Source organism: Arachis stenosperma, chromosome 2 (genome assembly GCF_014773155.1).
Source record: "Arachis stenosperma cultivar V10309 chromosome 2, arast.V10309.gnm1.PFL2, whole genome shotgun sequence".
Taxonomy (NCBI): Eukaryota; Viridiplantae; Streptophyta; class Magnoliopsida; order Fabales; family Fabaceae; genus Arachis; species Arachis stenosperma.
In genome coordinates, this window is record NC_080378.1 from 3236308 (window position 1) to 3307770 (window position 71463).

The 71463-nt window shown below is 36.2% G+C and overlaps 7 protein-coding genes across 12 annotated transcripts; 6 read left to right on the plus strand and 1 right to left on the minus strand.

The window, feature by feature from the left end:
• The first annotated feature begins 21366 nt into the window (after positions 1-21366).
• On the plus strand, positions 21367-22080 carry LOC130962371 (putative disease resistance RPP13-like protein 1). The gene is made up of 2 exons (XM_057888594.1): positions 21367-21510; positions 21610-22080. The coding sequence occupies exons 1-2, from the start codon at positions 21367-21369 to the stop codon at positions 22078-22080; spliced, it is 615 nt and encodes a 204-aa protein (XP_057744577.1).
• Positions 22081-27812: 5732 nt separating this feature from the next.
• LOC130962323 (putative disease resistance RPP13-like protein 1) lies at positions 27813-33938 on the plus strand. Its single transcript, XM_057888540.1, has 3 exons — positions 27813-31598; positions 32011-32333; positions 32429-33938. Exon 1 carries the CDS (start codon positions 27918-27920, stop codon positions 30033-30035), a length of 2118 nt encoding a protein of 705 aa, XP_057744523.1. The 5' UTR covers positions 27813-27917; the 3' UTR covers positions 30036-31598; positions 32011-32333; positions 32429-33938.
• On the plus strand, positions 30075-32824 carry LOC130962372 (putative disease resistance protein At3g14460). The gene is made up of 6 exons (XM_057888595.1): positions 30075-31497; positions 31585-31598; positions 31845-31859; positions 32011-32127; positions 32223-32333; positions 32819-32824. The coding sequence occupies exons 1-6, from the start codon at positions 30075-30077 to the stop codon at positions 32822-32824; spliced, it is 1686 nt and encodes a 561-aa protein (XP_057744578.1).
• A 119-nt stretch (positions 33939-34057) lies between the features above and the next one.
• LOC130962373 (putative disease resistance protein At3g14460) lies at positions 34058-39009 on the plus strand. Its single transcript, XM_057888596.1, has one exon. The coding sequence runs from the start codon at positions 35254-35256 to the stop codon at positions 39007-39009; it is 3756 nt and encodes a 1251-aa protein (XP_057744579.1). The 5' UTR covers positions 34058-35253.
• A 6775-nt stretch (positions 39010-45784) lies between these two features.
• Positions 45785-52601, plus strand: LOC130961243 (putative disease resistance protein At3g14460). 6 transcript variants are annotated; one of them, XM_057887003.1, is made up of 4 exons: positions 45785-49913; positions 50309-50376; positions 50503-50611; positions 52010-52601. In XM_057887003.1, the coding sequence occupies exons 1-2, from the start codon at positions 46246-46248 to the stop codon at positions 50370-50372; spliced, it is 3732 nt and encodes a 1243-aa protein (XP_057742986.1). In that variant the 5' UTR covers positions 45785-46245; the 3' UTR covers positions 50373-50376; positions 50503-50611; positions 52010-52601. The 6 variants fall into 6 exon arrangements, with proteins under 6 accessions (XP_057742986.1, XP_057742987.1, XP_057742989.1 ...); XM_057887004.1 differs by having other exon boundaries at positions 52016-52601; XM_057887006.1 differs by having other exon boundaries at positions 50513-50611.
• Positions 52602-53009: 408 nt separating this feature from the next.
• LOC130962375 (probable serine/threonine-protein kinase At1g01540) lies at positions 53010-54484 on the minus strand. The gene is made up of 7 exons (XM_057888597.1): positions 54471-54484; positions 54318-54422; positions 54109-54231; positions 53853-54023; positions 53617-53746; positions 53289-53498; positions 53010-53168 (listed from the first exon to the last, which is right to left on the minus strand). Exons 1-7 carry the CDS (start codon positions 54482-54484, stop codon positions 53010-53012), a joined length of 912 nt encoding a protein of 303 aa, XP_057744580.1.
• A 9918-nt stretch (positions 54485-64402) lies between these two features.
• Positions 64403-68053, plus strand: LOC130962376 (putative disease resistance RPP13-like protein 1). The gene has a single exon (XM_057888598.1). It carries the CDS (start codon positions 64403-64405, stop codon positions 68051-68053), a length of 3651 nt encoding a protein of 1216 aa, XP_057744581.1.
• The last annotated feature ends 3410 nt before the right edge of the window (positions 68054-71463 follow it).

Consider the following 71463-nt stretch of genomic DNA (forward strand, 5'->3'; position numbering starts at 1 on the left):
TTCTCTGCTATGTATCTGTCGAGTTTTCCTTCTCTGGCTAGCTTTTCTATAACATTTTTTAGGTCGTAGCAGTCGTTAGTAGAATGACCGTAGAGTTTGTGATATTCACAGTACTCGGACCGATCTCTCCCCGCTCTCTTGTGTTTTAGAGTTCGGGGCGGGGGGATCTTTTCGGTGTGGCATACTTCTCTGTAGACGTCTACCAGGGAGACTCGGAGGGGGGTGTAGTTGTGGTACTTCCGTGGCTTGTCCGAGTTGGGTTCTTCTCTCTTCTTCTGTTCCCGATCTCGATCTCGGAGTGGGTAGGTTGATTCCTTCCTAGAAGAGTCTCTTAGCTGGGAGGTTTCCTCCATGTTGATATATTTTTCTGCCCGCTCCTGCACCTCGTATAGGGAGGTCGGGTATCGTTTGGATAGGGATTGGCTAAACGGTCCCTCTTTTAGGCCGTTTGCTAGTCCCATGATGGCTGCTTCAGTGGGTAAGTGTTGTATGTCCAGGCAGGCTTTGTTGAATCGCTCCATGTATTCTCGGAGGGTTTCTTGGTTACCTTGTTTGATCCCGAGTAGACTGGGGGCATGTTTTGTTTTGTCCTTTTGAATAGAGAACCTTGTTAGGAATTTTTTGGTCAGGTCTTCGAAGCTGGTGATTGATCTTGGTGGTAGGTTGTCGAACCACTTCATGGCTGACTTGGTGAGAGTGGTGGGGAAGGCTTTGCATCGAATCGCGTCGGAGGCGTCGACCAGGTACATTCTGCTTCTAAAGTTGCTGAGGTGGTGACTTGGATCGGTGGTGCCGTCGTAGAGATCCATATCGGGTGGTTTGAAGTTTCGCGGTACCCTCTCCTTCATGATCTCTTGTGTGAAGGGATCGTGGTTGTCTTCGGGGGTGGTGCCGCGTTCTGTCCGATCTTTCAGGTTGGCCTCTATTTTCCGTAGTTTTTCTTCTAATTCTCTGCGCTTGCGAGCCTCCCTTCTCAGATCTTGTTCAGTTTCTTTCTGCTTCTTTATGTCCTCTTCGAGTTGTTTCAATCGGTTTTGTTGTGCCCGGACTGCTTCTAGAATTTCCGAGCTCTTTTCTTTTTCGGGATTTTGTGGATCTTTGTTTGGGAGTGACGTCTTTGGGCGATTCTGTTTGTTTCCTCCTGGAGTGCGTGGTGATAGAGGGCTGTCCGGACGTTCTCCGGTGTCAATTTCTTCCTCTTGTTCAGATGCAGCGCGGTCATTGTTGTGAGGGTCGTCCGCCATGGTAGAGGGATGACTTCCAGGTCCCCGGCAACGGCGCCAATGTTCCGAGGGTTACCTGAAACGTGTAGCTCGGTCGTCTTGGAAAGGCCCGAGGTGGGGGTCAGGGACCCGAGCTTGATATGTAGAGTGGTTGGTGGTTGTACCTGCAATGACACTCGGATGCTTAAGTTAGCATGGGTCCAAGCAGATATATGTAGAATGTGGAATGAATGCCATACCTGGGTGCTCCAGTGTATTTATAGTAGTTTGGCCGTGATCTTCCCTGGATAAGATATTCTTATCTTATCTTATCTTTTGGGAGTTTTATCTCTATCTTTGTGGAACCGCCTTTTCTAGGCCCTTTCGGCCTTTAGGTTTTGGGCTGCGTCCCTTTTGATGGGCCTTCCTTTGCTTGATTGTCCGAGGTCCGACCTTTAGGCGTCTGCCTTTAGAACGAGGTCGGACCTTTTATGAATTTGCCGAGTTTGGAGGAGTTCGGTCAGGGTATGAACAGAAACAAAGCTAGATTAGTAGCTAAAGGTTATAATCAAGAGGAAGGCATTGATTATGACGAAACTTATGCTCCCGTAGCTAGATTAGAAGCAATTAGGATGCTACTTGCTTTTGCATCCTCTTATAACTTCAAACTTTATCAAATGGATGTTAAGAGTGCCTTTCTTAATGGTTTCATTAAAGAAGAAGTATATGTTGAACAACCTCCCGGTTTTGAGGATTATGAAAATCCTAATCATGTTTTTAAACTCAAGAAAGCTCTTTATGGTCTTAAACAAGCTCCAAGAGCTTGGTATGAACGTTTGAGTAAGTTTTTAATAGAAAAGGGTTTTAGAAGAGGGAAGGTTGATACAACTTTATTTATCTTGATTGAAAACAAAAATATCCTTTTGGTACAAGTTTATGTCGATGACATAATATTTGGTTCAACTAACGAATCACTTTGCAAGTTTTTCTCAAACCTCATGCAAAGTGAATTTGAAATGTCCATGATGGGCGAACTCAACTTCTTCCTTGGTCTGCAAATCAAACAAGGAAAAGAAGGAACTTTCGTTAGCCAAACCAAATATTGCAAGGAACTGCTCAAAAGATTTGGAATGGACAATGCTAAGGCAATGGACACACCAATGAGCACTACTTGCTACCTTGACAAAGATGAACAAGGTAAAAGCATAGATGTAAAGAAGTATAGAGGCATGATAGGATCATTACTTTATCTAACGGCAAGTAGGCCAGATATCATGTTTAGTGTATGCATGTGTGCGAGATACCAAGCTAATCCTAAGGAATCTCACTCAAGTACGGTAAAAAGGATTATGAAGTATCTCATAGGAACATTAAATGTTGGATTGTGGTATCCGAAAGGATCCACTTGTGATTTGATTGGTTATTCCGATTCCGATTTTGCCGGTTGCAAATTGGATAGGAAAAGCACTAGCGGCACTTGTCACTTGCTAGGAAACTCTCTTGTTTCATGGCATAGTAAGAAACAAGTAAGTGTAGCCTTGTCTACCGCCGAAGCCGAGTATGTAGCCGCCGGTAGTTGTTGCGCCCAAATTTTATGGATGAAACAACAACTTATGGACTATGGACTCATGCTTGATCACATTCCTATCAAATGTGATAATACTAGTGCAATAAATTTAACCAAGAATCCGGTTCACCATTCAAGAACCAAGCATATTGAGATTAGACATCACTTCATAAGAGACCATGTTGAAAAGGGTGATGTGGTTATTGAATTTGTCGAAACTAGTAAACAACTAGCGGACATCTTCACTAAACCTTTATGTAAAGAAAGTTTTTTAACATCCGAAATGAACTTGGTATCTTGGATTCTAATCTAATATAATTTGTTTGAATTCATTGTATTCATATTGTTTTTTTTTTTTTGTATCTCTTACTAACTTAAGCATTGGAGATATCCAATTAGCCATTGTTTTGTAGGTTTATGAGTTGATGAATGAGTGATTAATCTTGAGGTAGATTGAAGAATTTGAAGATTATAAACAATGGAGGATCAACAAATTGAAGTTTATCATGGTTTAAGTGAGTATATACATGATGAAACTCAAAGGATTGAAGAAAGAACCACCAAAGGATGAAAATTTGGTGATTTTGGGCGAAATGATGTATGTTGCATCGATGCAACCAAGCTCTGCATCGATGCAAAGCACACGACGTGCTATGTGCATCGATGCAAAGCCTATTGCATCGATGCAAACTCGACCAAATTGCACAAAAACACGTGAATTTGGCATTTTTGAGCAACAAAACCCCACTTTTTCATCATCTTCAACCTCACAACTCATATCCCCAAATTCAAACCTCCATAACCTCCAAAACAAGCTCACATATAGCTTCATACAACTCACAAAACTTTGATACCCACTACAAACAAACTACATATTTGAAGTCCCCACATTTTCCTCTACAAAACCCATAAAACAAAATCATCCACAATGCCTAGAATCAAGAGAACCATGAAGAAGTCAAAAGGCTCCTCAAGTGTGGTTCCACCTCCAAATAATCATCCTTTGGCAAGGTACTTTGCTTCTAATGAAGATCTTCAATTCTATGAGGCAAGGCTCGCCGGAAGAAAGGAAATTCCTTCGAGGTATTTGGATCCGACCCTTCTTGTCATTCATAAGTTTGATACTCTTAAGGCTATTCTAGTTCAACAAGGCCTCATGGATTTTGTTCAAATTAAGAGTAAATATTATCCAGATTTAGTTGCCATAGCCTATAGTACACTCATGATTGAGATTGATGAGGAAGATGAATCAAATTTCACATTATTCTTCAAGATAGGAAGAAAGGATTATAGGCTAGATAGTGATGAGTTAGCCACCATTTGGGAGTTGCCAAATCAAGGTGACTTGTTTCAAGGTGGTAAAACCCCAATTGATGAATGGGGTTATTCAAAGGAAAATGCCATGCATTTGTTCAACCTTGTACAAGGAGCTCACTCCAAAATTAGCTGCAATTCAATGAGTGCGGAACATAGAACTTTGTTATATCTAGTCACCTATGTATTGCAACCTAGAATATCCGGGCATGCGAATGTAAATGATGAAGATTTGATTGTCATGTGGGCTATGATAAATGGGATTAAGATTAATTGGCCATACTTTATAGTACAACATATGATTAGGCTCAAGATGAAGGATAGGAATGGTGGATTAGGATTCCTTTGCCTATGGTCTAAAGTCTTTGATTATGTTGGTATTGATGTATCAAATGAGATTGCCAAGGAAGTACCACCTCAATCTTGTATCAACACTCATCTTCTCAACAAAATGGGAAGAAGAAATGTTGATGAACAAGATCCTCAAGAGCAAGCTCCTCCACAAGCACCTCAAGCTCAAGAACCACCCTCCTTGGTTGATGTAATGAGAGAATTACAATCCATCAACCAAAACATCCAAAGGATTGAAGTAGAGCATGGTAGGCAACTTGAAGCACTTAATCGTCGTGTGTCTCGTGTAGATCATCGCACGGGTCGCTTGGATCGTCGTATTGATGACTTATATGAGCATTTCGGCATCCACCTACTATATGAAGAGGATACTGATGATGATGAAGACCAAGATTGATTGTCTCCTCTTCATCAAGTCACTTTTTATTGCTTTATGCTTATTTGATTATATGAATTGTTAAACTAACTCCTAGTAAGTTAAGGATTTCTATTATGGTTTAAATACTTTGATATTTCCTTCATAATTTTGTTTAATGATTAATGCTTGTATGCTTATTTGGTGAATAACTCAAAATAGGCTTGGTACCCCTATTTTAAGTTAATGTGCATGCCTTGATATATTTTAGGGGGAATATCTCATCCTTGAGATCAATAAAGAAATTGAACTTAGAAAAATTCATTGTTTTCTGCATGCTTCTATGACACATTTCAAACTCCCTTCTTTTTGATAATGTCAAAAGGGGGAAGAAAAGTTTGAGGATATTTGAAGTTTTGAACTTTTGAAAAAGAAAGAAAAGTTTGAGAATATTTGAATTTGAAGTTTTTTTTGAGGATTTGAAAAGAAGAAATAAGTTTGCGAAACAATGATTTCAAAAAGACTTCCGCTAAGCAAAAACTTTGATATCTAAATTGTTTTCTTTGATAAAGGAACAAATGCACATATTTAGGGGGAACTCCTGCAAAATTTTTTTTGTGAAGTCTTCTCCAAAGCTTTCTATAAAACAAAGTGCATTATTGTTGCTTTCAAAATCATTTATAAATACATATCCTCAAAATTGGTTTGTCATTATCAAAAAGGGGGAAATTGTAAATCATGTTGCTTGTATGTGAAGTTTGTATTCATAGGTTTTGATGAATGACAAACCAACAAACGACATGAAAGACAAACCAACAAACAACTTGAATGAACAAGCATGATTGAAAAGATCAACCAACATTCAACGTTGAGGAATGAAGAGTTGAAAGCAACACAACAACAACAAGAAACTCAAGTCCACAACATTTGAAGACAAGTATAGTGTCTTAAGACTTAGGTAACTTCTTGTTAAGAACCAATTGCTAAATCTCTCAACACACACTCACAAAATGTTTTGATGCACATCTTGCAATTCAATGCTAGCCAAATGGTTTAAAAACTTGTTTTCAAAGGTACAAAAGCATAAGAATTGACTCCAACAAGTTTGAGATCAATCCTAAGCATTTTGAAGTGATTTTAAGCCATTCTTTAAGGTTTGCATCGATGCACACTCATCTTGCATCGATGCAAAGCATGCAACGATTTGTTGCATCGATGCAAAGATGTTTGCATCGATGCAACCTAGCTGAAAATTCAAATTTCAGCGTCAAAGACACATTTGCATCGATGCAAAGTGTTATGCATCGATGCAAATAATTCAAAAACATAAAAAACGGCTAGTTTTGACATAAAGGCTCCATCCCATTAATTCCCCAACGTTTCTAAGGTTTGGGGAATCTATAAATGGATGGATTGAAGCCTTATTTCACAATTTTTGAGTATTTGGAAACTATCTTGTTCATATTCTTTCATTCTACACATTTTTAAAGTGATATAATACACAATTTGAGAGAGCAATATCAATTGGTTCAATAGTGCTAAACTTGTAATCATACACTCTTCTAGAGAGTACTCATTTCATCTCAACAATTCTCTGAGAATTGTTTTCTTGTACACCTTGTAAATTGGAGTGTGATCTCCAAGGTTGAGTCAAGAGTTATAAACACTATAGTCGGTGAGGATACCAAAGAGGTATACTAAGTACTCAAGGCAAATCTTAGAGAAGGTATCTCTAAGTGGAGTGGGTTAGTATACTAGTGGTGATCATATACCGTGAGGTGTTAGAAACTAAGGACTCGGATTGTAAAAGGTTTTGCGCGAGCACCTTGAAGCTTGGCAATAGTGGAACTTCTCAATTGCGATTGAGAAAGAAAGTGGACGTAGGACAAGGATTGTGCCGAACCACTCTAAATAGCGTTTGCATCTCTCCAAACTCATCTCTTCAATATTATTGTCTTTTACCTTTGAGCAAATAAATTGTGATCGAAAAGTAGCTTCGTAAGTACTTAAGGAGTGGCTTAAGTCCGATTGGTGAAAAGCTTGATCAATTTATTTGAGTTGGTGTCTATTGGAAAGTAAAAGCTCCTTATAAATGCTTAGCAATTGAGTTAAGCTCTTGGAAAAATACTAGTACAATAACACTTTTGTATATTGTCTTTAACTTTCGTAAAAAGATTCATTGTTGTTGCAATACTCAATTCACCCCCCCTCTTGAGTAATTGTGCATAGGTTCTACATGTGCTCCTTCTATCTACCCGATCTCCAGCATAATCTGCATCACAAAACCTACTGCACAGAAATCATTAGATCTAGGATACCATAAGCCATAATCACATGTTCCCTTAATGTATCTAATGATTCTTTTAACGGCTGAAAGATGGGATTCTTTTGGGTGAGATTGAAACCTTAAACATACACCCACACTTTGAACAATATCCGGCCTAGAGGAAGTAAGATACATAAGTGAGCCTATCATTCCTCTATACCGTGTTTCATCCACATCTTTGCCATTTTCATCTTTTTCAAGTTTAGTATTTGGATGCTTAGGTGTTCCCAGTTGTTTGGAATTTTCAAGGCCAAATTTTTTTATTAACTCTTTTGCATATTTACCTTGATGAATAAAAATACCACTAGGAGTTTGTTTGATTTGAAGACCAAGAAAGAAAGTTAATTCTCCCATTAAACTCATTTCAAACTCACTAGTCATAAGTTTTCCAAACTCTCCACACAAGGTTTCATTAGCCGAACCAAACACTATGTCATCCACATAAACTTGAACAAGTAGAATATCATCATTAGATTCTTTGATAAATAAGGTAGTATCGGTGGTACCCCCTTTGAAAGTGATTTTCCAACAAGAAGGCACTAAGCCTTTCATACCAAGCTCTTGGAGCTTGCCTAAGCCCATAAAGAGCTTTTGAAAGTTCAAAAACATAATTTGGAAATTCTTTGTTTTCAAAATCGGGGGGTTGAGGCACAAATACTTCTCTATCTATAAAACCATTAAGAAAAACACATTTAACATCCATTTGGAACATTCTAAAACCTTTATGGGCAGCATAGGCAAGAAGCAACCTAATTGCTTCCATTTTTGCTACCGGGGCGAAAGACTCATCAAAGTCAATACCTTCCTCTTGATCGTAACCTTGGGCCACTAATCTAGCCTTGTTACGAACAACACTACCATCCTCACTCAATTTATTTTTAAAGATCCACTTTGTACCGGTTACCTTCTTACCATTAGGATTGGGTGCAAGTGTCCAAAACTCATTCTTTTCAAATTGAGCAAGCTCCTCTTCCATGGCTTTAACCCATGAGGGGTCTTCAAGGGCTTGCTTTACATTGAGAGGCTCTAATTGGGACAAGAAAGCAACATTGCTTTGATCAACTTGCTTCTTGCTTGAGGATCTATTGGTCACGCCTTAGGAAGGATCACCAATGATAAAATCATGGGGGTAACCCTTCAAAAACTTCCATTCTCTAGGCCTTTGAGGTAAGGTTATGCCTTGATGAGTTTCAGCAATCTAGTCTGTTCCAGATTCTCTGGCTAGTTCAGGAGACAAAACTGAAATATCTCGTCCATCCTGATGAGACATTTCTGGACGGACAGGTTCTTCACTTGGGACAGCTTTGGGATTTTCTTCACTGGCTTCCTGGTTGACAATATCTTCACAACCTGCATCATCTTCTACCAACACTGGAAATTGAATTAGTATCACAAAAGGACACATGTATGTATTCCTTTATGGTTCTATGTTCCTTGAGGTAAATTCTATATGCTTTGCTAGTGATGGAGTATCCAACAAACATTTCTTCATAGGATTTTGGATCAAATTTTCCAAGATTTTCTTTATTGTGAAGTACAAAGCATTTGCATCCAAAAACATGGAAATACTTAAGATTGGGAAGGGTTCCTTTCCAAAGCTCATATAGGGTTTTCTTCAAACCTTTTCGAATGATGGTTCTATTCAAAATATAACAGGCAGTATTTACAGCTTCAGCCCACAAAGATTTTGGTACATCATTTTCACTAAGCATTGCCCTAGTCATTTCTTGAAGGCTTCTATTCCTTCCTTCAACTACCCCATTTTGTTGAGGAGTTCTAGGGCATGAAAAGTTATGAGCAATACCAAAATCATCACAGAATTTTTCAAAATCATGATTTTCAAATTCTTTTCCATGATCACTTCTCAAATGGGCTATTTTCAAATCCTTTTCATTTTGAATCTTTTTGCAAAGAGTAGAAAAAACATGAAAAGCGCCATTCTTATGAGTTAGGACCCAACTGAATCTAGAGTAATCATTCACCACCAAGTGTTTACCTCGTATGAGTTCTTGTTGGACCAAAAAAAATCAATATGCAACATTGCTAATGGCCTCTTGGTGGAAATTCCATCTTTAGGTTTAAACGAGGATTTTACTTGTTTGCCTAGTTGACAAGCATCACAAGTAATATCCTTATCAAATTTAATGTTGGGAATTCCTCTCACCAAGTTCTTCTTAACAAGTTTAGAAATTTGGTACATGCTTGTATGACCTAATTTCTTATGCCATAACCATTTTTCAGATTCAAGTGAAGTAAAACAAGTCACTTTCTGATCTTTTAAATCCTCAAGAGTCAATCCATACACATTGTTACATCTTTTGGCTTCAAACAAGATTTTACCAGATTTTTCACAAATAACTAAGAAATTCAATTTTCTAAAAATAACTTCATACCCAAGATCACATAATTGTCTAATGCTTAGTAAATTGTGTTTCAAACCATCAACAAGTAAAACATCATTTATGAAAGAAGAGAAACTTTTACCAACTTTTCCAATGGCCACTATTTTTCCTTTTCCATTATCACCAAAAGTGACAAACCTTCCATCATATTCATCAAGCTTAATGAAGAATATTTCCTTTCCGGTCATATGCCTAGAGCATCCACTATCCATATACCACATATTGTCCTTTCGCTTGGATGCTAGGCAAACCTACAAAATAAGCTCAAGTGACCTTAGGTATCCAAATCTTTTTGGATCCTTTCACGTCAAACCATCTTCTTTGTCCCAACCCATTATAGTCACAAACAATTTTACAAACTTTGTTTCCAATCATTCTTTCATCAAAGAAACACTGAATAGGAAAGTGGTCATTCCGGTTGCATAATCTACAAAATCTGTGAGTAGCTGTTTTCACAAAGCTTGTTGGGTTTTGAAACCTTACACCCTTTGAGGATGATGCCATATTTGTAAAAGAAGATTTTTCAACAAATTTTGCAATTTTATGAAAATCCAACCTAGCTTTATCATAAAGAGGTTTTTGACTAGCCAAGAGTTGATTTAAATTTTCTGAACTTTGAGCAAAAGTGGCTAAGTCCTCTTTGAGTCTCTTTATCTCTTTGAGCAGCTTCTCATTTTCTTCAAAACAATTTAGATATGTAACCACAGAATACTATTTTTCACAACCTTTTATTTCAGCTTTCAACCGCTTGTTTTCTTCCACAAGATCAACAGCAGTTTCAGCTTCTCTCAATTTTTCTTTAAGAAAACCATTTTTAGCTTTAAGAATTTCAATTTGAGACTCAAGATTTTGGTTTTCATTTAAGAAGCATCTAATTTTTTTAGAGAGGTGATCTATCATGAGATGAAGGTCTTCAGTGTCAAGGTTATGAAAAACTACCTGTTCTACGTGGTCTGCCATGAGGCAAGTTCGGGACTTGGTTTTTGATTCTTCATCTTCATCAAAATCATTTTCCAGGTCTTGCCAAGGAGCTATGAGTCCCTTCTTCTTTACCTTTTTTGGGTTCTCTTCCTTCTTTAGTTTAGGGCAATCAGATTTGAAGTGCCCAACCTCTTTGCAGTTGTAGCAGATCACTTTGCTGAGATCATTTTTCCTTGAGATGCTTCCTCTGTTTTTCTCCTTTAGCTTCACCATTTTCCTGAATTTCTTAGCAAACAAAACAAAATCATTTTCAGATGAGTTATCATTGGATTCATCATCTAGAGGGTTAGTAACAGATTTGAGGGCTATTTCTTTCCTTTTTGAATCTTTTTTCAAATATGTGTTTTCAAAGGCAAGTAAATTTCCTCTCAAATCATCATATGTCATAGAATCAAGGCCACTACTTTCAGATATTACTATTGCCTTAGTTTCCTACTCTTTTGTGAGACTTCTCAAAATTCTCCTACACAAGCACAGATTTAGGATATGTGATTCCCATAGCATCCAAGACAGTGATGATGACATTGAATCTTTCAAACAACTCATCTATGGTTTCTCCATCCTTCATTGAGAACATTTCATACTCTTTGTTTAGCATGTCAATTCTGGTCTTGTTTACTAGGGTAGTGCCTTCATGAGTGATTTATAGTTTGTCCCAGATTTTCTTTGTCCTTGTGCATCTTGATACCCGTCGGTATTCCTCGAAACTGATCGCACAGTTGAGCAAGTTGATAGCTTTGGCATTGAGCTCCACCTTTTTTCTGTCTTCTTCAGTCCAACTGGCTTCTGCCTTAAGAGAGACCACACCATCAGCTCTTGTAGTGGTTGGAAATTGAGGACCTTCTAGAATTATCTTCCAGAGTCTGTAATCTACTTATTGGACAAAAATCTTCATTCTTTCCTTCCAATAAGTGTAGTTCTTTCTATTAAAGAGTGGAGGTCTGTTGCTTGACTGTCCTTCTGTCAAAGTATAAGCTACCAAGTTTGAGCCATTATTTTCTGCCATCAGGATCTTTTCTCCAAGCTGCAAAGCTTGATCTCTTTGAGACCAAACTCTGATACCGATTGATGGTAATTAGTGGCTAAGAGAATGAGGGGTTGAATCTTAGCCACTTTTTGCTTAATGTTACTTTCTATCCTTTGAAATAACTTCAGGAGGTTTTTTTTGTCTCATAACTAATCAAGAAATATTTTCTTTTTGTCTCATAACCAGTCAGAAGATATTTTTCAATTTTGTCTCATATGCAATAGAATCAGAAATAGAGTGGAAGAGAGAGAGAGAGAGAATCACACCAAGAAGTATCCTAGTTCAACTGCTAAGTGTAATGCAGCCTACATCCAGTCTTTTCATCACAATAATGATGGAATTTCACTATAATCATTCAGATTACAGACACTAATTCTCCCTAGAAACTACCCTTCTTATTCGGGACAAGTCCAGAATCTATACCCAATCCTGAACTTGACTTGGTCACCTACCAAGCTTTCAACTGCTAAGTGCTAACCCAACTTGTAAGGAGATTCCCACAGAATCATGATACACAACACATATGTACAAATGACATCTAAGACACCTATGGCTTTTTCTTTAATTTTGTACATTCTGTATTTTTCCACTCACTGGCTTTTTCTTACAAACCTCACATTGTTTGCCTTTTTCACCATGAGACTCAGACAGACAAAACTAAAGAAAATACAAAATGAAATACATTGAAGGAGAAGAATTTCTGTTAGCTTGGGTAGCTATGAGAACATTATGCTTACTCTCCTTATCTCAAGCCTTGGATGTTTACCCTTATTATAGAAGGAGAAGCCTCCAAGGTTGAAACGGTTCACCGAGCTAACTTCTTCTTCTTCAATACCAAAACCGGTTCGAACAGAGAGAAGAGAGAGGGAACTGAAAGCAAAAACCAACATGCAATTACCTCTCTCTCATCCCTTCTCTTCAAGCTTCATCAATCTAAGCTTTCCATCTTGACTTAGTCCCCAAGAAGATTTCTGACCCTTGATGAACCCTTGATCCTTGACAGCTCCATCTGCTCCACTTCTGCTTCCTCCTCCACCTAGTTACAGTAGCTACCTTCTGTGATGGATGAACAAAAAGTAGAAACGAGCCATACCCGAGGGATCTTCTTCTTTGACCAAACTGGGTTGCTACCATTTTTAGGCATGGAGATCTTAAGGCTTCTTCACCACATCTTGCCTTTTGTGGTAAAGATCTCAGTCATGCCAACTGTAGATCTTCTTTTTGCAAGAGCCATCATCACCTTGGCCGCTTGCTTTTTCATAGCTTCTGTTCTTCTTCCTCTGATAGCTTGTTCTTTCTTCCATCTTCTTTTCTAATTAATGTGACCGAAAACTAGAGAGAGAAGAGAGAGAAGAGTAAAAAGCTTTTACTGAAAGTAAATAAGGAAATTAAAATGAGTTAATTATCCACTTTCCTTCCCCAATGCCTTGTAACGTGTGAAAATTAAATGCCATCAAATTAATTGCATTTTCTCTTTCCTGTTACCAATGCAATAAAGACAAGTAAATTAAATTTGAATTCCATTCAAAGAAGGGAGTGGATAACCGAACCAAACATGCATTACTCCTTCCTTCTTTTTTTTTTTAATTCGGACCAAATCTTGTTTGTCTTGCAAAAAAGATTAATTGGGTCTTTCTCATTAATTTTTCTGGCCCAACTAACATAATTATTCAGCCACATATCATATACCATTTTTTTACAAAGCTAAATAATATCATTACATTGGACTTGTTTAATTTTTGACCCAATCACAAAAATCTGCACACAACAAAATTGTTAATCAACCAATTTATTATTACAATATAATTAAGTTAACAATTTTGTATTTTAATCTCTTTTTAATTAATATTTGATCATCATAATAATTTAGAATTTTTTAAACTCAACAATATATATAAAGAAAGAAAAACCTGCAACTAAATACATAACTCTGCTTGATAAGTACTAGTAATAGTTCAAATACTATAACTAATTAACTACTAGTATTTGATGCATTTGAGATATACTAGTATAGTAGTACTATTGAACCTGTTCCTATAACAATTGAGTGTGTGTTTGGATTCACGTTAGGCAAATTGGAGTTTGAATAGAAGTAATTTTGTAGAATTGATTTTGGGTAGAAGTGAGTTTGTGCCAACATAATTTATCTTTGGTAATTTTTACTAAAATTGATTTTGATAAAATAAATATTGTTTGGATAATATTAGTTAAAATCACTTCTAGATAAATAATTAATTAATTACTAAAAAATATAATATTAAATTATAATATTATTTTTTAAGTATATTTAATTTTTTTATTTTTTTAGTATTTTTTATATAAAATTTTTTTATAATACTCTATTTTAATATATTATAATTTTTTATTATTATAATAAAAATTAATATTTATTTATGAAATTAAAAATTAAAAATAATATATAAAAATTGTCAACTTTTTAAGTTTTTTTATAGTAAAATTAATATTTATTTATTAAATTAAAAATAATATATAAAATAATATATTTTAGTACTCTTTTTAAATATTCTTAATAATCTTATTTTTATTATTATTTTAGATTCTAATTTTTTACAAGTTATATTATTATTATTATTTATAATTAATTTTTTAATTTATTATTTTTAATAGGAATAATAATACATATTATAAAAAATTAAAATGGTAAATAGTGCACAAAAATTAGAATAATTATTTTAATATTCTCAGTATTTATTTAAAAAAATTATAGAAAAACTAATAATAACCAACAACAAACCTAAACGTACGTTGAGTAAACACAGAAGGTATAATTTCTTACTTCTAGTGAACGAATTTTTGAAATGCAGAATCACATTAGTATTCAAAAAAAAAAGTTGTCAAACATCAAAAAACAGCGTTTAAAACACTGAAACGCAGTTTTATCCTCTCAAACGTGCTGAAACTTTTCACAAGATGCAATTGTCAAATAAAGTAGAACCAAAGACAAAGTTAGTGTGAGCCAGCTGGGAGGACTTAAAGTGATCGTCTTATCTACTAATTTGTACTACAAACTATGAAAAATTTACAAGGTATGGATTAAAATTGTTGCATAACTCTGATTCTCAAAAGATTGGAGTGTCGTGATTCATTAGAAACAAAAAAGTATAATACAAAGACCAAAGCAATTTTACCCAGACAAAGGTGCTAGAGAACAAAGTAGACCTTAATCATATTGAGAAAGTGAGCATTGCTAATTATCAGCATCATTACTTTACCATGACCCACCACAAATAGTTCATCTATCTATCTATTCTTAATATATAAAAATAGATAAATAAATTTATTCATATTACTTTTAAGATATTTTTTTTCTATTAATGTTATATCAATAACATTACTTATTTGACAAAACTTTAGAATTAATCACTTAATTTTTATCAAATTAACTATTATTTTCAAATCAACAAAAAAATAAAATATACAAGTAATAAAAATATATGCAAATTAGACTGCAAAATTACCAATGACAATAATTAGAAATTAATAGTGTCTAACCAAATTTGTAACCTACAAGAATCTATATCCCTATATTTCTTATATTTTACCGTTATAAACAATACAATAAATTTATAACTCCAATAATTAATTTATTAACTTCTATAAATAATTTATTAAATGTAATAAACATCCATATTACAAATGTCATAATAATCTATTAATTATAATAAATTTTACGTTACAAATATTCAAATTCTATAATATTTGAACTACTTATATAAGTCTCTTATCACCATTTCTTCAAATAACATCAAATTTAGCACAAGAAATTTATTTTTGCACTACACAACATCTCAAACTTACTCAATGGAGCATCATTCTTTGGACAATATTACCAAACAAACAGACAATTTGTTTTAAGTTCCTAAATAAATTTCTTGTACTAAATTTGATTTTATTTGAAGGAATAGTCGTAAGAGACTTATATAAATAGTTCAAATAGTATGGAATTTAAATATTTGTAACGTAAAATTTATTATGATTAATAATATTATTATAACATTTGTAATATGGATGCTTATTACATTTAATGAGTTATTTATAAAATTAATAAATTAATTATTAGGGTTATAAATTTATTGTATTTTATAACGATAAGATACAATAAATATAAGAATATGAATTCAATGTCTTTTTTAGTTTTTTTTGTATATATTTTTTTTTGTTAATTTGGAAATAATAGTTGAGTTGGCAAAAATTTAGTAGTTGATTCTAAAATTTTGCCAACTAAGCAATATTGCTGACATGACATTAGTAGGAAGAGCAAGATGTCTTAAAAATAATGTGGGTAAACTTATCCATTTACTTTTTATGTATTAAGAATAGAGAATAGATTTAATGAGTTATTTATAAAAATTAATAAACTAATTATTGGGATTATAATTTTATTGTAATGTTTATAACGGTAAAATATAATAAATATAGGGATATTGATTCTTTTAGGTTACAAATTTGGTTAGATACTATTAATTTTTAATTATTGTCATTGGTAATTTTGCAGCCTAATTTGCATATATTTCTATTATTTATATATTTTTTATATATTTTATTTTTTACTGATTTGGAAATAATAGTTGATTTGACAAAACTTGAGTGGTTGATTCTAAAATTTTGCCAAGTAAGCAATGTTGTTAACATGGTATTAGTAGGAGGAGAAAGATGTCTTACAAGTAATATAGGTAAACTTATGCATCTACTTTTATATATTAAGAATAGATACTATATAGTATAATTAATTTAACTCTTTGCACATCATGCGAATCTTAATCTAATTTCCTATATTAAATCTCTACTGATTAATTTCCTATATTAAATCTATACTGCTAAAATGATTGGAACAGAAAACCTTCACATTCTTACACGGGAAGATAAACCTTCCTATAGTATATTATTAGTATCCAGTTATCCACAAAAACACGAAAACATAAAACTTGCAAAGAAAGAATTAAAAAAGAAGACTTAGAGCAAAGCCAATTAAAAAAGAATTAAACTGCTGTGAATTTTCGGAGACCAATACTATACAGTATAGAGTATACACACCTCCTTATACACTTGTTTGAGAAAATTCCCGTGTTCATTGTCCACTCTACCCTGCAATCTTTGTTCTCTTATCTTTTCTGAAAATCCATTCATTTTGGGCGGTTGTTGTTGAGATCATATCATGGCTGGTGCACTTATTGGTGGAGCTTTTCTTTCTGGCTTCATTAACGTTGTTTTGGCAGATTCCTTACAAAAGATTCGGTCAACCTGGTCTTGGGCAAGAAGCTTGGCTCTGACTTGGTTGAGAGGCCGAAGATTTCTCTGCATGCTGCTGAAGCTCTGGTTGGTGATGCTGAGTACAAGCAACTGGACAACCCATCTGTGAAGGAGTGGCTCAACTGTCTGAGGGATGCTGTTTACATTGCTGATGACTTGCTGAACGTTGTCCTCATGAAAGCCGCCACTCGAAAGGAGAAACTTTAGAAGAAGTTGGTCGGGAGTGCTTTGATGACCTGTTACATGACTTAGCAACATGATCATTTTTATAAGATGCATGACTTGTTACATGACTTAGCAATTTTTCTTGCTGGAGATTTCTATTGTAGATTAGAGCTGGGTAATGTAGAAGCTATGACTACTTTGACTCGTCATTTGTCCTTTGAAAGCTTGAGTCATCTGATCTCAAGGAAATTTTGGTGCCATTGAATATTTGAGGACATTCATGCGAATTAATTTTGATAGTAATCAGTGGCTAAGAGAAGGGGTTGAATCTTAGCCTCCTTTTTCGCAGAGTATTGTTTTTGTTCTTTCAACGAACTTGAGGAGATATTTTTACTTTTTGTCTCGTAACAAGTTAAGAGACATTTTTGTTTTGTCTCCTGAGAGCCAGAAACAGAAAAGAAGTAGAGAAGAGAGAATCACACCAAGATATATCCTGATTCAGCTGCTAAGTGTAATGCAGCCTACATCCAGTCTCCATCACAACAGTGACAGAATTTCACTATCTTTAACAGATTACAAACACCAATTCTTTTTCTAGGATCTACCCAATCTTATCTGGACAAATCCAAATTCTAACCCGAATCTGAATTTGACTTGGACTGAAACCAAGTTTTCAACAGTAAAGTGCTAATCCAACTTGTAAGAGAATTCTCACATGATCATGAAATACAACATACAGATGTACAAAGAAATTCTGAGACATCTATTGCTTTTTCTCTAATTTTGATCACTGCTTTTTTTTCTCTCACAGGTTTTTTTCTTACAAACTTCACCATGTTTTCTATTTTTACCATGAGACTCAAATAGACAAAACTAAGAAAAAGAAAACAAAATGAACATCATTGAAGGAGAAGAACTCAGGGAGCTTCAGGGTAACTATGAGAATTCTGTGCTTTTCACTTACACTATTTTATCTCAATCTTTGGCCGTTCACTCTTAATATAGAAGGGGAAGCTTCCAAAGTTGAAACCCTAACCCAACAACTTCTTCTGCTACCAAAGAGTAGCAGCGGCTTTATCAGAAAAGGTTGAGAAAACCGAGGCTGATGCATGCAAGCTTACCTCATCACTCTCACCCTTTTTCTTCAAGCTTCTTACATCTTGGCCATTGATCTTGACTTTTGCCCCAAGAATGGATTCTGATCGTTGATGAGCTTCTGACCTTGGACAGTTTCAAGCATTCCATTTTTGCTTCTATCTACTTGAGACTCAGATGCTATCTTCTTCTTTGATGCACAAAAACGAAAATAAACTTTTTACCAAGATAGATTTACTTCCTGCCCGAAGCCAATCTACTTTTTAACCGTAGATTGATTCATTAGATAAAATTAATTGTAGATGCCTAGAATAAACTATTTCTAATACTAAGAGAAAGTGTTCTGTAATAATAACTATTTCTACCTTGTTTGTAAACAGAGATGTATCTGTGTCCAAACAACATGCTATCTGAATTTTGGTGACATATTGCACGAGAAAATACTTAGTTTGGTCCTTGAAGTTATACTCGAGTCTCAATTTAGTCTTTGAAGTTTCAATTACCTCAATTTAGTCCTTAAACTTTTCAAATTTTAATCATGGTAGTCCCTGCGGTGGTTTCCGTCACAGAGTCAATTAAAAAGTTTAGGGACTAAATTAAGGCAATTAAAACTTCAAGGACTAAATTGAGGCTCGAGTGTAACTTTAGGGACTAAACTGAATATTTTCTCCATATTGCACCGTGTCTATCCTTATCATCAGCAAGAACTAGAAGAGTAAGTTGGGATTTTTGCCTTCAACTGCTTGATGGATTTGTACCTCTAAGTTCAACGTTATTAGTTATTATGTTGTATGATGATAACATTATTTTTGGAGCAGATTAAATGTGTGTCATTGCCTTGATGTAACTGCATTTTTTTCCCTATTGTTTTAGAAATATTTATTGGATGACTTGGATATGGCTTGCATATTTCCAAGATTGATGGTTGAGATATTAGTGTCACTATAATTATTATTTCTCTAATTTAAAAATGTAGAAAACCGTATTATTACGTTGGTCGTGACTCATGCAGCAATATTTGTAATCAAAGATGAAATATAAATGTATGTATTTGTAGAGTTTTATTATCAACAAAATATATATATATATATATATATATATATATATATATATATATATATATATATATATATATATATATCCTTTCTTAGGTTGTAACTTGTAAGTTGTAACCAAATCTGATGATGTAATACATTCATCGTCCGATCCTTCTTAGGAATACACATGATTTTGGTTGAAAAAGAGAGAAATATTACTATTCGTCAATATCAAGTAAGAGAACTTTTATTTTTATATATTAGATTATGAATGGTAAAATTCTTAAATTTAATATAACATTTTTATTTACAAACAGACAAAAAACATAAAAAAAGGAGAAAGTGTAGCCATTAATGCAAAACAAAAAATGGAAAAAAAATAAAAATGCAATTTTATATAACTCTAATATAAATAATTTATGTCTTTTTTTAAAATAAATAAATTCAAAATCTATTTATAATATGTTCTCTAAGGCTGCATTTGTTTATAAGAACAGGACAGAATAAGACACTGAGAACAGGATAGGACAAGACACTGATGGACAGAGATACAAAATTTTGTGTTCTTGTATTCTGTTTGATGATAAACTAGAACAAATTATGAAAATTCAATTTATTCTCATTTTTTTCATTCAAAAAATTTAAGATGAAAAATATAATAATAAAAATATAATTATAAAAAATTAACAAGAATAATGAAAGAAAAAATAAAAAATAAGTTGTGTCTGTTGTTAGTGTCTTCGTGTCCTTTCTGTCTGGATGGACACAAAATACACTAATTCAGTGTCTCTAGACACATTGTCTCTGTCCATGTCTCCTCTGCCAAACACGATTTTGTGTCTCAGTGTCCCTGTCTCAGTGTCCTGTCTCTGTAAACAAACGCAGCCTAACATATTTTAATATAACATTTATTAAAATACACTATATAGTATAAATAATCTATCTCTCCATGCATTGCGCGGGTCTCACATCAACCAATCATTATTTAGTAAAATGTTTTAAAAAAATTAAAACAAAAACTCTTATCTATTATTATTCAAGTACTAATTAAATGCAATAAATATACATTAAAAGTGTCATAATAATAATTATTATAAAAAATTTCAGTTACAAATATTCAAATTCTACAACTTATACATATTAAGACTCTTACTACTCTTCATTTCTTAATCTCTCATACTAATTGTCAAAAATTTCTTAAATTTAATTTAACATTTTTATAATATATAAAAGCTGAGCCATCATTTCTTTGCTGATGATGCCACATCAGCAATTCTAATGACTTGGCAAAAGATAAGAAACAACAAATCACTATTTAGTAAAATGTTTTAAAAAAATTAAAACAAAAAACTCTTATCTATTATTATTCAATTGAAACATCAAGTACTAATTAAGTGCAATAAACATACATTAAAAGTGTCATGATAATAATTATTATAAAAAATTTCAGTTACAAATATTCAAATTCTATAACTTATACATATTAAGACTCTTATTACTCTTCATTTCTTAATCTCTCATACTAATTGTAAAAAATTTCTTAAATTTAATTTAATTTAACATTTTTATGTGTTTTTCATTCTCATTCATTTTTTTTAATTATTTACAAAAAGAAAATACAAAAAAAGACAAAGTGTAGCAATTAATGCAAATCGAAAAATGAAAAAAAATGAAAATACAGTTTTATATAACTCTAATATAAATAATTTATGTCTTTTTAAAAAAAATTCAAAATCTATTTATAATATGTTTTCTAAAATATTTTTAATATAACATTTATTAAAATCTATTTATAATATAAGTAATCTATCTTATCAATGTGCGGGTCTCACTCTAGTTTCTATCTAATAATCAGTTGCATGTTTCAAAGAAGAATTAAAAAAATGAATAGTTAGAGCAAAGGCAGCTAGCAACTCCGCTGCTATGAATTATTTTAAGTTACCTCGGAGACAGTTACCACGTGATGACCATAGTCTTGCTGCTAAGGAATCTTTGACAGTGACATCTCGCTCCTCATCACATTGATTCAGGAAACAACCATTGTTCTCTTATCTTTTCTGAAAATCCATTGACTTTGCTGTTGTTGTTGAGATCATATCATGGCTGGTGCACTTGTTGGTGGAGCTTTCCTTAGCTTTCACAATGGATTTTTAATAATAAGGACTTGATGGACGGATTTCATGTTAAAGAAATTTGCGTATCAGAAGAGTTTAATATTACTGAGGTTACAAAGAATATTATAGGCCAAGACTGATGAGGTAACATGCATCATAATGTCAAAGCTTAAACACTTGAGAGTTTTGTCATTTCATTCATTCAAAGGGCTTGATACATTGCCTGATTCAATAGGTGAATTGACCTTCCTTCGTTACTTGGATCTTTCTGAAACAAGTATAAGGATATTGCTGAAATCGTTTGTAACTTGTACAATCTACAAACATTGAAGCTTGCTGGGTGTTCATGTTACCCAATGACATGCATAATCTTGTGAATTTGCGGCATCTTGATCTTCGCAGAACTTGTTTGAGAGAAATGCCAAGGGAAATGAGCAAATTGAAGAATTACACATTTTAAACCTCTTTCCTGTAGGTAAGCAAGAAGACAATGGAATCAAAGAGTTAGGACGTCTTTTAAATCTTCATGGATCACTTGAGATTAAGAAATTGGAGAATGTTGTTGATGTGAAAGATGCAAGGAGTGCAAGGATAATAGAGAAGAAGCACCTTGAGCAGTTAGCCTTAGAATGGTCTTCAGGTGATGATATGGTTTCAAACACTCAAACAGAAAGAGATATACTGGACAGCTTGCAACCGCACACTACCTTGAAAGTAGTTGAAGATTGTCCCAAGTTGGAGAATATGGCAGGGGAGAAGCTGCCTTCCTCTTTATTACAGCTTCAAATTAAAAAATGTCCTTTGCTTGCAGAACATTGCAAGAAGAAGCATGAACAAATTTGGCCCAAAATTTCCTACATCCCCACTATTTAAGTCAGAGAAGAGACATATGATGAATGGATTCTGATAAGGTAGGTAATTGACTAGTTTTCAACTTTTCATATAGTTTTACTATACGAGGAATGTTAAAGGACCATCAGAATTTATTGTTTTTGGCTATCAATTAACCATTAATGTTTAAAAGTGTGAGATAAAGTATGTGTTAAAAGATCATCAATCAACCAGCTTGTACTGAGGTACAAGATCATACTTTTACTAAATTCATAATTTAAATTTACAATTTTATGATCATGCTATTATTGAGTTGTGGTGTTAAAAGATTCTGTAAAAGGAATCCACATCATATGTTATCAAACCATAGGCTCAAATTTACTGCACTCCAATTCTTTTCTATTGATGGATACATGCAATTACGTGGCATTCAACAAGAAATAAATGAATTGTTTGATTATTTATTTACTAATAATACATCATTTTAATTTGAATGTTCCTTTTGGATTTTTGGTAACACCTAGATTTTAGATGAGCATATCTCTCTTATCATTTCAGGTAGAAGAACTTGAGTTTTGTGTTCAACAACTAACTTGCAAGTAAACTCTCTGTGAAGGTAAACTATAAAATACATGCTACCACATAGGGATGTCAATGGGGCGGGGCGGGGCGGGGGATGCCTCCCTGCTCCCCATCCCCGCCCCCAGAATTAATCCCCATCCCCGCCCCGATCCCCGCCGTGGGGGATAATTATCCCCATCCCCATTCCCCACGTTCCCCGTATTCCCCGCGGGGCCCCATTCCCCATCCCCTTATGTTTAATATTCATATAAAAATTATAATAAAAAATATCAAAAAAAAATAAAAAAAAACTAGAAAATACTATTACAAACACACAAACATATCTTATCCAAGATTATAAGTTCACAAATACAACATAGTAAATTATAGTCCATAAAATAAAATCTTAAAATACAATTTCCATTCTAAAAAAAATAATAAGATATAGTCTTTAACATCAAGTAGAAACTGGAGAGAGTTCGGGCTGTGGGAGAGAACAACGTATGGTGCTGTGGGAGTTTTGAAGTTTGAACAAAGTGGAGATGGAAGAGAGTTGGGACTGGGAATAGAGAGTAGATGGCGCAGCAAACAACATAGTGAGTAGGGAAGACTGAATAATAGGGTTAGGATTTTTTAATTGGTGAAATTACTAAAAAACTCTTATATTATAAATAAAGTAAGGTTATTTAAGAAATTTTAAATATTCGGGGAATTGTCGGGGATGGGGCGGGGATCCCCATTCGGGTCCCCACGCCTGTCTCGGGGGAATTTTGCTCCCATCCCCATCCCCACGGGGAAAATTCCCCACCATTGGGGCCCTATTCGGGGCGGTCCCCGCGGGGATCCCCGCCTGCTGGGGATTTTTGACACCCCTACTACCACATGGGTATTTATATTTTACAATGCTTTATGTCATAGCATTTCTTATGGATTCCAACTGAAGCAGATTTTCCTGGGATCGAGATTACTACTATGATCTAGGATCAACTTTTAAATATGATCTAGGATCAACTTTTAAAGTTGTGTTGCAAAACCATTAAAATGCGTATGGGGTGGCCTCATCAGCATTTAAGACAGAAGATTGTTTAGATCTCCTATTCTTCATTCTTGGATCATTCTCTTTTTCTCCCTCACAAAGCTTATATTGAAAATCTTTATTTTTATCTTAGGTTAGCTAAAATGTCTTCTAGTCTTCCAGTATTTTGATTTCTTTGTATAAATCTTTCTGTAACAACAAAAGGCTATCATGACTTAGTGAAGAATATGAATTGAAAAGGCAAGATAGATTAGATCAAAAAACCATCAAGATGTTTGTTCCTGTTTGTATATAGACTACTAATAAGTCGTTGAAAAGAGAATCTTGTCAACAAAACAGTAAAATATACACGAGACCCAGAAGAGAGTTGTATACTTGTTAGAGATACACAATAATGAAATAATCATCACGATTCATTTGCCCCTAATTCTGCTTTATCTATCATAATATATTCAACAATTATCCATCAATTATGATGAGTTTGAAAAACTCTAAACTAAATTGATGATGATCAAACATTATTAATAGCAAAATTATTAATTTATTCTGATTAAAGTATGTTAATTGTAATAATTTTTTTGCTGTGCAGATTCCTAATTGGACCGAACAAATTAATATTAAAGCAAGCCCATTGAAATAATTTTTATTCAGCCTAGATGTTAAATTATTGTAACCATAGTGGCTGAAACTATGTTTTGACTGATTGGGCCAGAATAAACTTCATTCCTCCAGAGCCCAACTATGATCCATGATGAGTGACCCAATGTTTGATCTAAAAATTCATCAGAAAAGCAAATGTTATCATTTGCTCATGGCTGAAATATTTGGGCTAGTTTTATCCATTGTTGATACCAAGCCCAATCTTATTTTTGATAAATGTTTCTAAACTTGTTCCGAAACCAAGATGAAGAGAAAGTTAATACATGGCTTCTAGCTTCCAACGGAATCCATTTCTAGTGGAATTTAAATTTTGTTAAAATGAAGTTATTACATGCATTGGAAACATGAGAGAGAATTTGACATTGATTTGATTGAAGGCATCATTGCTACACGTCACTCTAAGAGAAGTAAAAGCAACTTTGTAATATTGATTAACTTATTCAATTACTTTTCTTTCAAGTGTGTTTATTCTCTCTTATCTCTTTCTTTCTTCTTCTTCGGTCATTGTCCAGGAAACAATGGAAGCTATGTTTAGCTACCAAAAGAAAGAAGGAGTTGCATGCATCAAGACCATCAAGCTAATGATGGCAAGAAAACATAAAAAAATATAGTGGCTGAGATTCTTATCACATATGGTAAGATATGGTGATGATATCTTAGCCTCTCCATACCAAAAATGGAGAATGAAGATTCGGCTAGCAAGGAGGAGATTCTTGAAGCATGGCTTGTCTTTGATTCTGCTCAACCACCACAGGAAGTAGCTAGAGTGGCAAAGTGATGGTAGAGGCAGAGATTGAAGCAGATGAAGTCATCATCATCATGAAGCATCAAGGGCCAGAAATCCATCTTGGAGAGCAAGCCAAGGATGGAGAGTTCGGATTGATGAAGAGTGATGATCAAGAAAGGACTAGAGGTAATTGCATGTTGGATTTTGCATGGTTATCTCTTCTCTCTCTATGTGGCCGAACCGGTTCTATTTCTTGAAGGAAGAAGAACTTGGCTTGGTTTTTGGCTTCAATAGTGGAGGCTTCCCTCTTCTTTAAAAAGAGAGAACAGCCACTGTTTGGAGCAAGGAGAAAATTTGAGAGTGCAAGGCACAGAGTTCTCAGAGCTACCTAAGCTAATAGATTTCTCTTCTCCTTCAATGTATTCTGTTTAGTATTTTTCTGTTTAATTTTGTCATGTCTTGAGTCTCATGGAAAAAGACAAACAGTGAGGTTTGTATGAAAAAGTCATAGAGCGGAAAAAGGCAGATAGTGCAAAATTAAAAGAAAAAGCCATAGATGTCTTAGAGTTCCTTTGTTCATCTATGTTGTGTTTCATGATTCTGTGGGAATCCCCTTGTAAATTGGGTTAGCACTTTACAGGTTGTAATCAGATTAATTATAGTGAAATTCCATCATGTTTGTGATGGAGACTGGATGTAGGCTGCACTGCACTTAGCAGCTGAACCAGGATATATCTGGGTGTAATCTTCCTCTCCTCTCTACTCCATTTCTGTTTCTACTACACAGGAGCAAAAATAAAAAATATCTCGTGCCAAGTGACGAGACAAAAAGAAAAGTCTCATGGCTAGGGACGAGACAAAAGAAAAATTCTCGTGTGCAGTGATGAGATAAAAAGACTAAAAGTTTCCTGAATTGGTCAAACAAGTCAGCAAGTGTTATCAAGCAAAAAGGGGCTAAGATTCAACCCCCCTTCTCTTAGCCACTGAAACCATCAAATTCTGCTTTATCCATTATAATATATTCATCAACTTCTTTTCTTAGAAGTAATCTTGAAGACAGAAAATTTATAGTTCCATGCCAACATTTTAACCTCACTACCAATATTATTATAACCTCATAGCATAATGTATTACCATGATACATGTATACCTAAAGACATACTTGTGCAGTCACATGAAGTTCATGAGATGGAGAGACAACTATTTCATTTCTATCAACTTCACTTAATGGTAAATTTCTTTCTTTTTTTCTTTTTCTATTATTTTTTTAAAATAAAATATAGGCATACAATAAATTTAGTCGATGGTCTAGTTATCCTGATATGTGCAGTTTGTCATAAAATATTTGATTTTTGGGGACATAATTAAAGAATGATCCAACATTGTGTTCATGAGATGTTCACATACTGATATGTGCAGTTTGTCATAAAATATTTGATCTTTGGGGACATAATTAAAGAATGATCCAACATTGTGTTCATGAGATGTTTACATAACTGCATTATTATGCATTCTCACAAAAGAAAACAAAGTTTGTAGAATGATAAGTGTGTGCTTGGCTTTTGTGATGACAAACACTTAGTCTTGAAATCTTTTTACTTTGTGTATTTGTGTAACCTCTGAGTCCTGCAGGAGATACATTGAAGATTGAGCAGAGAAGGTCAAAGATTCTGAAAACAGACAACACTTGGATCCACAGAAATCATGAACAGCAGCTGCTTTTAGGGTGAAGTTTGGCAATTTCATCTTCTTGATGGATTTAGGTGACCATCTGCTCAGTGTAGAAGAGATTATGTATGACGAAGTTGTTGCAAAATCAACCTATGTACTGAATATGATTATTGCTGTTAGTTTATTAGTTATTATGTTGTATGATGATAAACATTATTTCTGGAGCAGATTAAATGTGTTATTGCGTTGATGTAACTGCATTCTTTTCCCTTTGTTTTTGAAACAATAAACTAATATATTATCACTGTACAAATTATTAAAATAAGACTACTAACATGCATTATTGTTATATCCATACAAAAAATATGGTGCCCAAAGTTTATTATAGTTTCCTCAAAGAGTAGCAGTGTCCGTTGGTGACACGGAAACAATACCAATTTCAAGAAAAGAATTAAAAAAATGAAAAAGTTAGAGCAAAGCCAATTAAGCTCTCCCCTGGACCCTTGCTATGAAGTTTCTAAGTTATCATGTCTTGTTGTTAACTGTGTTTGGTTTTTGTGATGACAAATACCACTTTTCTTTTGTTTTTTTCAAAGGAAATTTAAGATTCAAAGATAACGATGTCATTATGAAAATGTTGAATATTGATGTGCAGTTACATGCTCTTTAGTTTTATATTTTGTTTGAATAAATGACCTTTTATACCCATGAAAGATAAAAACGTTGACATATGTACCCACACTAGATCGAAACTAAACTTGTACCCACGGAAGATGTCCTACGTGGCACTCCAACCCTCCAAAGACAGGTACTTTTGTCACACGGAGGGCATCTTCCGTGAGTACAAGTTTAGTTTCGATTTAATGTGGATACATATGTCAGCGTTTTCATCTTTGGGTACAAATGGTCATTTATTCGTTTTATATAATTTCCACAAAGACCACTAATACCTTGCTATTAAACAATGTGTTACATCTTTTTTCTTTTAAACAAGAATTAACAAATGGAGTTAGTGCAAAGCCAGCTAAGCAATCCACTTATACTGAATTTTTTATAGTTATCTCGGAGACTGATACCGCGTGATGTGATGAGTCATGAACACATTCGCTTTCAGTCTTACTTTACACTTTTGAGACTCCAATTCCTGAGTTCAGTTACAAACTTGTGAGCATTGTTACTCTCATTCTAATCTGCAGAATACTCTTACTTTTCCTTGAGATCACCATGAACAAAGTGGGTGAAGCTTTTCTGTCTGGTTTCATCACTGTTCTCCTGGAGAGGTTCATTTCAGCTGAGACTTACAACTTGGTGGTGGGGAAGAAGCTTGGCCCTGAGTTGGTGAGAAGGCTGAAGACTGCTCTCTTGGCTGCTGAAGCTCTGGTTGCTGATGCTGAGCAGAAGCAGTTTGGTAACCAATTGGTGAAGAAGTGGCTGGATGATCTGAGGGATGCTGTCTACAAGGCTGATGACTTGCTGGACCGTTTCTGCATCAAAGCTGCAACTCAGAAGAAGGTAGGAACTTTCTTGCCTAGCTTCCTCAATTTTGAAGAAAGGCAGATGGTCAATGAGATAGAAGAGGTGGTTAGAACCATTGAAGATCTTGAGCGATGCAAAGAAAGCCTTGGCCTTGAAAAGATTCCCACTGGTAGCTCCTCATGGAGAGTTCCATCCACTTCTCTTGCAAGAGGGAATGTGTATGGCAGGGAGGATGACCAGAAGGCCTTAGTCCAGATGCTGAATGACAACAATGAGCATCACCTCTCTGTGATCTCTATTGTTGGCATTGGTGGGGTTGGTAAAACAACTTTAGCCCAATGGCTGTACAACAATGCAGAGTTGATGGAGGGATTTCATAAGAAAGCATGGGTTTGCGTTTCGGAGAAGTTCGATGTTGTTGAGACTACAAGGAATGTCATAAAGCAGATCCATGGAGGTACTTGTAGTCTCGACGATTTCAATTCACTTCAAAATGCTTTGAAAGAAGAATTGTCCAATAAGAAGTTCTTTATTGTTCTTGATGATGTTTGGAGTAATGATCAACATCAATGGAGAAATTTTATAACCCCTTTTCAATACGGGGCTAAGGGAAGTACTATTCTTCTCACTACTCGTAAGGAAAATGTTGGTTTAGTTGCTCAAACAAATTATCAACCTCTCATCCTCAACACGTTGTCAGAAGATCAATGTTGGTCGGTGTTTGCATCTAGTGCATCTTTTCCAGAATCAAATGGGAGCCCTGCACTTGAAGAAATAGGCAAAAAAATAGCTAAGAAGTGTGATGGTCTGCCATTAGCAGCAGAAACACTTGGTTCCTTGTGCAGAAACCATGAAGCTGAGGAGTGGGGGGAAATATTAAAGAGTGATATTTGGGAGTTTTCTACGAATGACAGTAAGATAATCCCAGCATTATTAATAAGCTACTATCATCTCCCTCCATATTTGAAACGTTGTTTTGTTTATTGTTCATTGTTTCCCAAAGATTATAAATTTAAGAAAGAGGAATTAATCTTGTTGTGGATGGCAGAAGATCTATTACGGGTATCAAATAGAAGAGAGACTTTAGAAGAAGTTGGTAGCAAATATTTTGACGATTTAGCTTCTAGATTATTTTTTAAAGAGCATCAATATAATGATGACTATTTTGTGATGCATGATCTCTTACATGACTTGGCAATATTCCTTGCTGGAGATTTCTACTGTAGATTAGATGAACTTGGTGAAGAAGAGGTGCTGAGGAGTCTTACTCGTCATTTGAAATCTGGAAAATTTTCAGTCTCAAAAACTTTTAATTCCATTGCTACACTGGAATCTTTGAGGACATTCTTGTATGTCAACGATTTGTTTAGCATGGAAAGCATAGCATCAAAGTTTAAATACTTGCGAGTTTTATCATTTACAAAACTTGATGTGGTGCCTAATTCAATAGGAGAATTGATCCATCTGCGCTACTTGGACCTCTCTATGACTGATATTAAGACATTGCCAGAGTCTTTGTGCAGCTTGTGTAATTTGCAAACACTGAAATTGTATTATTGTCGTAAGCTAGCTACACTGCCTAGTGGTTTGCATAATCTTGTGAGTTTGCGGCATCTTGATATTAGACGAACTTCTTTGGAAGAAATGCCCGGAAAAATGAGCAAATTGAATCAATTGCACATTTTAAGTTCCTTTGTTGTTGGCAAGCATGAAAACAATGGAATCCAGGAGTTAGGAGGGCTGGTAAATCTTCATGGATCCGTTGAGATTAAGAAGTTGGAGAATATTGTTGATGTGAATGAAGCAAAGAGGGCAAAGATAATGGACAAGAAGCACATTGATGAATTATGTTTGGAATGGTCTTAAGGTGATGATTTGGTTTCAAGTACACAAAAAGAAAGAGACATGCTTGATAACTTGCAACCGCAGAATGGGTTGAAAGAGTTGAAAATCAATGGATACAAGGGTACAATATTTCCAGATTGGTTGGGGAACTGTTCCTACCAAAACATGACAAGTGTATCTCTAAAGTCTTGCAAGAATTGCTGCATGTTGCCTTCACTTGGACAGCTGCCATCTCTAAAGTCCCTAAGCATTGAAGGTTTGGATCAGCTGAGGAGTATTGATGAGGAGTTTTACAAGAATGAAGGAGATCATCATTCTTCGCATATTGCACCGTTTCCCTCACTGGAGACTTTGGTATTTCATAACATGGCATGTTGGGAGGTGTGGCACGTATCTGAGTCGGAAACATTTCCTCAACTTAGGGAGCTTGAAATAAGAAATTGCCCAATGTTGAAGGAAGAGATGCTTAATCAGGTATTCTTCAGAATCGTTTCTTCCTTGTCGGATGTTTCCAAAGTTCGCAAACTACATATAGGCGACGACTTAGATGAGCACACCGAGGCCATGTATCTTGATGGGGACAGTTTATCAGTTACGGGATGTGAATCTGTGAGGGAGTCTGCATTAAAGGCAATGAAGAGCATGAACCATCTAAGTTGCCTGCAAGAAATAGACATCTCAGGGTGTTCCTCTCATGTATCCTTTCCGGGCAATTGTTTTCCCAAATCTTTGCAAAAGCTGAAACTCTGCAAGTGTAGTAAACTAGAATTCCCGGAGCAACAGCAGCACAAGTATGATTTGGTAGAGCTAAAAATAGAAGAGAGTTGTGATTCACTGACCTCCTTGTCGTTGGATGTCTTTCCCAATCTCAAGAATTTGAAGATAATAAAGTGTAGGAATCTGGAATCAGTGTCAATGACAGAGGCACCACACGCTGCTCTTCAACGTCTCATAATCCATGGGTGCGACAAATTAGTGTCATTAGCAGGAGAAGGACTGGCTGCACCTAACTTGACTCATCTTCAAGTCACATGGTGCTCAAAGTTGGAGGCATTATCACGTGACATGAATAGTCTACTCCCAAGTCTACAGTCTCTCCATATATATGGTTGCTCAGACATGTGGAGGTTAGCAGAGGGTGATTTGCCGCCTAACTTGAAAGAGCTTCATGTGGGAATTAGCGAGCAACAAATGAGGGATCTATCATGGATGCCCAACTTCCACGCCCTCACTCATCTCACAATTTCAGGTTATTACTGCGACAACCTAAAGTCATACCCAGAGGTGGGTTCGCTGCCTCACCTTCCCTCCCTTACCACTCTTCAGATAATAAGGTTCAAGAATCTGGAGACATTGGAGTGCAACGAGCTTCTCCGCCTCACCTCCCTTCAACAATTATACATTTATAACTGTTCAAAGCTGGAGAATATGGAAGGAGAAAAGCTGCCTCCCTCTCTCTTGCTACTTGAACTTAGAAGGTGTGGTTTGCTGGGAGAACACTGCAAGAACAAGCATCAACTAATCTGGCCCAAAATTTCCCACATCCCTGACATTAAAGTCTTCTAAACAGAGATTTCTGAGCAGGTAATTCTCTACTCTTCATGGTTAATACATTCTACCACAATTAAATTCACACATACACAAGTGCTACTTATTAACACTCATATTTTTCAGTAAAATTGCATTTACAGAGGAATATAAGAATTATTTACCATGAAATCAAAATTGAAAGACAATCAATATCTTCTTTCGTGTATCCAGCACTTGAGAATTTCTTTAGATATATTAAACAATTGGATGAATCAAATTTACTATTTTTACCATCTGCAGGTAGCTTCTACCGAGGTACAAGTGCCCAGATGGCTAAGATTTCAGCACATAATCTTTATATAAAACAAACCATACTTACATTACCTTCATTCAATCAAAAGAACTGATTTCTGTTTTAGCTTCAGGTTGGTATAGTTACTCTATTCCTCTCTGCAATGTACTTCAGGTTGCAGAATATGGCAGGAGAAAAGCTTCCTTTTTCTGTTACTATTTCAAATTCAACACTGTCCTTTGCCCGGCAAATGCTACAAGAAGAAGAGTTGCAGCTAAATTCTTTCTGAAGGTAACATAAACTTGATGGATCTAGAGGCATTGATCTTTGAAGATGCTCTATCTCATATCGTTTCGTATGAATACCAACTCAAATAGATTTTCCAGGGGCATCGAGAAATAGATAACTGCTATGGTCGAGGATCTACTTTCTTTCTGGGTTCAACCATTAAAATGTGCATTAGGCAGCTTCTGTGGCAACTGCAACTTGGTGAGCATGTAAGTCCTTCTGTAAAATTTTGCATTGTGGTATTATTATTTTGTGTCAATCTTTTCTCAAGCTAAAGTTGTCCCTTTCGGTTCTGTTTTTGAAGCTAAAAAGGAACAATACATCATTGTGTATTTATCAAGCAGGCTATGATCAATTTCCTTTGTGTGAGGCCCAAGCAGACACTTTTTGGAGAGTCCCTCTACATCACAATTAGTGTATTAACCTGAACAAATGAATGATCGGATGGTTAAATTCTTTTCTGGTTTACCTGGAGTGCTTGTAAGTTTTGAGACTTGTTTGTAGCTTTGATTTGGAAAATAGTGAAAAATTTTACCTTCCCGTGGGTTTTTTAATCTCACATTGAGAGGTTTTTTCCCACCTTAAAAGCTGGTGTTCTGTTGTTCTGTCTTATCTTCAATTATTTTTTGGTATTAACTATTGCCATAGTGTGCTTATATTAAATTTGGGTGCTTCCAAATTATGCCTTTGACAGGTTTAGTTTATTCCCAGTTTCCCACCATAAATGATCATTTTACAATGTCAAATATCTTTCCTATAAATTATATTGAGGTGCATTCTATATAAAGAAATGCTAGGGGACCATCAAAATTTATTGTTTTTGGCCATCACTTAACTATCGACTCAATTTCTTTAGTCCAGTTCCTCTAGTCTAGTAATCTAATAACATACTTTATCTCATACTTTTAAACATTGATGGCTAACTGATGGCCAAAAAGAATAAATTCTTATGACCTTCTAGCATTCCTCTTCTATATAACTAGTAGCTTAACGTTTCCAAATTCCAAATGTGCACACAAGTAGGGGAAATAAAGCCTTGGAGTCTACCTTGGTTGAATATACCATGTACCTTTCATTTTGTCTGCTTTCTCTCTCTCTCCAGTTGTTTGTATATGGAGATATCAAAGTGTCTACCATGCTTGTGGATTTAAACTTCACGTTTAGTCTGATTGATAGTTTACAGCCGAGAAATTCCACGAAGAGGATAGATAGTACTTATGCTAAATTTTGATTATTTAAGTTTTACAAACTTGTCATCATATTATTATTATTCAGATATGTCCAAAGATTCAAGCCTAAAAGGCATTTAAAAATAAAGGCATAGCTCTTACTAGCTTTTGGTAACATGTACTCTCTTACCGGTTATTTACAAATAGTTGTTTATTTTGTTCCTTTGATTAGGATAATAATGAAGCTTTTTATCTTCTCCTGAGTTTCTTTGGACTCTCACACCGAGATATTTTTTCCCACATTAAATTTTGGTGTTGTATTTTTGTGCCTTCTCTTTAATTTTGTGCTGCTATTAACTACTGCCATAGTGTGCCCATGTAATGCCTTAGAGTGAAAAAAATGATTGTACAATGTTAACGTAAATTAAGTATCTTGTCTCTGGAGTCTGGACCATAAATATATAACATTATTTTCGCTCATAGTTCTTCAATTCAGAGTTGTGATCGCAATCTGAGCTCCCTGGTGGAACTACCAGAAAGTTTGTAAACATCAGCTGCTTTTCTGGTGAAATTTTGCTCGTGTTTCGTTGGTTTCATTTTGTTGATGTGTTTGTATCCTTGTACAAAGAGTTGTGCATGTATACTTATTAGTGCTTGTAAGTTTGAGACTTGTTTGTAGCTTTGATTTGGATAATAGTGAAGCTTTTTACTTTCCTGTGGAGTTTTTTTTTTTGGCTTCTCTTCAATATTTGGCTGCTATTAACTATGCCATACTGTGTCTATATTTTGTTTGGGTGCTACTGCATTATGCCTTTGTCAGGTCCATACTATTGCCTATGAAACGTATAATATATAGGATTCTCACAAGATTAGAAGATTATAAAAATTATATTAAGGTGGATGCTGTATAACTAGTAGCTTAATGTTTCCAAAATTATGAAAAAAAAAATGAAAAAAAACTTAATGTTTCCAGATGTGCAGCAAGCAGGAAAAATCTTTAAAATGTGGTACCAAAATGTTCCTAGTTTTATATAGTGTCCATTGCTGACACGGGAGACAACACGACTTGCAAGAAAGAATGAAAAGTTAGAACCATGGCAGTTAAGCACTCCACTGCTATGAATTTTCTAGGTTACTACCGATACTGTGTCTTGTTACTAAAGAATCAGTGACACCTTTAGAAGAAGAATAATAGTTAGTTACTTAACAATGTAGCATGCATATACCACTTTAATTTCTGCGGAAAGTACTCTTGGTTTTAAAACTCCATATAATTTCAAGATATAATGTATTTCTCTAAATTTTGTTCGCACAAATCTTAAAAACTTAACTTGCAATTCTATAGCTGTAGGTCTTTTTTTTTAATTTCTGAATCGAACCAGTAATAACTGTAAGGGAATGGCTCAAATCTATTAAAACAGCACTTTAGAAAACAGAAAATAGCTCATGATCCTATAGCCATTACATATTCTCTTCAAAATTTTACATTATGGAGGACTATATAGCTTTAAAATTTTACATTCTTATTAAACAATTTATTATTATAATATTAAATCCATTATACGCTAGATAACTAGTTGTAAACTTGTAATAGTTCAAATACATAACTGTTAATATAATACTGAGTAAGTGATTTGTTATATAGCATAACTACTTCGATTTGATGTATCTGAGAGAGACTAGTATGGTAGTACTATTGAACCTGGCTCCATAACATAGCAGGGTGGTTGGAAGTTGAAACTTTCCATAAGATGCATTTATGCTGCATGCATTAAATAAAGTAGAATCAAGGACTAAACTTAGCGTGAGCCAGCTGGGATGCCTTGAAGTCAATGCCCTCTAGGCTGAAGCTGAATTATTGGAAGGAGCAGATCCTCATCACATCAAAGCCTGCAAGCATTGCAATTTTTCACTCTTCTCCTTCATATCTAAATTTCTGATCACTTGTTGAGATCATATCATGACTGCTGCACTTGATGGAGCTTTACTTTCTGGCTTCATTAATGTTCTCTTTGAAAGGTTCCTTACAGTGGATGCTGTAAACTTGGTCTTGGGCAAGAAGCTTGGCCCTGACTTGGTTAAAAGGCTGAAGACTGCTCTGTTGGGTGCTGAAGCTCTTGTTGCCGATGCTGAGCTGAAGCAGTTTGGTAATCCATCTGTGAGGAAGTGGCTTGATAGTCTCAGGGATGTTGTTTACTGTGCTGAGGACATGCTGGACGCTGACGTCACTAAAGCTGCCACTCAAAAGCAGGTACATTCTTTCCTCAACCCGGTTAACTTCATCATCAACCGAGATAGGGAGATGGTAGATAAGATGCAACTGGTGGTTAGAACAATAGAGGATCTTGTAAACCAAAAAGATCCCCTTGGTCTTGAAAAGATTCCTGCTGGTAGCTCATCATGGAGGACTCCGTCCACTTCTCTTGTGAGAGGGAACGTGTATGGAAGGGAGGATGACAAGAAGGCCTTAATCAAGATGCTGAATGACAACAATGAGCATCACTTGTCTGTGATCGCTATTGTTGGCATAGGTGGGGTTGGTAAAACAACTTTGGCCCAATGGCTATACAACAATGAGGAGGAGTTCATGAAGGGATTTGATCTTAAAGCATGGGTTTGTGTTTCAGAAAATTTTGATATCATTGAGACTACAAGGAATGTCATAAAGCAGATACATGGAGGTACTTGCTGTCTCGATGATTTCAATTCACTTCAAAATGCTCTGAAAGAAGAATTGTCCAATAAGAAGTTCTTTATTGTTCTGGATGATGTTTGGAGTGATGATGGTGACAAATGGAGTAATTTTATGACTCCTTTCCAATATGGGAAGAAAGAAAGTATTATTCTCCTGACTACTCGTGGGAAAAATGTTGCTTTAGCAGTTCAAAACTGTCGCCCTTATTTTCTCAAAGGGTTGTCAGAAGACTATTGTTGGTCAGTGTTTGCTGACAATGCATCTTTTCCAGAATCAAATGGGAAAACAGCACTTGAGGAAACAGGCAGAAAGATTGTCAAGAAGTGTGATGGCTTGCCATTAGCTGCGGAAACACTTGGTCGCTTGCTATGTACTAAGCATGATGTCGAGGAATGGAACAAGATACTAATGAGTCATATTTGGGGATTTTCTGTGGAGAAGAGTAAGATTATCCCAGCATTACTGATGAGTTACTTCTATCTTCCTTCACATTTAAAGCGTTGTTTTGTTTATTGTGCTTTATATCCCAAGGATTATAAATTTGAGAAAGACGAATTAATCCTTTTATGGAAGGCAGAAGAATTTTTACCACCACCAAAGAGAGGAGAAAGTTTAGAAGAAGTTGGTTGTGAGTGTTTTGATGAACTAACTTCCAGATTATTTTTCACGAAGATTAAAGACTCTGATGAATATTTTGTGATGCACAATCTCTTGCATGACTTAGCAGTATTCCTTGCTGGAGATTTCTATTGCAACCTAGAAGAACTTGGTAAAGAGGAGTATATAAGGATTCAACCTCGACATTTGTGTGCAAATTTACGTAATTGTAGCTCAAAACTTCATAATTTGATTTCTAAAGTAGAATCTTTGAAGACATTATTATTGTTTGGCAATTTCTCATCCAACTACAACATTGAAGCGGCAACATGTGACATACTATCAAAGTGTAAATACTTGAGAGCTTTATCGTTTAGTAAACTTGTTGTAGTACCATTAAAGTGTAAATACTTGAGAGGTTTATCCTTTAGTATACTTGTTGTGGTGCCTAATTCAATTGGAGAACTAATCCATCTGCGCTACTTGGATCTATCTTGGACTAATATTAAGTCGTTGCCGGAGTCTTTTTGCAACTTGTGTAATTTGCAAACATTGAAGTTGTATCAATGTTCTAAGCTAACTAAGCTGCCTAGTGGTTTGCATAAACTTGTGAGCTTGCGGCATCTTGATATTAGAAGAACTTCTTTAGAAGAAATGCCCGGAAAAATGAGTAAATTGAATCAATTGCACATTTTAAGTTCCTTTGTCGTCGGCAAGCACGAAGAAAATGGAATCCAGGAGTTAGGAGGGTTTGTAAATCTTCATGGATGCCTTGAGATTAAGAAGTTGGAGAATATTGTTGATGTGAAAGAAGCAAAGAGTGCAAAGATAATGGATAAGAAGCATATTGACGAATTATGGTTGGAATGGTCTTCAGGTAATGATTTGGTTTCAAGCACAGAAACAGAAAGAGACATGCTGGATAACTTGCAACCGCAGATTGGGTTGAAAGGGTTGAAAATCAAGGGATACAAGGGTACAATATTTCCAAATTGGGTTGGGCATTGTTGCTACCAAAACATGACAAGTGTATCTCTAAAGTCTTGCAAGAATTGCTGCATGCTGCCTTCACTTGGACAGCTGCCATCTCTTAAGTCCCTGCGCATTCAAGGTTTGGATCAGCTGAGGAGTATTGGCGAGGAGTTTTACAAGAATGATGGAGATCATCATTCTTCGCATATTGCACCGTTTCCCACACTTGAGAATTTGGAGTTTGATAACATGGCATGCTGGGAGGTGTGGCACGTATCTGAGTCAGAAACTTTTCCTCAACTTAGGAAACTTGAAATAACAAATTGTGGAATGTTGAAGGAAGAGATGCGTAATCAGGTATTTTTCAGAATCGTTTCTTCTTTGAAGGATGTTTCCAAAGTTCGCAAACTACATATATACGACTCTCGTATAGTAAGGCGAACCGAGGCCATGTATCTTGAAGGGGATAATTTATCAATTAGGGGATGTGAATCTGAGAAGGAGTCTGCATTGAAGGCAATGATGAGCATCAACCATTTAAGTTGCCTCCAAGAAATACACATCTCAGGGTATTCCTCTCATGTATCCTTTCCGGGCAATTGTTTACCCAAATCTCTGCAAAATCTGGAAATCTGGAGCTGTAGAAAATTTGAATTCCCAGAGCAACAGCAGCACAAGTATGATCTGGAAGAGCTGAAAATAGAATCCAGCTGTGATTCACTGACCTCGTTGTCATTAGATGTCTTTCCCAATCTCAAGAATCTCCAGATAGATAGGTGTAGGAATCTGGAATCAGTGTCAATGTCAGAGGCACCACACGCTGCTCTTCAAAGTCTCTCCATTACTTACTGCGAGAAATTAGTGTCATTTGCAGGAGAAGGACTGGCTGCACCCAACTTGACTCATCTCAATGTTAGCAGGTGCTCAAAGTTGGAGGCATTACCACGTGACATGAATAGTCTACTCCCATGTTTACAGTCTCTCAACATACAAGGTTGCCCAAACATTCGCAGGTTGCCAGAGGGTGGTTTGCTGCCTAACTTGAAAGAGCTTAGTGTGGGAGGTTGCGAGGAACAAGTGAGGGATCTATCATGGATAGCCAATTTGGACGCCCTCATTCATCTTAAAATTCATGGTTATGGGTGTAAGAACATAAAGTCATACCCAGAGGTGGGTTCACTACCTCACCTTCCCTTCCTTACCACTCTCGAGATATGTTGGTTCTATAATATGGAGACATTGGAGTGCAACCAGCTTCTCCGCCTCACCTCCCTTCAACAATTGCACATTGAGTACTGTTGGAAGATGGAGAATATGGAAGGAGAAAAGCTGCCTCCCTCTCTCTTGCTACTCAAAATTAAAAACTGTCGTTTGCTGGGAGAACACTGCAAGAACAAGCATCAACTAATCTGGCCTAAAATTTCCCACATCCCCACCATTAAAGTCGTCTAAACAGAGATTTCTCAGCAGGTAATTCTCTAATCTTCATGATTCACACATGTTACCACAATTAAATTCATAGATGCACAGGTGTTACTTATTAACACTCATTTTTCAACAAAATTGGATTTACAGAAGAATATAAGAATTAATTATCATGAAATAAAAATTGAAAGACAGTAGTCAATATCCTTTTTGGTGTATCCAGAATTTAAAAATTTCTTTATATATATTAAATAAATGGATGAATCAAATTTACTGTTTTTACCATCTTCTGCATAGCTTCTACCGAGGTACAAGTGCCCAGATGGCTAAGATTTCCGCACATAATCTTTATACAATACAAACCATACTTACACTACCTTCATTCAATCAAAAGAAGTGATTTCTGTTTTAGCTTCAGGTCGATATAGTTACTTTATTCCTCTATGCAATTTACTTCAGGTTGGCGAATATGGGAAGAGAAAAGCTTCCTTCCTTTCACTTACTACTTCAAATTCAAGACTGTCCTTTGCTCGGTGAACGCTACAAGAAGAATAGTTGCAGCTAAACTCTCTATGAAGGTAACATAAATTTGATGGATATATAGGTATTGGTATTTGGAACTGCTCTATCTCATATCATTTCTTATGGATACCAACTCATAGATTTTCCAGGGGCCTGAAGAGATACATAACTGCTACGGTCAAGGAATTGCTGTCTTTATGGATTCAACCAATAAAATGTGCATTAGACGGACCTCTTCTGTGGCAATTGCAACTTGGGGAGCATGTAGGTACTTTTGTAAAATTTTGCATTCCAGTATTATTATTTTGATGTCAATCTTTTCTAAAGCTGAATTTGTCCCTTTCGGTTCTGTTTTTGAAGTTAAAAAGGAGTGCAACAATGTTGAAGACATCATTCTGCATTTATCAAGCAGGTTCTGATAATTTTCCTTTGTGTGAGGCCCAAGCAAACACTTTTTGCTTTTTGGAGAGTCCCTCTACATCCCCATTAGGTGTATTAACCTGATCAAATGAATGATAAGATGGTCAAATCTTTTCATGTTTGAATGAAATTCTTCACTCATTGTTCTTCAATTTGGAGATGTGGTTGTGATTTGAGCTCTCAAGTAGAACTGGGAGAAAGTCTGTAAACAAGTATCATTGACTTCATTTTGTTGTTGTGTGTTGTGTCGTTGTACAAGATTTGTGCATGTATTTTTATTAGTGCTTGTAAGCTTTGAGACACCTTTGTAGCTTTAATTTGGATAATATTGAAGCTTTTTACCTTCCAGTGGGTTTTTTTTATCTCACAATTGTTTGGGTGCTTCCATTCTTAGAGTGAAAGATAATTCTATAATGTTACTGTTCTTGTGCGATGGTCGGGGTATATCTCGTCCTCCAGCAGTCAACTCCAAACTCTTTGTCTGGGAAGAGTTATACCTTGGTACAGAAAGAACAAGGGGGTGGTACCGGCAAAAAGCACTCCAACACTCAAGTCAATAAATGTGTAAATAGTCTTTTCTTATGTTTCATAAAATGTCTTACATCCCTTATACCAGTTATATGTGAGGTGAGATATTAACAGTTACATTCAGGAATAATTTGTATTAAAGAAGAATAATATCATGTCGGAACGCTATGATATTCGTTTTGGTGTATGCTGTAGGTAACGTATAGAGCCGAATTATAATATTTGACTGTTATAACGTTTGACCGAGTTATAACGTATGGAGCTGATTTATAACGTTTGACAAAGTTATAACAGCCATATCAGTTACTGTAAAATACAATTAAGTATCTTGTCTGTGAAAATTATAGAGGTGCATTCTATATAACTAGTACCTTAATGTTTCCAAATTCCAAATATGCACACAAGAAGGGGAAAAGCTTGGTTTCTAGCCTGGTTGAATATACCATCTTATTTTCTTCCATTTCATCTGCTTTCTCTATCTCCTTTGAAAAAATCAAAGAGAACTACAAAAACCAATTCAATTTGACTGTACAACACAACTCAAGAATATTGAAAATAATGCACCAATTATTAATTAGCTTAAAAGGTTTTCCATAGGTGTATACAGGAACTAATCTCTTGGCACTTACACAATTTTCCTTGAATAAATGAAAGTGAAGAATCATCCTTTTCTAAAAGGAAATTCAGTTCATTAAAAGAAAATACATTAAGTGCATCATATCAGTGTGTGCTTCTTCCAGGCACTGTCAGCAGTTAAGATTCTTTAAACAAGAGTTTGGTTGGATGATCAAGATCCAAGAGTGACAACAATATTTTTTAATAACACTATGAAAAAAATATTGGTCTCTCCCACCACTTAAAACATTGCTTTTTCCTGGAGAGAAGATTCAAGAAAGGTGTGAATGAGTTATGACTTATGAGTATGGCTCAGCACATACGGATACACTGATACAGGGCAGTGCCAAAGTCAGTTATGAGTGCAATGAGCTTCTCCACCTCACCTCCCTCCAACAATTACACATTTCATTATGTCCAAAGCTGGAGAATATTTCCCTAATAAGTCTCATCTCTATGATGATGGTATCATACAATTGCATTCTTTCCTTTCATTAATCAGAGAAATTCTCGGTTTATACTCTTCAGTTTAGTAGTTTCATCTCACATGAGCTATGAGGAGTGTTGTTTTTGTATAGTAACCCCCCAACTTTTCGGAATTAAAAGTTAAGAAAGAATTTACTTCATGTTCCAACAAAATGAGAAACTCATTTTTAAGTCTTCCAGAAATGGCAAGTGGAGCTTCAAATATCGTTTAACAATCTTGCTTCTATTTTTACCAGCTTTTTTAGGAAGCTGAGGCTTTTATAAACAGAACAGTTAAGGCAATGATGTTAGAAAATATCAATGCGTATCGGCCAAGAAAGTTCTGATCATTTCCTATGTACAAGGCCCAAGCGAACACTTTTTGGAGTTTCTCTCAACATTCTCATTTGATCCATGTAGCTGACCCCACCTAATGTGATAAGGCTTCGTTGTTGTTGTTGTAACGACAGATTCTTGACTCATAGTTCTTCAATTTGGAGGTGAGATTGTGATACAAGCTCTCTAGTAGAACTTTAAATTTGGCCCAAAATTTCCCACATGCTCTCCATAAGCATTTCTGAATTGGAACTCTGATCAGGTACATGTAAGTGTCATGCCATGCATATCTTCTTTGCATCATGTTGTGACTTGTGATTGTTCAACTATTTAATACACGCATTCATTCACAAGAGAGTATATATTTTTTCTTCACTCAAGTGATGGCTTTTTTTTCTTTTAATATTCCTTCCTTCTTCTCTATTGCTACTTCAAATTCAAGAATGTACTTTACTATCCTGTATGAATCTCTCAACTCAACAACCACCAAGTGAAAAAAAAAAAACTGTCAGCCATTCGTTTGAAGCATAGCTGCTTGTTGAAAGCAAATGCATTTTCAGCTTAGGAAACCAAGTTTAATAGCCCTATTAAATTTAGTTGGTTTCTGTGATGACTAACACTTAGTCTTGACATGCTTTTTAATTTGTGTATTAGTGTTTCAGGGATTGCCAATTAAACAAGAGCATGAAGCAATAAGAGCTGCAGAACAAGAAAATCTCCCTGAAGATCAGAAGACAACCTTTTCTGCAGGAAAGAACAGCGCCTTTATATGGAATGTCTTGCTTCTGCAGCTTCATTTGCTCAGAGAACGAGTGCATCCTAGAGAATATACACATACGCACACACTCTCATATTTGTTTCTCAAGTGTTGGCTTTCTTAGTGTTTCTAATTAAAAACTAAAAAGGTTTGAGAAAATTATGATTTTATTTTCTTTAAAGAACTTTATGAGTTTTGAGTGAAACATTCTGTGCTTCCTTATTGGTGTTGTTCTTTGAGGTGAAATTTGTTCTGACAGCCGAGACTGAACTTTGGTTCTTGAAGGGCTGAAATAAAAAATACTTTTGGTTTGAGACTGAACTTTGGAGGTGTTCTAGTTTGAAGCTGTCACTTACTGTTCATCCGATGTTAATTAAGTTGTCAGTGAAATGCAATTAACCTGTTAGAAATAGCATCAAATTGAACTTTAGCATCCTCGAATTCAAGGCATTTCTGAATTGAAGCAGTAATAACTGTAAGGGAATGGCTCAAACCTATTAAAACAGAGAATAGCTCATGATCCTATCTATGGTCATTGTATATTCTCTTCAAAATTTTACAATATGGAGGACTATATAGCTTCCAAAACTCTTATTGAAAAATTTAAAGTATAGTTTATCTCTCAAAGAAGAAAGAAATAAGTAAAAAAAATAAAAAAATAAAAAAATAAAAAATAAAAAAAATTCACGAGTGTCTCAATCACTAAAAAGAATTGCAGAAAACTGTACTATTGCCTTTCTCGCACGAAATTGAAACCTTCCTCGACTTGCATTTTTGTTGCGTCTTTCATGAATTAAAAACACAAGTATGAGCCATTATTACAAAAATTTAGATCGAATTCTTAAAATTTTCCAATATTATAATTTTGGATAAGCCAATAAATTTTAAAAATTTCTGCTAGATCAAATTGTATCAGGTTATGGTTTTACATGTTTAATTTATTCTTCCATTTCAATATCAACTATCTTGCCGTTCACTACGAATTCATTCCATTGCATGCATTATTAACTTTTATTAGAAACTAGAGTGAGACCCGCGCAATGCGCAGAGAGGTAGATTATTTATACTATATAGTATATTTTAATAAATGTTATATTAAAAATATTTTAGAGAACATATTATAAATAGATTTTGAATTTATTTATTTTTAAAAAAGACATAAATTATTTATATTAGAGTTATACAAAACTGCATTTTTTTTTTCATTTTTCGATTTACATTAATGGCTACACTTTGTCTTTTCTTGCAGTTTTTTTATTTGTAAATAATGAAAAAAAATAAATGAATGAGAATGAAAAACATATAAAAATGTTATATTAAATTTAAGGAATTTTTGGCAATTAGTATAAGAGATTAAGAATGAAGAATAGTAAGAGTCTTAATATGTATAAGTTGTAGAATTTGAATATTTATAACTGAAATTTTTTATAATTATTATTATGACACTTTTAATGTATGTTTATTGCATTTAATTAGTACTTGATGTTTCAATTGAATAATAATAGATAAGAGTTGTTTATAATTATTATTATGACACTTTTAATATAAGTTTATTGCATTTAATTATGACACTTTGTTTACTAAACGAAGAGAATAAGATATAGTCAAAGAATGATAATCCATTCTAAGTAAATTGTGGAAGTAACACTGCACATGTGGAATAACAATTTGAAAAAGAAGAACGCGTAAATGTAAATTGTGGAAGAAGTACTCCACATGAAAAATAACAATTTATAATTTGATGATGAAATATTGCAATCGATAGTATATAGGGAGCAATAATTTTAAATGCACATTAATTTTGGTTGTGACTGTTGGACAGAACCGTTTAGAAAAGAAGAATACATAAACTTATGCTACTTGCAATGAGTTCACAATTAAAATGTTATTATTTACAACAAATAAATATGGCTATTGATAATGATATTGAACAATGAGAAGAGTAAACGGCAAGGTTGAAAATCTTTAGGAAGATACCTGGCACAAATTTACTACGTTGGCGGCACCGAATGGTGACGTTGGTCTGAGACCCAGAATCCAGAATCAAGTTCTGGCAGGAAACCACAAGAGGAGATATGGAGTTTGCCCTGGTTTCTGCAATTTAGGTAATGTGGCTCCGCCGGAGATGAACATCGCGATATACAATTTGTTTTGAGGAAAAAACAATGGCTCATGGAACCGGAAGAAGATGGAGGAAATAGGATGGCACCGAAGGATGGAGGAAATAGGATCTTGGTAGGGAGAGATGCTAAGAGGGTGAGGGTTTGAGAAAGGTAATAAACTCTTTGGTTTTGAGAGCTTTTTGTTGGGGTAAATGTTAATTTGTATTTTTATTGTTTTAGAAATAAGGATTGATTTGGAAAAAGTTAATTTGTTGGTTTTTATTGTGTTTTTTAGTTGTATTTTTATGTTTTTTTTTATGTGAAAATAAAAGTTGATTTGGCAAGATTTGAGTGGTGGATTCTAAAATTTTGCCAAGTAAGCGTTGGTGCTGACATGGCATTAGTAGAAGAAGAGAAATAACTTAGAAGCAATGTGGGTAAACCTATGTACCTACTTTTATATATTAAGAATAGATAATGATTTTAGAATTCTTTAGTTTATGTTTCTTTCGTCTTTGTATTTTATCTATAAGGTAGAAACAAAACTCTCTCTCTCTCTCATCCAAGAAAAATACTGCTTGATAACTAGGATTTAGATCCTGTAAATTTTGAATTTCACTTTAGAGGTAAAATGTGATCTCTTACCATTTATTTCATAGGTAGGACTAAGAGAAAATATGAGGGATAAATCATTCACATTTTACCTTCTAAAGTAAAAATTCAAAATTTAGAGGATCTAAATTCAAAATACCATAACTCTCAATCTAATGCCGAGTAGTAACTAATATGCTATATAGCATAACTACTTTTTTTTTTTGGTTTCCCATGGTATCTTTTAATGCGGGAGGCAAAATACTAATTCATTGTGATTCAAAGCTCCATTTAAATATTTGCGGCTGACCAATGGGTTGTTGTATGCATAAGGTAAGATTTGAATTCTTGAGCTAAAGATCAACCCAACTTGGTTAGCATAACTACTACTATTTGATATGTTTGAGAGAAGTACTATTGAAGCTGGTCCCATAACATAACACGTTGGTTGAAAGTTGAAACTTTCCACAAGACGAGTTGAAGTCAATGTCCTCTAGCTAACAAGTTAGAAGCACCACACAATCATAAAGGGAATACACTGAATGAAGCTGAATTATTCGAACTTGGAAGGACCAACCAACTCCTCATCACGAAATTTCCACAAAAACTACAATTCCACGTCTTGCAATCACATCGCTTGTTTCAAAGTCTTGGAAATGAAAGGTAACAACAAAAATGAAAGGCAAAAATGAAAATTACGTTGCAGGAACCTTCCAAATTCCAAAATAACAATGAAATTATTAGCCCCTCAGACCCCTATATGGTTAATTATCTTTGTCTTGTTGCCAACAAATTATTGAGAACTGCTTCTTCATCTTCACTGTAAGCTTTGATATACCAACACACAGTTCGGTTACAAAGCCTGGAGCGTTGCATTTTTTACTCACCTTCATATCTAAATTTCTGATCACTTGTTGAGATCATATCATGGCTGCTGAACTTGTTGGTGGAGCTTTACTTTCTAGCTTCATTGACGTTGTCATTGACAGGCTCCTTACAACTGATGCTGTCAACTTGGTCTTGGGCAACGAACTTGGCCCTGACTTGGTTGAAAAGCTGAAGACTGCTCTGTTGGGTGCTGAAGCTCTTGTTGCTGATGCTGAGATGAAGCAGTTTGGCAATCCATCGGTGAGGAAGTGGCTCGATAATCTCAGGGATGCTGTTTACTGTGCTGAGGACTTGCTGGACACTGTCCTCATCAAAGCCACCACACAAAAGAAGAAAAGTTCTTGCTGTTCCCTTAGCTTCTTCATCAACCGACATAGAGATGACATGGTAGACAAGATGGAAGGGGTAGTTATAAGAATTGAGGATCTTGGAAAACAAAAAGATTTCCTTGGTCTTGAAAAGATTCCCACTGGTAGCTCATCATGGAGGACTCCAACCAGTTCTCTTGTGAGAGGGAATGTGTATGGCAGGGAGGATGACAAGAAGGCCCTAGTCCAGATGCTGAATGACAACAATGAGCATCACCTGTCTGTGATAGCTATTGTTGGCATCGGTGGGGTTGGTAAAACAACTTTAGCCCAATGGCTGTACAACAATCAGGAGGAGTTCATGAAGGGATTTGATCTGAAAGCATGGGTTTGCGTTTCGGAGAAGTTTGAAGTTGTTGAGACTACAAGGAATGTTATAAAGGAGATCTCTCCGGATACTCAATGTCTTGAGCACTTCAATTCACTTCACCATGCTTTGAAAGAAAAATTGTTGAACAAGAAATTCTTTATTGTTCTGGATGATGTTTGGAGTGATGATGGTGACAAATGGAGTAATTTTATGACCCCTTTCCAATATGGGAAGAAAGGAAGTATTGTTCTTCTGACTACTCGCGGGAATAATGTTGCTTTAGCCGTTCAAAATTGTCGCCCTTATTTTCTCAGGAAGTTGTCAGAGGACTATTGTTGGTCAGTGTTTGCAGAAAATGCATCTTTTCCAGAATCAAATGGGAGAGCAGCACTTGAAGAAATAGGTAGAAAGATTGTCAGGAAGTGTGATGGCTTGCCATTAGCTGCAGAAACACTTGGTCGCTTGTTACGTACAAAGCATGATGTTGAGGAATGGAACAAGATACTAATGAGTCATATTTGGGGATTTGCTGTGCAGAAGAGTAAGATTATCCCAGCATTACTGATAAGTTACTTCCATCTTCCTCCACATTTAAAGGGTTGTTTTGTTTACTGTGCATTATATCCCAAGGATTATAAATTTGTGAAGGATGAATTAATCCTTTTGTGGATGGCAGAAGCATTGTTAACACCAGAAGGAGGAAAGAGTTTAGAAGTAATTGGTCGTGAGTATTTTGATGAACTAACTTCCAGATTATTTTTTACAAAGAATAATGACGGGGATGATTATTTTGTGATGCACGATCTCCTGCATGACTTAGCAATATTCCTTGCTGGAGATTTCTATTGCAATCTAGAAGAACTTGGTAAAGAGGAGGAGATAAGGATTCAGCCTCGACATTTGTGTGCAAATTTATGTTATTGTAGCTCAAAACTTCCTAATTTGATTTCTGAAGTAAAATCTTTGAGAACATTATTATTATTTGGCGATTGCTCATCTTCCAACTGCAACATTGAAGCGGCAACATGGGACATATTATCAAAGTTTAAATACTTGAGAGCTTTATCCTTCTGTAAACGTGGTGTGGCGTCATCCTTGAGTATACTTGTGGTGCCTGATTCAATTAAAGAATTAGTCCATCTGCGCTACTTGGATCTGTCTGGGACGAATATTAAGACATTGCCGGAGTCTTTGTGCAACTTGTCTAGTTTGCAAACCTTGAAGTTGTATTATTGTTCTAATCTAACTACGTTGCCTAGTGGTTTGCATAATCTTTTGAAGTTGCGGCATCTTGATATTAGAGGAACTTCTTTGGAAGAAATGCCCGGAAAAATGAGCAAGTTGAATCAATTGCTCGTTTTAAGTTACTTTGTTGTGGGCAAGCACGAAGACAATGGAATCCAGGAGTTAGGGGGGTTGGAAAATCTTCATGGACGCCTTGAGATTACGAAGTTGGAGAATATTGTTGATGTGAAAGAAGCAGAGAGTGCAAAGATAATGGATAAGAAGCACATTGATGTATTATGCTTGCAATGGTCTTCAGGCGAAGATATGGTTTCAGACACACAAAGAGAAAAAGTCATGCTCGATAAGTTGGAACCACACAATGGGTTGAAAGAGTTGAGAATATGGGGATACAAGGGTACAATATTTCCAGATTGGTTGGGGTGTTCCTACCAAAACATGACAAGTGTATCTCTAGAGTCTTGCAAGAATTGCTGCATGCTGCCTTCGCTTGGACAGCTGCCATCTCTTAAGTCCCTGCGTATTAAAGGTTTGGATGAGCTGAGGAGTATTGGGGAGGAGTTTTACAAGAATGAAGGAGATCATCATTCTTCGCATATTGCACCGTTTCCCTCACTGGAGATATTGGAATTTAATGATATGGCATGTTGGGAGGAGTGGCACTTACCTGACTCAAAAGTCTTTCCTCAGCTTAAGAGGCTTCAAATAAGAAAGTGTCCAATATTGAAGGAAGAGATGCTTAATCAGGTATTCTTCAGAATCGTTTCTTCTTTGCCGGATGTTTCCAAAGCTCGCAAACTACTTATAGGCGACGCTGTTATAGACCTGTACAGCGAGGCCATGTTTCTTGATGGGGATACTTTAAGAATTAGGGGAAGTGAATCTGTGATGGAGTCTGCATTGAAGGCACTGATGAGCATCAACCATCTACGTTGCCTCCAAGAAATACACATCTGGAGCTGTAGTAAACTAGAATTCCCCCAGCTACAGCAGCACAAGTATGATTTGGTAGACCTACTAATAGACAGCTGTGATTCACTGACCTCCTTGTCGTTGGATGTCTTTCCCAATCTCAAGGATTTGAAGATATCATATTGTAGGAATCTGGAATCAGTGTCAATGTCAGAGGCACCACACGCTGCTCTTCAACGTCTCTCCATCTTTAAGTGCCCTGAATTAGTGTCATTTGCAGGAGAAGGACTGGCTGCACCCAACTTGACTCATCTTCAAGTCAGCTTCTGCTCAAAGTTGGAGGCATTACCACGTGACATGAAGAGTCTACTCCCAAGTTTACACTCTCTCCAGATATATGGTTGCCCAAACATTTGCAGGTTGCCAGAGGGTGGTTTGCCACCTAACTTGAAAGAATTTGAAGTGGGAATTGGCGAGCAACAAATGAGGGATCTATCATGGATTCCCAACTTGCACGCCCTCACTCATCTTACCATTAGAGGTAGGGAGTGTAAGAACATAAAGTCATACCCAGAGGTGGGTTCGCTGCCTCACCTTCCCTCCCTTACCACTCTCAAGATATGCTGGTTCGATAATCTGGAGACATTGGAGTGCAACGAGCTTCTCCGCCTCACCTCCCTTCAACAATTGCACATTGATTGGTGTCCAAAGCTGGAGAATATGGAAGGAGAAAAGCTGCCTCCCTCTCTCTTGCTACTTCAAATTAAAGAGTGTGGTTTGCTGGGAGAACACTGCAAGAACAAGCATCAACTAATCTGGCCCAAAATTTCCCACATCCCCACCATTCAAGTTTCCGATAGAGATTTTACTGGGTAATTTTCTAATCTCTCATTTTGTCATTTCCTTTATTTTAAAAACAACAACATGCTGTTTTGCACAGAGGGAAAAAATGATAGCTTGATTTCTGGAAAGAAAACAGTTAAAAAAATGGTGTTTTTTTTCTTTGCCTAATCTTTATGTTTATGCTTAACCAAATTCACTGTACTTATCAAATTAAATAGGGCTATTAAAATGGTTTCCGAGATTGAAAATGTGCTTGTTTCTAATCCTTTTTTTTTTTTATCAAAGAGTTACCTATCGTGCTAGAAAATTCAAGGTAAAAGGAATCAGCATGAGGTGTATAAGCTTTCAAAATAAAAGGATCAAATTATTGCTGTATAATCTTTTCTAACAGTAACTATTTCTTCCTTGTCTTGTTTGTATACAGAGATATACTGTCCAACTTGCTACCTTTAAGTATCCAATTGTACCTTATGTTCGGCAATAACTAGAAGAGTAAGTTGGGATTTATGCCTTCAACTGCTTGCTGGATTTGTAACTCTTAAGTTGAATAGACGGAGAGTTATTCATATTATTATACACTCATCTAATGCCTTGTATAATTTCTTTTGAACACGCTAGCGATAAACAGTTTTCCCATGGTGAACTCGATATAGCTAATGTCATTAGAAGGTCAAGTTGCGATGAAGCCATCAGACAACAATTTCATCTCTATCAACTTCACTTATTGGTGAGTATCTATCTTTTTTTTTTTTTTTTGGAAAAGTATAGGTAAACAATGAAAATATTAAACAATGTAAACAATAGATATATCGGATGTTCATTTTACTAGTGTACGGATGGTTAATATTAAAATTTAGAAGTTTAATTTGGAGGTGTAGTGTGTTTTTATTTGATTAGTGGTTGTTCACATTGTTCAACAAAGTCATTGTCCCCCTAGCATTCTCCTTTTTTTTTTCTTTTGAAATTATTATTTTTAAATAAACTAAAATATAGGCATACCATGAATTTAGCCAATGGTCTTTATCCTGGTATGTGCAGTTTGGACATATATTAAGCTACTTAAGATTCTGTTCTGAAATGTCTATATTGAAAATCTTTTCTTTCTAACTTATAATATTATGGCAATTAAATTATGCTTGTTGATCACTTTATTTTTCTCTCTAACTGCATTTAACTTCCTCTTTGCAATTTCACTTTTTGGTGGCATTTATGTTTGTTAAATATCATTTCACTGCTGATCCTAAAATCTAAACAATGATCCAACATTACTGCACTACTATGCATTTCACAAAAAAGTGTAGAAAATAAAAAGAACTGAAAGACTATAGAATGATAACTGTGTTTGGTTTTTCTGATGACAAACTCTTAGTCTTGAAATGATATTAATTTGTGTATTAGTAGGTTCTTATCATTGTGTATTTATCAAGTAGGTTCTTATCATAGTCCTTCAAGTTTGAGGTGTGATCGCTATCCGTGCTCTCTAGCCAAAAAGTTCATAAACAACGGCTGTCTATTGTATCATTGATTTCACCATTTAGTTTATGTGGTTATGTTCTTGGACAAGAGTTCTGCACTTATAATTAGTAGTGCTTGTAAGTTTTGAGACTTGCTTGTAGCTTTATTTGGAAAATAGTGAATATTTTTACCTTTTCGTGGGTTTTTTTCCCTCTCACATTGAGAGGTTTTTTCCCACGTTAAAATTTGGTGTCCTGTTGTTCTGTCATCTCTTCAATTATTTGCTGGTATTGATGCTTCCATATTATGCCTTTGACAGGTTTAGTTTATTCCCACCATGAATGATCATTTTACAATGTTAAATATCTTGCCCATGAAAATTATATTGAAAATAATGCACCAACTATTAATTATCTTAAAAGGTTTTCATAGGTGTACACAGGAACTATTCTCTTGGCATTTACACAAGTTGCCTTGAATGAAAGAGAAGAATCATCCTCTTTCAAAAGGAAATTCAGTTCATTAGAAAAAAACCATTCAAAATTCTTTATAAACAAGAATTTGGTTGGCTGATCAAGATCCAAGAGTGACAATAAAACTTTTTCAAAAAAAAAAATGTATGAAGAAAAAAATATTGGTGATGATGATGATGATGATGATGATGATGCAGGAACAGCCTTATTTTACAGATGCAAGGCAATTAATGTCAATCACCATGGTGAAAAGCTGTTTAAGACTAAAGAGAGTGGTTTAGACATTAAATCATAACTAACTAACTAAAAGTTGAAAAAGGCAGCAAGAGACAAAGAAAAAGGATGTCCCAAAAAGACATTCATGATCAAGCTACCAATTAGTGCCGATTGTCTAGCTTATAAGGACAAATTGGCAAATTCTGGAGTGGCAAGTTTTGCATTGATTGTGGATCCTAATTCTCTAAATGATCAAATAACGATCCACTTTCTTACTTAAATTGCTTGTTCCACCATTTGAGCAATCATAGCCAAAATGACATAAAAGTTACAGCTACATTTAATATTTGATTAGCCAGCCAGCAAGACCAATTCCCACAAGCATCCAACTATGAATTAGGCAATGATGATGATGATGCAATGATATTTCTTCTATCAAGATAGCTGGATGGTAGGCCTACCATTAATGATAGTGTATAATATTCATTTTTCTTGTTCTTCATGTGTATTTATTTACCACTCTTTTTGTATAAGATGACTCACATTCGATATTCGATCCAAGTTACATAGCAATAGAATGATGAGTACATAATAAATACATAAAGAATAAATAAAGAATAAAAAAAAAAACAAATCATACAAACTTTACTCTGGGTCTAACGCTCATAACAACTACACTCACAAAATGAGACAAAGGTAGTTTGATACTACAGTTTGAGCAACTTGAAAATATCAATACTTTTTATTCAACACTTGAGCTACTTTTGTCTTATAAAGCAGAAGGACATCAAAATTTTGATTTTTTGTAATAATGAATATGAGTATACAATGAATCCCAAATTGTGGTGGGAGAGGAAATTATGCAGCAAAAAATACACTCATTGCATCTTGTCCAGATTGAGGTAGAAATTAATATAGGCAAACTATAAAAACCAAAAATAATAAATACATAGCTACATTTACCATTTAACAACTATCATCTCAATCTAGTGGGATGGGCAAGATTTTACTACTATTATCATCTTCACTTTGATCAGTGATCTCTCCACCTATTCGCTTTCTATCTCTGCTAGAGTCCTTTTGCTCATGATGATGATAATTGCGATGGGATCGCGACGATTCTCCTCCGGTCCTCCGTTCCTACAAGAAAGAATCATAAAATAATGATAAATGAGAATCAGATTATAGCAATGCTGAATCATCTTGCTTTTGCTCTCCAGTTATGTATAATGCAGAGTTCAATAAAGGGAAAGAACATACATCACGGAATAGAATGTCGTCGGCCTCAAGCATGTGGATTATGTGTCCGATTTTAGGTCTCTTTGTGGCATCAGGATCAACACATTTAAGAGCAACCAACAGAGCAAGCTTAAGAGCCTTTGAAGACGGCTTTTCAGGAAGGTTCGGATCAATGAGTTCCTCTGATTTTCTATTGCCAACCATAGTTTTCAACCACTCAATTAAATTAACCTGCAAATAAACCAAATTCTAGTTAGGAAAACAGAAAAAGAGAGAAAATAATCAACAGAGAACAGTGTAAGATGATTAAAACCAAAACTGTATACTATTATTGGTTATAGCCTCTAACCTCTTCTTGGGGTTTACTATAATCAACAGGACTTCTTCCGGTAATTATTTCCATAATAAGTATCCCAAAGCTATAAACATCACTCTTCTCAGTCAGCATTCCAGTGCATGCATACTCCGGTGCAACATAACTACAGAACAAGAAAAGAGAGAACATGAACTTTGAAGCCTGAAATATTTGAGTATAGAAAGTGAAACTAACTGATAAGGGAAAATGTTTGGTTAACTCATACTAACCCAAATGTCCCCATCACTCGGGTTGTGACATAGCTATGATCAGAACAGAGAAGCTTAGCGAGCCCAAAGTCAGAAACCTTTGGGTTCCATTGGCGATCAAGGAGTATATTGCTTGATTTCATGTCTCGGTGGACAACTTTTGGTTCGAGCCCCTCATGAAGATAAGCCAATCTGAAAAACACACATTACTGTCAACAAAACATTTCATGCAACAACATGCGAAGCACTTCAAGCAGATTAAGATCATGATCCCTACCCTTTTGCCGTTCCCAAGATGATGTTCATCCGGATATCCCAAGTCAGAGGGCTTACAGAATCAACATCCCCATGCAGCCACTGGTCCAGATTCCCATTGTCAACATATTCATACACAAGCATCCTGAGAAACATATCAATACTTAAAATCTTACTAGTCTTGAACTTTTTAGCTTTAATTTTTCCAAATGAAATGTCAAGAATCCATACCTGTACGCGCCCTCAACACAGTATCCAAGCAATCTAACAAGATTCTTGTGCCGCACACGACCAATAGCTTCTACCTCTACCCTAAATTCTCTGTCAGCTTGTCCCCTAAAATAAGTCAAACATTAGGTGCTTACTTATACACACGAGTAAGACCAGAGAACCTTCATTACATTGAAAAGAGTAAACAATCAAAGAAAAAAAAATCCAGAATATGACACTGCAAAACTTTTGAGAAGCAACCACAACAAAGAAACACAGTTGTGAACTTGTGATTCTTTTGTGATGCACGATTTGTTGCATGTCTTGGCAATATACCTTGCTGGAGGTTTCTATTGCAACTTAGAAGATCTTGAAGAGGAGGAGATAAGGATTCAGACTCGGCATTTGTGTGGAATCTTTGAGGACATTATTATTGTTTAATGACCAAATCTGGTATCATGAATTCAACATTGAAACGGCAATATGTGAGATATTATCAAAGTGTAAATACTTGAGAGCTTTATCCTTTGATAAACTCAATGCGTTGCCTAATTCAATAGGAGAATTGATCCATCTGCGCTACTTGAATCTCTCTGGGACAAGTATTGAGGCACTACCAGAATCGTTGTGCAACTTGTATAATCTACAAACATTAATATTGTATCATTGTACTGAGTTGACCATGTTGCCTAGTGGCATGCATAATCTTGTGAATTTACTGCTCCTTGATATTAGGGAAACTTGCTTGCAAGAAATGCCCAGAGGAATAAGCAAATTGAAACACTTGCGTATTTTAGATTACTTTGTGGTGGGCAAGCATGAAGATAATGGAATCCAGGAATTAGGAGGGCTCTCAAATCTTCAAGGTTCATTTGAGATTAGGAAGTTGGAGAATGCTGCTGGTGCCAAAGAAGCAGAGTGCAAGGATGATGGATAAGATTCACATCGACGGATTAAGCTTGGAATGGTCTTCAGGTGCTGATATGGTTTCATTTTCAAACACACAAAATGAAACAAAAATTCTGGAAAGCTTGCAACTGCACATTGGCTTTAAAATGTTAGGAATCAGGGGATACAAGGGTACAATATTTCCAGATTGGGTTGCGCATTCTTCTTACCAAAACATGACAATTGTAGGTCTGTGGGATTGCAAGAATTGCTGCAAGCTGCCTTCACTTGGAGAGCTGCCATCTCTTAATGTCCTGTACATTCAAGGTTTTGATCAGCTGAAGAGTGTTGGCATGGAGTTTTACAAGAACAAAGGCCACCATTCTTCTAAGTGTATTACACCGTTTTCCTCACTTGAAACATTGGTATTTGAGGATATGGCAAGTTGGGAGGAGTGGCACTTACCTGACTCAAAAAATTTTCCTCAGCTCAGGAAGCTTGAAATAAGAGATTGCCCAATGTTAAAGGGAGAGATGGTTAATCAGGTATTCTTGAGAATTGTTTCTTCTATGTCTGATGTTTCCAATGTTTGCAAACTGAAAATACAGGAAGATCGTGATGGAAGTTCTCTAGATATGCAACTTGATAGGGATACTTTATCAATCAAGGGATGTTAGTCTGAATTTAAGGCAATCAGCATTAGCCATCTAAGTTGTCTCCAAAAAGTACACATCTCATATTGTTGCTCTGCTGTATCCTTTGCTGACAATTCTTTTCCCAAATCTTTGCAAAAGCTAAAAATCAGTGGTTGTAGCAACCTGGAATTCCCAGAGCAACAGCAGCAGCACAAGTATGATTTGGTAGAGCTACACATAGAAAACAGCTGCGACTCACTGACCTCATTCTCCTTGGATGCCTTTCCCAATCTCAAGATTCTTAAGATACTACAGTGTAAGAATCTGAAATCAGTTTCAGTCGGTTTCATATCTGCTCTTCAATGTCTCACCATGGTTGGCTGCCCCGAATTAGTGTCATTTGCAGGAGAAGGACTAGATGCACCCAACTTGACTCATCTTAAAGTCACAGATTGTGTCAAGTTGGAGGCATTGCCGTCTCACATGAATAGTCTTCTCCCATGTTTAGAGTCTCTTGATATAAAAGGTTGCTCAAGCCTTTGTAGGTTGCCGGAGGGTGGTTTGCCGCCTAACTTGAATCAGCTTCTTGTGGGAAATTGCAAGAAACAAGTGAGAGGGTTATCAGGGATGGGCAACTTCCACACCCTCACTCATCTTACCATTTATGGTGGCTTTGAGGGCCCCAAGTCATACCCTGAGAAAGGTTCACTATGTCATCTTCCCTCCCTTACCACTTTGCATCTCTATTGCTTTCCAAATATGAAGACATTGGAGTGCAACCAGCTTCTACCCCTCACCTCCCTCCAACATTTACTCCTTTCATACTGTTCCAATCTGAGGATTATGGCAGGAGAAAAGCTGTCTTCCTCTTTGTCATCATTTCAAATTCATATTTGTGGTTTGCTGGGAGAACACTGCAAGAACAGGAATCATCAAATTTGGGCCAAAATTTCTCACATCCCCACCATTAAAGTCGATGGCTTCAACCTTTTTGAACAAAAGGTTACTGACTACTTACCAAGTAATTCTCTAATCTTCATATTTCACATGCTTTCACATGCTAGCACAATTAAACAATTCATACATGCCTAAATTTCCTTTTCCTTACAAACAACAACATTAACTAGTTAAACTGATATGCCAAAAAGAATGCTAAGAAAATTGCATTCTTTTCTTTCATTTATTGGGAAAGCTCTCATTTTGTTGCTGTACTTAAAGAGACTACTCTGACAAGAACACATTGCTATATGTCATACTTATCATCCTTCATATTTTTCAGCATTTACAAAGGAAGATAAGAATTAAGATGAAACATAAATCAAAAGACAGGAACATATTTTTTTCTGTATCCAACATTTGAAAATTTCTTCGGATGTATTAACAAATAGATGAATTAAATTTATTGTTTTTCCCACCTTCTGCTGAGATTTCATGATTCAAAATATCATGGCATATATATGTAGTTGTGAAGTGGGAAGGCCTACTGCATCCATGCTTCATGTATTAAAACTTGTAAGTGGTTTTCCCTCCTATTTCCACAAAGTATATGTCCCATTTGCATCTTCTTAAAAATATGATTCTCTTCTTCTTTTTCTTTTTTTATTCTAACAAATAACTTCAAATACTTCCATAGCACAAAATTCTGCTTAAGAGTAATATCAAACTACAAAGGTTCTTATTTTGAATACTACCCTAACTTTGGATGCAGAAAATTTATGGTGTTACTGTGCTGTATTTGGGTTATCTTTTTAAATAATTTAACAATCTTGTTTTGCAGGAAATTCCTACTGAGGCTGAACACAGATGGTTGAGATTTCATGGAATCATGGTATTTGTGAATATATGGAGATGTAATCTTATACAGTGGCAATCATATCAAAACTGTTTTCTTTCAATTCAAGGTTCACTTGAGGTGGTAAAATGGAGTCACTTTGTTTATCATTCTCTTTCTGCAATTCTTTTAAACAAAGAGTGAGTTATCCTAGGCTAGATAAAGAGACTTGTTCAGTTGTTCTTAGGTTGTGCTGTTTAAGAAGTTTGTGTTTCTGTGAGAAATTGTTTGTAATAAACATTGATATAGTGAAAAATCACTCTTTGGTTGTGGATTGGATGTAGACTCATTGTTGGAGTTGAACCAGTATAAATTTGTCGTGCCTCTTTTTTCTAACTCTCTCTTTGCATATTTTGATCATCTTGCATTAATAGATTCTGCTGCATACTTAAGATACTTAACTATATTCATATTGCACAGTCATTTGTGATATTATTTAAAGAGACTGGCAATTATGATTTTATTGAGTAAGAAAGTTTTTTAATGGTATTTGATTCAATCCCCTTCTCAATACTATCAATTGCTTTCTAAGTTAGAATATCCATAAGCTAATGAAGTCCTTTAGTGAATAAATAATAAGGAATGGATTAACAAATTTTGCATTATGGAGGACCAAATAATTTTTACACATTTAATATGTCAAAAGCTATACATTTGCATCTCTTCTATAATTTATCTTGGAACATCCTTCAAAGAGAAATTATATTAAGTGTTTGTTATTTGTGTTGAATAAATATTTTAACTTACAACTCTTCATAAAAAAAAAATAAAAATTATGGTATTTCTTAGAAGGTATGTGTTTGTTATCAGAAGTTGTAAAGAAAGTGGAACTATTTAGTTGCTTAGTTGATGCTCCTAACTTGTAAGAGAAAGACATAACAAGACCAGATATCTGCAACAAACCAGAGAGATAATAGGGATTTAACTCCTTTTAAATATACTTATAAAAGGAGAGGAGAAAAAGTAGCAAACTAAATTTTAAATTCTGAAACTCCACATCTTTAGGACAGTAGTTATAGGATTAGATATTATAAATAGGTAGGCTGGGAAAGCTAGTAGGCAGGAAATAAGTGGAGTGAAAATCTAGAGGGAGAGAATTGACCTCTCGAAAGTCAATTATTCTTGTTTTTCTTTCATTTAAATCTATAATATCCTGTTCAGTTATTCTGTTCTTCCCTTCTACCCTTATCTTCTACACTCAATTCTGCCCTAACAGTAAGGATACTAGAGAAACCGTAACAATTGGTATCAGAAGTTCGATCTGGGCTTCTTCCTGTGAATGGTTTCCACACGCAGCGGAGGTGCGATGGAGGATCGGGTTGAGAGTCTGGAGAAACAGTTGAATGAGTTTCGCTCTGAACAAAACAGAATAATGGAAACGATGACGCAAAGGATGGATGAATTAGTAATGCGAATCCCACAACAGGATTCGAGCGGTGGGAACTCGCGCATCAACGATCCGGGTGGCGGGTGTCAGCGAGATCCACCTCCAAACAGGGGTGATCTCAATCGCCGAGTGGACATTCCTTCGTTTGATGGCTCGGATGCGAGCGGATGGTTGGTTCGAATGGATCGTTATTTTCGCATATCAAGGATTCAGGTGGAATAGAAACTCGAGTACGCGGTGCTTGCACTTCATGGGGAAGCTTTAACATGGTTTGAATGGTGGGAGTCTCAATCCACCTTCCCTTCATGGATTCGTTTCAAACAAGATTTGCTCAAACGATTTGAGCCTGGTGCAGATGCGAATCCTCTTGCGCCATTATTGCAGGTGAGACAGCATGGGTCGGTTATGGAGTATCGGAGAGACTTTGAGATAGCGGCTAGGGCACATAGACATTTGGGGGGAGATACCTTGTTGTGCATGTTCCATGAAGGACTCAAACCGTCGATCAAAGCGGAGATGAGAGTTGCCGAGTTTGAAAACCTCCAGGCCCTGATGGATAGGGCCCTGATGTTAGAGTCGAGGAATGAAGTGTGGCGTACAGAAGGAACGCACCCAGGAGGAAGACAAAATGAAAATACTAACCGTTTGGGCTGGAGAGGTGCCAGATCCAATAATTGGGCTCAGCACACTTCACAATCTCCTTCCATAACTAAACAGCCCACATCCATCCCTCATAGTAAAACAGAATCCAATACTTCCTCGGCCCCTTCCACCACTAATATCACAAAGCCTTCATCACGATGGATTTCAAATGAGGAATGGAGTGAGCGACAGCGCAAAGGTCTCTGTTTCCGCTGCGGGGACAAGTGGAATCCTGGCCACGCATGCAAGTTCAGACATCAACAACTCATTCTCCTAGGGGAGGAGGATGAACAACCCGAGGATTGTTGCGAAGATTTGGCCTCGGACGAACCTGTCGTAACCATTAACAGTCTTTCTCTTCGTCTCTCTTCTCTAAGTTATTGGGGACTTACATCACACCAAACTTTGACGGTACGAGCTACTATAAACGGTGTTGGGGTGGTCGTGTTGGTTGACCCAGGGGCTGAGGCGAATTTTATTTCATCTTCTCTTGTCTCCATACTGGGTTTGCCATTGGTACACCTGCCTCCTTTCCGAATTGAGGTTGGAAATGGAGCAATAGAGCATGGGTTAGGTGGCTGTTAAAAAGTGGAATTATTGGTACAGGGAATTTTTATTGTGGAGGACTTCTTGGTGATGGAATTGGGACATTCTGAAGTCGTTTTGGGTGCGGGGTGGATTGCTAGTTTGGGCAAATTTGAAGGGGATTATAACGCCTTATCCTTAAGCTGGATGTTGAATGGGAAGAAGGTGACTTTGCATGGTGATCCCTCTTTAGGGAGAAGTCGAGCTAGTGCAAAAGTGACTTTAAATGCCCTGAGAAATAATGAAGAGGGCTTTCTCGTAACCCCTGTGTTCATTGCCGATTCTACAGAAGCCCAACTATCTGTTTCGTCAGCAACTTTGGCAATTTTGCAGCAATTTGAGGATGTCTTTCAGTCCCCATATGGTCTTCCTCCACAAAGAACACACGATCATGCTATAGTACTAAAAGACAGTGCAGAGATCCCAAACATTCGACCTTACAGATATCCACATTATCAGAAGGCAGAAATGGAAAAAATAATTGATGAAATGCTGCAGATTGGGATTATTCGGCCTAGCACAAGTCCCTTCTCGAGCCCGGTAATTTTGGTAAAGAAAAAGGATGGTGGGTGGAGGTTTTGCGTCGACTATAGGGCCCTCAATAAGATCACGGTGCCGGACAAATTTCCTATTCCTATTATAGAGGAGCTATTGGATGAGCTCGATGGTGCAACAGTGTTTTCCAAATTGGATCTCAAATCCGGATATCATCAAATTCGAATGAAGGAGGAGGATATTCATAAGACAGCTTTTCGCACCCACGACGGCCATTACGAATTCCTTGTAATGCCTTTTGGCCTCACAAACGCTCCATCCACTTTTCAAGCCCTCATGAACACTGTACTTCGTCCGTTCCTCAGAAAATTTGCTTTAGTTTTCTTCGATGACATCCTTATTTATAGCAAGGATCTCATTAGCCACAGAGGTCATTTGCAGAATATTTTTGAGGTACTGAGGCAGCACAGTTTATTGGTAAATAAAAAGAAGTGTTGTTTTGAAGCAACGAGTATTGAGTACCTTGGCCACGTTATTTCTGCCGAAGGGGTGGCGGCTGATCCTAAGAAACTCAGAGATATGCTTGACTGGCCTCCACCAAAAGATATTCGCAGCTTGCGGGGTTTCTTGGGCTTAACCGGATATTATCGCCGCTTTGTAAAAGGGTATGGTACTATTGCTGCTCCTCTCACCCAACTTCTCAAAAAGGACTCTTTTAATTGGGGTAAGGATGCTGAATCTGCTTTTCAAAAGCTCAAAATAGCTATGGTTTCCATTCCAGTTTTAGCCGTTCCATGTTTTTCTAAACCTTTCCAGCTGGAAACCGATGCATCCGGAAAGGGAGTGGGTGCTGTCTTGATGCAGGAGGGTCGGCCAATTGCTTTTATGAGCCAAAAACTCTCGGAAACAGCCCAGCAGAAATCTGTCTACGAAAGAGAGTTGATGGCAATTGTTCTAGCTGTTCAAAAGTGGAAACACTATCTCATGGGACAGCAGTTCACAGTTTTTACTGATCAACAGTCCTTGAAGTTTTTATTAGATCAGCGTGTAGCAGACGAAGGCCAGCAGAAATGGTTATCCAAGTTACTGGGATACAATTTTGACATTAAATACAAGGCAGGGACAGAAAACAGGGTGGCTGATGCCCTTTCTAGGAAATTTCATTTCTCCTCCCTGTCTTTTTCCATGGCAGCAGAATGGGATGATATGGAGGCTGAAGTATTGGCTGATGAGAAATTAAATGGGATTATACAGAAGTTGTTAGTGGGGGAAGAAACTACACCCGGTTTTGCTTTAATAAATGGAAAACTCAAATATAAAGGGAGGTTAGTGCTTGCAAAAACCTCTAAATGGATTCCAAAAATTCTGTTGGAATTTCATAGCTCCAAGCTGGGAGGCCATTCGGGCTTCTTTAGAACTTACAAGAGGATTTCTGCTATCCTTTATTGGGAGGGTATGAAGGCAGCAGTGATGAACTTTATTAAAGGCTGTGAAATTTGTCAGCAGAACAAGCATTCTACCTTGCAACCTGCTGGTCTCCTACAACCGCTGCCAATTCCTTCCAATGTATGGGCTGACATCTCAATGGATTTCATAGGGGGATTACCCAAAGCCAATGGAATGGATACAATATTTGTGGTGGTGGACCGCATGACTAAATATGCTCATTTCTTCCCACTTTCACATCCCTTTACGGCAAAGGATGTTGCTGTTTTGTTCATTAAGGAAGTGGTACGCCTCCATGGTTTTCCATCATCAATTGTCTCCGATCGAGACAAAATATTCATGAGTGCTTTCTGGACTGAAGTTTTTAAACAGGCCGGTACTACCTTGAAGATGTCCTCGGCCTATCACCCGCAGACCGACGGCCAAACTGAGGCGGTGAATAAATGCTTGGAAACCTACCTGCGATGCTTAACTGGTGCTAAACCTAAACAATGGCCCGCTTGGCTTTCTTGGGCAGAATTTTGGTATAATACCTCATACCATGGCTCTATTCGGATGACACCTTTTCGAGCTTTATATGGCAGGGAACCTCCAGCTTTATTACGAGGAGGGATGGAATCTTCAGTAAAAGAAGTAAGGGTCTTATTGGAGGAACGAAATCAGATGCTAGATGAAATCCAATTTCAGCTTAATAGGGCTCAGAACAGAATGAGACAAAGTGCAGACAAGAAACGACGTGATGTGTCTTTTGAAGTAGGAAACTTTGTGTATCTCAAACTTCAGCCATATAGGATGAAATCTTTGGCAGCCAGATCAAATCAGAAGTTAGGTGCAAGGTTTTATGGTCCTTTTGAGGTGCTAGAACGGATTGGAGCAGTGGCCTACAGGCTGAAATTACCTGACACAGCAAGCATCCACCCTGTTTTTCATATTTCCCAGTTGAAGAAAAGTGTTGGACCTTCCTTACATCCTCAACCATTACCCGAAGCACTCATTGAAGAAGGGGAATTGCTGGTAGAACCTGAACAAGCCATTGACAGCTGCTACAACAATCAGGGAGATCTTGAGGTCCTTATCAAATGGAAAGAACTGCCAGATTTCGAGAATACTTGGGAGTCAGCAGCAACATTACAGACAACATTTCCCTCTTTCCACCTTGAGGACAAGGTGGCTCTTCATGGGGGGGGGGGTATTGCAACAAACCAGAGAGATAATAAGGATTTAACTCCTTTTAAATATACTTATAAAAGGAGAGGAGAAAAAGTAGCAAACTAAATTTTAAATTCTGAAACTCCACATCTTTAGGACAGTAGTTATAGGATTAGATATTATAAATAGGTAGGCTGGGAAAGCTAGTAGGCAGGAAATAAGTGGAGTGAAAATCTAGAGGGAGAGAATTGACCTCTCGAAAGTCAATTATTCTTGTTTTTCTTTCATTTAAATCTATAATATCCTGTTCAGTTATTCTGTTCTTCCCTTCTACCCTTATCTTCTACACTCAATTCTGCCCTAACAGTAAGGATACTAGAGAAACCGTAACAATATCCTTAGCAGATAGCAACATAAGTAATTAAAAACAGAAAAATGTAAGGTGGCTACCATGCTTGTGGATTCTGGTGGATTGTCAAGCTTACCAGCACTGCTTTGAATATCATGTGATTTCTTAAAATTCACACTAGTCTAATGATTTAGAAAGCAAAAGTAAAAAAATAAAACAAACACAACATCAGAAGACAAATAAAAAATACAAAAATTATTACCATAGATAAGCTAGCTATCAACACGTGAAGGCGTGAAAGCCAATGTCTATTGCCAACAAATTGTAACCTTATTACCATAATACCATGATCCATGTGCAGCTTCATGCTCCTTAGTTTTATATAATTTCTTTCTACAGAGACTAGTGTCCGTTGATCATAGTGAAACCACACCACTAATATTTTTGCTATTTAACAATGTGTTGCTTCTTTCAAACAAGAATTAACAAATGGAGTTAGTGCAGAGCCAGCTAAGCACTCCACTGATACCGAATTTTTTATAGTTACATTGGAGACCGATACCACGTGATATCATGTAGGACACCTTCTTTGAAAACTTGATTAAGAAAACCCCTCTATTGAGTTCACTACACCCTGTAACCATTGTTCTCTTACCTTTCTCTGCAAATCCATTCATTTTCTGTTGTTGAGATCATAACATGGCTGGTGCACTTGTTGGTGGAGCTTTCCTCTCTGGCTTCATTAACGTTGTCTTTGACAGGCTCCTTACAACTGATGCTGTCAACAAGGTGTTTGGAAAGAAGCTTGGTTCTGACTTGGTTCAAAGGCTGAAGACTTCCCTGTTGGGTGCTGAAGCTCTTGTTGCTGATGCTGAGTTGAAGCAGTTCGGTAATCCATCTGTGAGGAAGTGGCTCGATAGTCTCCGGGATGCTGTTTACTGTGCTGAGGACTTGCTGGACACAGTCCTCACCAAAGCCGCCACTCAAAAGGAGGAAAGTTCTTCCTGGTCCCTTAGCTTCTTCATCAACCGAGATAGAGATGACATGGTAGACAAGATGGAAGGGGTGGTTAGAAGAATTGAGGATCTTGGAAAACAAAAAGATTTCCTTGGTCTTGAAAAGATTCCCACTGGTAGCTCATCATGGAGGACTCCGACCAGTTCTCTTGCAAGAGGGAATGTGTATGGCAGGGAGGGTGACCAAAAGGCCTTAGTCCAGATGCTGAATGACAACAATGAGCATCACTTGTCTGTGATTGCTATTGTTGGCATAGGTGGGGTTGGTAAAACAACTTTAGCCCAATGGCTGTACAACAATCAGGAGGAGTTCATGAAGGGATTTGATCTGAAAGCATGGGTTTGCGTTTCGGAGAAGTTTGATGTTGTTGAGACTACAAGAAATGTCATAAAGCAGATCCATGGAGGTACTTGTAGTCTCGATGATTTCAATTCACTTCAAAATGCTTTGAAAGAAGAATTGTCGAATAAGAAGTTCCTTATTGTTCTGGATGATGTTTGGAGTGATGATGGTGACAAATGGAGTAATTTTACGACCCCTTTCCAATATGGGAAGAAGGGAAGTATTGTTCTTCTGACTACTCGCGGGAAAAATGTTGCTCTAGCAGTTCAGAACTGTCGCCCTTATTTTCTGAAAGGGTTGTCAGAAGACTATTGTTGGTCAGTGTTTGCTAACAATGCATCTTTTCCAGAATCAAATGGGAGTGCAGCACTTGAAGAAATAGGCAGAAAGATTGTCAAGAAGTGTGATGGCTTGCCATTAGCTGCAGAAACACTTGGTCGCTTGTTACGTACAAAGCATGATGTTGAGGAATGGGACAAGATACTAATAAGTGATATTTGGGGATTTTCAGTGGAGAAGAGTAAGATTATTCCAGCATTACTGATAAGTTATTTCCATCTTCCTCCATATTTAAAGCGTTGTTTTGTTTATTGTGCTTTATATCCCAAGGATTATGAATTTGAGAAAGATAAATTAATCCTTATGTGGATAGCAGAAGATCTTTTACCACCACCAAAGAGAGGAGAGAGTTTAGAAGAAGTTGGTTGTGAATGTTTTGATGAACTAACTTCCAGATTATTTTTCACGAAGAGTGGAGACTTTGGTGATTATTTTGTGATGCATGATCTGTTGCATGACTTAGCAATATTCCTTGCTGGAGATTTCTATTGCAACTCAGAAGAACTTGGTAAAGAGGAGATAAAGATTCAGACTCGGCATTTGTGTGTAGATTTAAGTCATTGTAGCTCAAAACTTTATAATTCTATTTCTAAAGTAGAAACTTTGAGAACATTATTATTGTTTGGCGATTTCTCATCTCCCAACTTCAACATTGAAGCGGCAACATGTGAGATATTATCAAAGTGTAAATACTTGAGAGTTTTATCCTTTGATAAACTTGATGTGTTGCCTAATTCAATAGGAGAATTGATCCATCTACGCCACTTGGATCTCTCTTATACTCGTATAGAGACATTGCCTGAGTCTTTGTGCAGCTTGTGTAATTTGCAAACATTGAAGTTGCGCCATTGTTATGAGCTAACTACGCTGCCTAGTGGTTTTCATAATCTTTTGAGTTTGCGGCATCTTGATATTAGAGGAACTTCTTTGGAAGAAACGCCCAGAAAAATGAGCAAATTGAATCAGTTGCACGTTTTAAGTTTCTTTGTCGTCGGCAAGCACGAAGACAATGGAATCCAGGAGTTAGGAGGGCTAGTAAATCTTCATGGATCCGTTGAGATTAAGAAGTTGGAGAATATTGATGATGTGACAGAAGCAAAGAGTGCAAAGATAATGGATAAGAAGCACATTGATGAATTATGTTTGGAGTGGTCTTCAGGTGATGATTTGGTTTCAAGTACACAAAAAGAAAAAGACATCCTCGATAACTTGCAACCGACGAATGGGTTGAAAGAGTTGAAAATCAGGGGATACAAGGGTACAATATTTCCAGATTGGTTGGGGAACTGTTCTTACCAAAACATGACAAGTGTATCTCTAGAGTGTTGCAAGAATTGCTGCATGCTGCCTTCACTTGGACAGCTGCCATCTCTTAAGTCCCTAAGCATTGAAGGTTTGGATCAGCTGAGGAGTATTGGCGAGGAGTTTTACAAGAATGAAGGAGATCATCATTCTTCGCATATTGCACCGTTTCCCTCACTGGAGACTTTGGTATTTCGTAACATGGCATGTTGGGAGGTGTGGCACGTACCTGAGTCGAAAACTTTTCCTCAACTTAAGAAGCTTGAAATAAGAAAGTGTCGAATGTTGAAGGAAGAGATGCTTCATCAGGTATTCTTCAGAATAGTTTCTTCTTTGTCGGATGTTTCCAAAGTTCGCAAACTATGGATAGACGACGGCGACGACCTACGGCACATCCAGGCCATGTTTCTTGTTGGGGATAGTTTATCAATTACGGGACGTGAATCTGTGAAGGAGTCTGCATTTAAGGCAATGATCAGCATCAACCATCTACGTTGCCTCCAAGAAATACACATCCAGGGGTGTAGAAAACTAGAATTCCCCCAGCTACAGCAGCACAAGTATGATTTGGTAGACCTACAAATACATGAAAGCTGTGATTCACTGACCTCCTTGTCGTTGGATGTCTTTCCCAATCTCAAGAATCTCGAGATAAAATGTTGTAGCAATCTGGAATCAGTGTCAATGTCAGAGGCACCACACGCTGCTCTTCAACGTCTCTCCATCTCTCATTGCTCGAAATTAGTGTCATTAGCAGGAGAAGGGCTGGCTGCACCCAACTTGACTCATCTTCAAGTCGCATGGTGCTCAAAGTTGGAGGCATTACCACGTGACATGAAGAGTCTACTCCCAAGTCTACAGTCTCTCCAGATATATGGTTGCTCAGACATGTGCAGGTTGCCAGAGGGTGGTTTGCCGCCTAACCTGAAAGAGCTTCATGTGCAAATTGGCGAGCAACAACTGAGGGATCTATCATGGATGGGAAACTTGCACGCCCTCACTCATCTTAAAATTTCAGGTGATGACTGCGACAACATAAAGTCATACCCAGAGGTGGGTTCGCTGCCTCACCTTCCCTCCCTTACCACTCTCGAGATACGCTGCTTCTTTAATCTGGAGACATTGGAGTGCAACGAGCTTCTCCGCCTCACCTCCCTTCAACAACTACACATTAATTGGTGTCAAAAGCTGGAGAATATGGAAGGAGAAAAGCTGCCTCCCTCTCTCTTGCTACTTCAACTTACATGGTGTGGTTTGCTGGGAGAACACTGCAAGAACAAGCATCAACTAATCTGGCCCAAAATTTCCAACATTCGCACCATTGAAGTGGACTACGAACAAATTGTCTGAATAGAGATTTCTGAGCAGGTAGTTCTCTAATCTTCATGATTCACACATGCTACTACAATTAAAGTCACACATGCACAAGTCATACTTATTAACACTCATATTTTTCAATAAAATTGCATCTACAGAGGAACATAAGAATTAATTACCATGAAATAAAAATTGAAAGACAATTAATATCTTTTTTCGTGTATCCAGCACTTAAAGAATTTCTTTAGATATATTAAACAATTGGATGAATCAAATTTACTGTTTTTACCATCCTCTGCAGGTAGCTTCTACCGAGGTACAAGTGCCCAGATGGCTAAGATTTCAGCACATAATCTTTATATAAAACAAACCATACTTACATTACCTTCATTCAATCAAAAGAACTGTCTTCAGGTAGGTATAGTTACTCTATTCCTCTCTGCAATTTACTTCAGGTTGGAGAATATGGCAGGAGAAAAGCTTCTTTTTTCTATTGCTATTTTAAATTCAACACTGTCCTTTGCCCGGCAAAGGCTACAAGAAGAAGAGTTGCAGCTAAACTCTTTATGAAGGTAACATAAACTTGATGGATCTAGAGGCATTGATCTTTGAAGCTGCTCTATCTCATATCATTTCCTATGAATACCTACTCAAATAGATTTTCCAGGGGCATCAAGAAATAGATAACTGCGATGGCCAAGGATCTACTTTCTTTCTGGATTCAACCATTAAAATGTGCATTAGGCAGCTTCTGTGGCAATTGCAACTTAGTGAGCATGTAAAATTGAAACAATGGAGGAGTCTATCGTCGATGGGAAACTTGGACACCCTCACTCATCTTATCATTGATGGTTTTGGCAGTGAGAATGTGAAGTCATTCCCTGAGGCCGGTTCGCTGCCTCACCTTCCCTCTCTTACCACTTTGAAGATCAGTCGGTTTGGTGATTTGGAGACATTAGAGTGCAACCAGCTTCTCAGCCTCACCTCCCTCCAACAATTACACATTGAAGGGTGTAATAAGCTGAGGAATATGGCAGGAGAAAAGCTTCCTTCCTCTCTCTTGCTACTTCAAATTGACTACTGTCGTTTGCTTGGAGAACACTGCAAGAACAAGCATCAACAAATTTGGCCCAAAATTTCCCACATCCCTTCCATTCAAGTTGGTACCAAAGAAGTGTTTCTATGGAGAACTGGTAGGTCATTCTCTAATCTTCATGTTTCTCATGCAACTACAATTAAATCCATACATGCATAAATTTCATTTTCCTTAAAAAAAAAGTGTTGTATTATCTTCTTTCATTTATGATTCCCCTGTTTGTAGTTATACTTAAAGAAGTATCCTTTGTTAATCTGAGAAGAACTCATTGCTATTTATGATACTTAAAATTCATATTTTTTTTTTTCAATAAAAACACATTTAAAGAGGAAGATAAGAAAGACCATGAAATAAAAATTGAAAGGCAGGGAATATCCTTTTTGTGTATCCAGCATTTGAAAATTTATTTAAATGTATTAAACAAATGGATGAATCAAATTTACTGTTTTGACCGTCTTTGCAGATCGCTACTCGCTCAGAGGTAAAAGGATGCAGATGGCTAGGATTTCACCATATGTGTAGGGATTAATAATCCTGAGTTTGTTCAAGGCAGTAAACTGGAGTTATATGTTAGGAATCAGAAGATGTAGTTCCTATTTTTAGCTGCAGGTTGGTATCATTACTCCAATATACTTTAGAATTTACTTTACTGTTTTATTTGGAAAAAAGGAAAAAAATTATGAAAGCTTGATTTGAGAAGGAATTAGTTATATGCACTTCATGACAAAATGGCCTTTGCCACTGTTTGATGTTTATGCGGAACTAAGTTGTATATAGCAACTTAAATTTGGTTCTTTAACTGTTTTTGAAATCTGTATAATGTACTTTTTTGTTACAATACCATTGAACATGGACCTTTAACAATTTTATGTATTTATAAAATTTGTATATTTATATTCAAATTTGTTAGTTTTCAACATTGGGTCTGATGTTTGCTTTTCTGCTTTGCATGGCCACAAATTCTGAGATACAAGAGCCTTGCCACCTAGGACAGTAGACTTTTGCCACTATAATTAACAGCAAAATTATATAATTTGGTTAATAATGACAAAGATAAAACAAGATTATTGTTTATGGAATTAGTTTTTTCTTTGTTTATGTCAGCTTCAATTTTCACTGCAATATTGTTATTTCTTTGTCAAGTTTCCTCAAACTGATTTTGTCTCTTTGAAGATGAGATGATACAAAGGAAGATTGGTTGTGCTGTACTTCCATTTATTAAATTTTTCATATTCTTTTGTATTTATCAAACAGGTCCTTTACAACAGTCTACTGACCTAACTATAGGGATTTACTTGAGTGGACACAAGCAGTTGAGCAAATAGAAGAAAACTTGAGAGGAGGTGCTATTTTCACCTCAGCAGATTTTTTCATCAGCAACTTGTTTTCATCAAGTGAATGATCGGATGGTAAAATCTAGTGATATTGAACTGAAATTTTAACTGGAGATTCTTCACTCACAGTTCTTCAATTTGGAGGTGTGGTTTGCAGCCTGAGCTCTGTGGTAGAACTGCCAGAAAGTTTCATTAATTTAATCTTTTGGTTGACCATTTTCTTCTGTAGAATATGTGGTCAGTGCTTGTAAGTTCTGAGACTTGTTTATTTTGTTCCTTTGATTCGGATAATAATGAAGCTTTTTACCTTCTCTTGAGTTTTTAACTCTCACTTTGAGATAATAATGAAGCTTGTATATGCCACTTCCTTTGGAAATTTTCTTGGTTTTATCTCACAATATAGAGTTTTGTGATCTGTATTTCTCTGAGAAGAAGATAATATTTACATCCAGCAATCGAATTAAAGAATCATCATGAGGGCCTAATGCAGTAATTACCTGTAGTTCTATGCATGTTTGGTCGTGCAACATTTGAAAGCTTCCTCAACTTTCAATTCTGTATCAACTATCTATTCTTAATATATAAAAGTAGATACATAAGCATGCACCACATTACTTCTAAGTTATTTCTCTTATTCTACTAACGCCATGTCAGCAATATTGCTTACGTGGCAAAATTTTAGAAACAACCAATCAAATCTTGCCAAATTTCAACCACTCAAATATTGCCAAATCAACTTTTATTTTCAAATTAAAAAAAAACTAAAAAACAGAATAAAAAACAACAAAAACACAATTAACATTTACCCCAAAAAACCTCTGAAAACCAAAGAGTTCATTACTTTTCTCGTGCTTCTCGCCTGAAAACTCCTTACTCTTCTCATGCTTCTCGAAACCCTCTTCTTCTTGGCACCTCTCCGTACCAAGATCCTATTTCCTCCATGCTCTTCCGGTATGAGCCAGTGTTTTTCTCGAATCAAATTTTACTCTTCTCATGCTTCTCGAAACCCACTT

What these genes read in the sequence shown, in the direction of transcription:
- LOC130962371 (XM_057888594.1), top strand. Translation starts at nt 21,367, where the DNA reads ATGTCAAAGCTTAAACACTTGAGAGTTTTGTCATTTCATTCATTCAAA. An exon ending in GGATATTGCTGAAATCGTTT is followed by an intron (nt 21,511 to 21,609) that starts GTAACTTGTACA and finishes TGATCTTCGCAG; the next exon opens with AACTTGTTTGAGAGAAATGC.
- LOC130962323 (XM_057888540.1), top strand. Translation starts at nt 27,918, where the DNA reads ATGAACAAAGTGGGTGAAGCTTTTCTGTCTGGTTTCATCACTGTTCTC.
- LOC130962372 (XM_057888595.1), top strand. Translation starts at nt 30,075, where the DNA reads ATGCTTGATAACTTGCAACCGCAGAATGGGTTGAAAGAGTTGAAAATC. An exon ending in CAGCTAAATTCTTTCTGAAG is followed by an intron (nt 32,128 to 32,222) that starts GTAACATAAACT and finishes TAGATTTTCCAG; the next exon opens with GGGCATCGAGAAATAGATAA.
- LOC130962373 (XM_057888596.1), top strand. Translation starts at nt 35,254, where the DNA reads ATGACTGCTGCACTTGATGGAGCTTTACTTTCTGGCTTCATTAATGTT.
- LOC130961243 (XM_057887003.1), top strand. Translation starts at nt 46,246, where the DNA reads ATGGCTGCTGAACTTGTTGGTGGAGCTTTACTTTCTAGCTTCATTGAC. An exon ending in TCCGATAGAGATTTTACTGG is followed by an intron (nt 49,914 to 50,308) that starts GTAATTTTCTAA and finishes GTTTGTATACAG; the next exon opens with AGATATACTGTCCAACTTGC.
- LOC130962375 (XM_057888597.1), bottom strand. An exon ending in TGTGTTGAGGGCGCGTACAG is followed by an intron (nt 54,232 to 54,317) that starts GTATGGATTCTT and finishes TATGTTTCTCAG; the next exon opens with GATGCTTGTGTATGAATATG. An exon ending in CGAGTGATGGGGACATTTGG is followed by an intron (nt 53,747 to 53,852) that starts GTTAGTATGAGT and finishes CTTGTTCTGTAG; the next exon opens with TTATGTTGCACCGGAGTATG.
- LOC130962376 (XM_057888598.1), top strand. Translation starts at nt 64,403, where the DNA reads ATGGCTGGTGCACTTGTTGGTGGAGCTTTCCTCTCTGGCTTCATTAAC.